Here is a 53,537-nt window from a genome sequence, read left to right as displayed (position 1 = left end):
GAATTATTTTAAATATTTTGTTTTGACACATGTAAATAAAGATATTCTGAAGATTGACATAGATCAAAAAAACATTTTAAAAAACATGACCTGATGGTGGTTAGAGATTTAATGATTTATTACCAAAGTAGCATAGACCCCTCTATACTTGTTTTTTGCGTTTGTGTCTTTATTGCAATAATTTACGTCTATTTCCATCCTAAAAACAAAATGTATCAAAGTTTATGGTTTTTTCTCTGCAAAAATATTAATATGGACAGTTTTATATATACATTTCCTAAAAGTTTTAACTTTATATTGGTGATTCACATATAAATAATCATTGTGTACATCAAAAAATCATTGGATATTATAAATTCTTTATACACAGTGAACATTAGAGATTAAACATCATGATGATAATGATTAGATATCAACAACAAAAACTCGCATCTAACGAGATAACATGTGGTTGTTGACAATGCACATTTTTTGGATGAAGTACATAGACCGTTCACATGTCAATGACTCAATAACCAACCAAAAGTAACGATTTGATATTGTAAGTTTGTTGTACACAACAGTCATTTACATGTGAATATTGAATATCAATGGTTGACATGTTAATTGTTCATTTGTGAATGATCAACTACGATATCCAATCTGCTATTGTACATTGGTCATTCACATGTGTGGATGTAAAAAGTGGGTATATTGGTAATTAACTCAAGAATTACTCTTGGAAATAAATATATTTCACTCTTACAAACATGCACACTTGTTATTTGACAATTAGCATATGAAACACCAACTCATCACAACAACAAATACATAACAAGAAGCAAGCAACATTATTTATTATTTGGTATTATTATTGCATGTCTAATGAAATTTTGTAAGGTGTAACAAGATGTTGATTAAAATTCTTTTCCTTCATACCAACTTTTCCCAGTTGAAAAGATGAAGCATGATTGATGTGATCATAGCTAGATTTATCTTCACAATCAATAATGCAAGACACCGAGTTATCACCACATGATTTACTTAAGGCCATATCATTATCATTAGATGAATTTTCCCCCTTCATTACCTCACTTCTTGAGTATATATCGCCTCCTTTCACAGAAAAGTGAGGAACATCAACTCCAAGAGCCTTATAAGCTGAAAAAGCAGCAGCCCTTGCTTCATCAGCTTTTTCAAGGACAATTTTGCGGGACCCATTCATTATCTTTTTAGCCACTCCCAGTTGAATAAGCCTTTGCGCCAATTTATCTGAAGGTTCAAAAATGGCTTTAACAACTTCAGGTATGGATGCTTCAGCAATTGCTTGGGGTGTACGCAATCCAGCTTTATAAAGTGCCCTTGCTCTAAAACCCTACAAAACATTCATACAATCATATTAAAAAACAAATAAAAAGTAATTTCAAATCAAACTTAGAAAAAAAAAAAAGTAAAAAGAATTCAAACCTTGACAAATGGAATGGTTGTAAGCTCAGCAATCTCAGCTTTTACACCAAATGAGACACGATTTTGGAACTTGGAAATCAAGTTTTCTAAATCATGCCAACCAAGTCTTTCACAAAAGACTGAAACCATAGATGCAAATCTTCCAGCATTTTCTTGCAATGATTGAACCATTCCACGTGCCACCTTGAAACCTTCACAAACCTCCATCACAGGTGCTTCCTTCATAATTCATATTCATTCAAAAACAGTGCAAAAAAGATGAATGAAAAATGAAAAAGAATCAAGATTCAAGATTGTGTTGAGAAGATGATTAGCAATTTAGCATTAGCAACCTGTATGAGTCTTGACAAGATGAGTGCAACATAGAATCTCTTACACACACGAAGCATTTGATCATCTGTAAGGATGTTATTGGTTGACACTGACACTGACACCCCAAGTCCTTTCAAATCATGCCTTGATCTTTCTGAAGTGTGAATTGTAGCTCCATGAGCCATTCTCCTCAAAAATGCTTCTTGCACTCCAACACGGTTTCCAACACACTGCAACAAGGACAAGGGCCCACCCATTATATAAATCTCACCCAAAAACACATTAAAAAAAAAAAAAAAAAAAAAAAAGACAACAAGCTTACTTGATCAAGAACAGGGAGTTGCAAGAATCTTTCATAGTATAATTCCCAATCTGGCTCAACATCAACATTAGTTGGTGTCACCAAGTATAACAAGTGCAAATCTGATGAGAGTACAAATCCTGCTCTCGCCCTTGAAAGGTCATCCAACACAATCTACAAACAATATATATAATATTTTTTAATTATTAGATATTAGAGTTAAATGTATATATTGTCAAAATGTGTTGCATACAAGTGACTCCTCAGGACAAAGAGAGCTGCCAAAAGAAGCAAGGCCAAGAGGTGTGGAACTGTATAACTTAGTATCTTCACTCCATTCAAGAAACTTTCTATGACAAAGCCACTTGAGAGAATCTTTTGCTGATTTTACAACATCTTCAAATGGTTGTGTTGAATTCAGAAGAGTGCATCTCACATATCGATGAATGTCATTAGCAGTTTGAACAATTCCACCAGCAACACCTTCCAAGATGGCATGTGTCATTCCATTCTTGTCTTCTGACAAACAAGAACGCAATGGTGGACACGACTCATGAATCACTTCCATAATTTTTTTCACTTCTTCAGGTTTGCATATTAACACCTAATTCCACAAACACACGAGTAAGCAGCAAGTAGTAACATGCTTGTAAATACAAAAAGTCAACATACACTTTCTCCTTTTGTATCGATTCCGGTGCGACCCGCCCGCCCGGACATTTGTCTGTATCTTGTCCCATCTAAAAAATCACGACCAATACGAGGTTGTCTGAAGATAACTCTTCTTGCAGGAAGATTCACTCCAGCTGCTAATGTTGATGTGGCAGTTAACACGCGTACTAAACCTTTACGATAGCAGTTTTCAACAATTTCTCTTTCTTCAATCTGTAAGTAATAATCAGAAATGAAATTTCTCAAAAGCTTCAAAATCTAACCTAAGTAATAATGGGAAAAAGAGTGTATAGTATTAATATACATACTGTTAGACCAGCATGGTGATAGGCAACACCTGAAGAAAGTGTTTCAGATAATACAGGATCTAATCCTGCTGGAGACTTTTGCAATGCATCAATGGCAGAAGCAATATCAGGATATTCATTTTCACCATTAAGGGTATTCACAGAGAATTGCTTAAGGTACTTTGCAACATGCCTAGCAGTTGATTCGCATCCTTTACGACTTGAACAAAAGATCAACACTGAATGACCCTCTTGGACAACCTAAATACAATATGCAATGTATAAAGTATAAACATTCAGGTTCATAACTTATAAGAATTTATATATATCAAATAATGTACCTCGTTGCATAATTCTATGATATGATCAGGATCTTTACCACCAAGATCAGATCTTTTTGAGATTGTTTTGACAAGTTCCATCTTTTTGTTATAAACTGAGTTTCCAACTTTGATATACTCCTCAAGTGGAACAGGTCGGAAATCTGTCTGGTATAAAGCTGCCTGAAAAACTAATTTTATTTCAATAACAAGATATAAAGCATTCAACCACTTAATAAGGTAGTGTTTTCAGATTCTTGATATGCATCATGACCAATGTTTTCTACAACTTACTTGAAGCCAATCAGCAACAGCACTGACATTGGGCAAGGTGGCACTCATCCCAACAATTTGAAGATCATGAGTGGGGTCACCAGCTCCATACCGAAGTTTTGTCAGCATAAGTTCCAAGAGATATCCCCTGTGCTGATCTCCAACCTGCCAAACAAAATGATTAAAAGAATGTATTCTTTGCATCATAATGTTCAAAGATACCAAATTCAAAGTACCATGTGAAGTTCATCAATAACTATGATCCCAACTTCTGACAAACGCCTCTCTTCCAGCAATCTGTTGAGTAGGGAATTTGCCTTCTCGATTGTGCAAACAGCTACAGAGGTATCTTTAGGAAGTGTGCCACCACTTTGGCTTCCATAATAACTACGAACACGTGCACCAATTGGTTCAAGTAAGGCTTCAAGATGTGCTGTCTGCATCACTTAAAGACAAATAATCAATACATATTACATATTTACATACAACTCTCAACAAATACAATGCACAAGTAAGGCAATAGTCCACCTTCTCTGTACAAATGGACACATAGGGAAGAACAAGAATTGCCACTTTTCTTGTTGACAGCATTCTACGTAACATCAGGATTTCTGCAACAAAACTTTTCCCAGCACTATGCCAGAAAAACAAATGGTTATGAAAAAGTGATTAAGTAGAAAAGATTTAGCACAAATCTTATGATAAGTACCTTGTAGATGCACAATACACAAGGTTCCTTTTTTGTAACACCCCATCCACTTGAAGGCAGTCCACCTGGAAAATGAAAATTGAATTGAACATTGGACATTAAACTTTGAAGTAAATGACTATAATATTAGGTGATTCAGGTTCTTGTTGTGTAACAGAGACAATCACCTTGTAATATTCCTTCATGGAGTAATAACATAAGCAGAAAAGGGTGAGATCAAAAGGACTAGAAAATTACCTGCCAAGGATACAGTTTTGATATACCCTTTCTCTTATATGTGTTGCATAACTCTGAAGGGAGCCAATTCCCAATATCCAAACAATCATTAGAAGTCACGCAGCTTGATGAGCTACTTTCTACACTTTTAAGAATGTTCACATTACAAGTTCTGATGTCTGTACTTGGTGTATTAGATGTTCTGTTATGATTAGGTTGATTCAATACATCATTTTCAGATCCTTTGGATTCTTCAACAACCTTTTCAGGAAGATCTTCATTATGATAGGACATATCATCAACCACCTGGATTGCCTCTTTCCAGAACGCGTCTCCTGGTGAAAAAATGGAGCTTCCACGCATTGACTGAGGAGTTTTTTCAGCTCCAACTTTGACTTCTGACAGGTTTGGTGTATTGCATGATGTCACATCAACAGCTTCCATAGATGTTCTAATGCATTTCCTCAAGCTCAATTCATGCACTGAATTGTTACCACCAACATTAGTCTGCAAGATAAAGAAACCACATTATTCAAAGAAAGTGTAGTGAAGCTGCAAAATAGTTGTTATGACATGGTCTACCTCTTTGGAATTGTAAGACAATTCTCCATATTTAGAGATATGGTCAGATGAACGAAAACTACTTAAAGGCCTCTTCTTCATCGATTTCTCTTCCAAATCTAGCACAGATGGACTCCCCTGTCTTTTATTTGAAGAATTACACTGCAGACCTCCAACATGTTCATTTCTTAAAGAGGATTCTATCTCTGATATCAGGTTTCTTCTTACTTGATCTTGCCTATGACAACCATTTTCATTTTGTGAACACGCTAGATATCTGGATGAAGAAAGCTTATCCCTAGGAGACCCTTCAAATGAAAGTTTTGATTGTTGTTCAAGTTCAACTAACCCTGGTTTTAAAAGAGGTGATACAAACTTATGCTTCTTCTTTGAACAGTAGAACTGCACATAGTAATAAATTCAGCAACGCATGGCAAAAATTGGACGTTAGGGAAATACAAAGAAAAGTGTATTCTTCCTTTTTAATGTATACTAATATGCACATAAACTGAAATTGAAAAGCAGACAGCTTAAATAAGACAGCTCTGAATCATACTCAAAGTCCACTATATATAACTTATACAAACAGATGCCTCAAGAAAATGTGAATGTGTGTTATGTTCCTTGTATTGACATGATTATGTAACTAGTTAAATATAGAATGAAACTATAAGAAGAAAAAAGGTCACTGAGATGAAATGGTGTGCCAGGTGTACAAAAAATGTGAAACCAATACACGCAACTTTTTGCTTAATAAATATAACTATGTACAATACATGGAAAAAAATGTGTACTCGCGAGGTAGACAGATAGAGGCAAAACCAACAAAGTGCACACTTTGGTGTTGGTAAACAAAACCAGGCATCTTTAAGTTTAATATCAAACCTTTTGTCAAGTTTGGGGTTTTAGAAAAAGAAATACCAATTATGAAGTAAGCTGATTTCTTCTTTTACTTTTATGAACAGCTAATCAAAACTATTAAGTGACTATCTATACAACCCCCATTCTGCATAAGTAAAGCACACCAAGCTTTAGTTTCCATGGTTCTGTTACTTCTGTAGAACAGGGAAAAACCATGGTCGATAGATTCAGCTGCTGATATGGACTGGTGTGCTTCTGTTTGGAGATTCATGTTGTGTTGCATAGATAATTTTAAATTAATATGAGCATACTGCATACCAAGCTTAAAATTCTCAATATTCACTGACGAAAGAGCAATAAAGATAAGAGCAAATCTGAATAGCTCGCATTTTCAAAATTGGATGAAACAAAATCAATCTTCTAACAGGGCAATAAACTTTTTAACTTATGAAATTTAAATTACCCAGAAGATCCATTCTAAATTTAACCTAATTGCTGCGGATATTAGTTGTCGTTAGTGTGTTTGACTGCCATCGAATATTTTATAGAAAATATGGCTTTGGCGAGATTGACGATTGGGAGAGAGCGATTAAAACAAACCTGATCAACGCGGGAGCATGAGGCACCTGACGCCATTTTTGCAAGATTTTTGAGAGAAATTCAGGCGACTGAGCGTCTGAGCCCTAGTTCATTTGTATGCCATCATCGAACAGTTCAAATGATTCATTTGAATCTCAAATGAAGACCGCCAATTCTTGCATTGCTCCAGCCTCCAACTATCTCCGCGTTGCATTGTATAAAACTCCTTTTTTCTTTTTTCTTTTTTTTCTTTTTTTTCTTTTTTGGGTTAGGCCTCAAAAAGTTTGGTGGGACATCGATCATATGGGTCCTTCCCGTTTTGGAGTATTTATTAAAAAATTAGGGGTGGGGATGGAATTGACAGAAAGGTTAACTTCTTTTTAATTTTGGGGGCAGAAACGGGGTGGCAGTTCCGTTCCGAAACCTTAATAGAGGACCCCGTTAATAAATTATATATATATATATATATATATATATATATATATATATATTAATGATATAAATATAATAAAACTATAACATGATTTTGAGCTTTTAAAATTCAACAAAAAAAATATGTTTTTAAGTTGTTAATATAATGTTTATAAGATGTCATAATTTTTTTATTTTTAATATGTAAAATTCTGCTATAAATAGTTATTTGTTACCTAAAAAATATTTTTTTAGCCAAATAACAGTTTTTTTTAGCCCAAAAAAGGCAACCCAAAATCAATCAAAGGGCGGAGGAATGAGGGCGAGGGTGGGGGTATTAAGGGGTTTCGGGGTGGGGGTGGGGGTAGGAAGGATGGACATTTCGGGAGCGGGGGCAGGGGCAAGGAAACATGGAATTTTCGGAGGAGGGGGGGCGGGGGATGCACTCCCCGTCCCGTTTTCCCCCATTGACATCCCTATGTACAGTTTGGTGCATGGCACTCAACACAACAGAACAAAACTAAATCAATTTTGTTTGCGTTTAGCAAAAAAAAAATGGAACTAGGGACTAAACTTCTAATTTTTTTTTTTTTTTTTGTCTCATCCAAAATGATGGAACAAGGTAGGACAAGAAAATTAAAGACCAAAATACCCTCGTAGTCCATGTTCATAACGAATTAATGACCGAGGAAGGTAATAAGGTTTTAATTTTGTCCACATTAGGTCCTTCAGGTTTTTTTTATACATATTACACCAACATGGTTGTTATAACCATTTAAAGAGGGTAATAAGGTTTTAATTTTGTCCGCATTAGGTCCTTAAGGTTTTTTTATAAATATTACACCAACATGGTTGTTATAACCGTTTAAAGAGAGTAATAATGTTTTGATTTTGTCAACATTAGGTCCCTAAGGTTTTTTTATATATATTACACCAATATAGTTGTTATAAACGTTTAAAGAGAGTAATAAGGTTTTAATTTTATTCACATTAGGTCCCTATTTTAAATAGTTTTATTATTTCATCTAACTCTTTTACGATTTATATTACTATCTAGTTAGATGTCTTTATCATTTCATCTTCTCATTTTAGTTGTCCATTCACCACAACCAGTGGTTTCAATTGAAATGACCAGATATGTGTCACGTCATGACCATTTCTTTAGAACCATGCTTTTGACTATTCCCTTCCCTAAACTAATTCAATCCAGGAAATCGGTGTTCTAGTGGCTAACTGGAGATCTAAATTTGATGTTTTAAAAGCTTCACATAGCGAGTATTAGAGGTTAATTAATCAGAAAGCACTGTTTACATGTTTGCACAATAGTTGTCCATCCATATTATAACTTAGCCATATATATATATATATATATATATATATATATATATATATATATATATATATATGTGTGTGTGTGTGTGTGTGTGTGTTTCATTTTCTCTCTATCATTTCTCTCTTTTTTCAGCATGAATCCAAATGTTCGGAAAATAATAACGGAAGGTAACGACAACAATTCATCATTTGAGGATGATCTTATCCTCAATAATTTGTTACATGCATTGTCTCGTACTGCACAACTTATTTTTTTTTAGAGTAATGCTAGTTCAAGTAACATTCAAAGGAGAAACACAATCCAAATAGATCGTTTAGAGGCTGAACGACTACTGATCCGACATTACTTTGCGGATGATTCAACCTACGGTCACGAGCTATTATACAGAAGGTTTTCGTATGAGCAAATGTTTGTTTATGTGAGTTGTCGGTGATATGGATATGAATTTTCCTTATTTTCAAACAACATGGGATGTAAGAAATCATAAAAGTTTTAGTGCGTTACAAAAATGCACCTTAGCAATATGTCAACTAACAAAGGGTTATAATCGAGACTAATTAGATGATTATCTAAATATGTCAAAAAGAACTTCTCGTGAGGATCTTGAAAACTTTTGTTATGGTGTTGTCTGAATGTATAAGGTTAAAGATTTATGTCAGTCCAACATCCACTGACATTCAAATTTTGTATAAAGTGTTGGATTGTGTGTCTAAGCGACTAAGTCAGTAACTAAATTAGTATAATCTTGAATTATTAGCAAAGTCCTTTTGGGTTGCCCTCAAACTTAGTAATTAATTGAAATGCATTTTGGAGAGAGAGACTGGTTTATTAATTTATTATATAGTTAATAAATTAAAATCAGTGATTTATTAATATATTATGAGAATAAGATATTAATTATAAGTAATATTGTTTTTTTAAGAAGTAATCATAAATTATTTGGAATTCATTTTGGGATTAATTAAAAGTGGAAGGACTAAGGGTGACAATGTTCAAAAGTTGAACATTGACCAATTCTAGAATCTCCCTTGGAAGGGGGACGAAATTCTAGATGGTTATAGAGTATCTAGATGTATTCTTGGGCTTTAAGGAAGCTTGGAATGTCTTAGGGAGCAAGAAAATGGATAAGGGCTTATCTAATGAAACTTGTCTTATCCTTAGTCTCCCCATCGTCTATATAAACTCCATTGGGCTATGAATTTCAAAATACACCTCATTCCAAAGAGAATTTCGAAAATTCCCTTCATCATACTTTATCCTCTTTAGCCTCCAATTTGTTAGGGTTTGGGTGGTAGCCATTAGAGGCACAAGACTTATGGTGTTTGCTTTCTAAAGCTAGATGAAGAAGGAATCATTGTTTATTTACTACAATAAACATAAGGTATGTATTTTCTAATAACCCTTTAGTGATTTTCGAAAATAGCAATGCAGTTATAGGTTTCTTGATATTCAATAGTTGTTTGCAAATCATAGTGATAACATAAATTCTTTAGGGTGTATGTGAACTTAAAGTTTATGTTTTTCCGCCAAAATTAGATTTTGTGTAACATATAAAACCCATCATAAAGCACATGAAGATAGACATGAATTCCTTAGAATGCTTGGTAGCATTGACTGTGCACATTGGAATAAGAGGAATTATCCAATGGAATTGAGAGACCAATACATGAGGGGCGACCATCAATATCTAACAATGATACTGGAAGCGGTGACGTCACAAGATTTATGGTTATGACATGCATATTATGGTGTAGTCGGTTCGAACAATGATTTGAGTATCCTCTACAAATCACCACTATTTGATGATAAATATCATGGGACGGGACTTGATTGCTCAGAGTAGACTTGGGAGCCCGAGATGGAGATGCTCGAGCACTATCCAGATTCGTTTTTGGCTGAGGATTTCGAGGACAAAATCTAGTTCAAGTCACGGAGAATTGTAAGACCAGAACAACAAAAGTATAGTCTAAAATCATGTACAAATTCTAAACTAAACGTTGGAAAAAACCACATACCAAACCGACTTCAAATGAATGAGATATACATATTTTAATTTTTTTCACAAAATACAAAAATCTAAACCTTTCCCTCAGTCAAGGTGCGGTGTTCAGGTGAAAGGGAAAGCCTCCCGCATCCCTTCCCTCACCCATTATGTCCGACCTAACATATAAATATATTTGAAATGGTCTAGGATTAAAAGTCTTTATGACCACTACTAGAAAACAACCCTTTACTGACGCGCAAACAATAACGCGCGCTGATAGAGTACGCGCAATTGTACGTGCCCTAAAAAATAAAGTCAGCTCTGGAAAATTTGAAGGATAGAGGGCACACATTTTTGCGCGCCCTAAAATTAGTGTCCAAAAAAAAAAAAAAAAAAAACACAGAGGGCACGTATCCTAAAAAGTGCGTCGTGTTACCCTATCGCTTTATAATTTTAATCTATTAGCGCGCGTTTTCATTTTTTGGGGGGAATGAAATCCAAAAAATTAAAAACCCCGCTTGCGTCTCCTCCTTCCACGGGAATGCTCACCTCATCAGACTCTCTCTCTCTCTCTCTCTCTCTACAGTTCCCCTCCATACCACTGTCATGGTTGTCGCAGCTACATCTCACCACCTGCAACCTCAAGACAATCGACCATCACCACCATTCCTACCATCCATCGCCGCCCTACCATCTTCTCCATCACCACCTCTTTCTTGTTCTATGTGAAACCCTAAAATCGGTACCAACAACTGATAGGGTTTGGAGAAAAAGTTGATTTAAGAAAAATCAAAGCAAACGACTTTGAAGATGCTAATTTTGTCTTTAATTCTAAAGATATTTCCTCCGATTCTAACCCTAGTTCGAAAGATGTACGTCTCTTCTTCTCCTCTCCTTCAATCTTCTCCACATTGAAAGATGTACCGATTCAACGATTCTCCTTCTCTTCCAACAACATGTCGGTCTTCTTCCCCAACTTAACATTGACGAGGTCATCCACAAAAACCCTTGATTTCCTGCCAAAAAATTCACCAGTTCATCTATTTCACTTGAGGACGATGCCATGGACATCAAAGTCGATTCTTCACACCACCTAATATTCAACTGTGGTATGTCCCCTTAACCTTCTGAATATTCCATATTCTGTTTTCTTTTCCTCTGAAGACGCTTTGTTTCGTTATTTTGTTCGAACCCTATCAGAGATGAAGGCACGAAGTGCGATCAGGGGTAATTACATGAGTCTAATTCAGGATTTATAATGATATTTGGACCAAATGATGAATCAATTTCGTGGTGTCCTGTTCTTTGGGAATTTTGCCCATTTCCAAACGGGATATATACAGTAAAGTCCCAATATTTTCATCAATTTGACAAGAAAGTCTTAAACTTTATTTTTTTGACAGTAAAGTCCAAATTACCGGCAGTTTTTGACACTTTTACCCTTTTTTCCCGGTTATCCGGTAATTAAGATTTTTTTGTCAAAAAAATAAAGTTTAGGACTTTCTTGTCAAATCGTCAATTAGGACTTTACTGTCAAAAAAATAAAGTTTAGGACTTTTTTGTCAAATCGTTGAAAATATTGGGATTTTAGTGTATATATAACTTTTTTTGGTTAGAAATTTAATGGTACGATACTCTTTAAGCATAAGAGTTATTGAAACCTTCACTAATCTGCTAGATCGTATTGAAATCCTTAACGTTTTGCTTCTTGTTAAATCGTTTTTTTAATCTCAAGAAACCGACATTGAAAAAAATTGAGATAATCAAGAAAGAAAGAAAGAAAGAACCAGAGTAGTGTTGACTTTTTGCAACTCCAAAAATGGAGAAATAAGAAACCAAAAAAAAACGAAATTGCCATTCTTTCCTTTCTCCACATTCACACCCTTTTGACTAGACATGTGTTGTTTGTGTTTGTATAAAGCCAGGGCAATTTCGTTTTTTTAGGTTTCTAATTTCTCCATTTTTGAGACTGCAAAAAGCCAACACAACCCTGGTTCTTTCTTTCTTTCTTGATTATCTCAATTTTTTTCAATGCCTGTTTGTTGAGATTAAAAAAACGATTTATCAAGAAGCAAACGTAAAGGATTTCAATAGGATATAGCTGATTAGAGAAGGTTTCAATAACTCTTATGCTTAAAGAGTATCATACCATTAAATTTCTAACCAAAAAAATTATATATACACTAAAGTCCCAATATTTTCAATGATTTGACAAAAAAGTCCTAAACTTTATTTTTTTGACAGTAAAGTCCTAATTGACGATTTGACAAGAAAGTCCTAAACTTTATTTTGTTGACAAAAAAGTCCTAATTACCGGCTAACCGGGAAAAAATGGTAAAAGTGTCAAAAACTGCCGGTAATTTGGACTTTACTGTCAAAAAAATAAAGTTTAGGACTTTCTTGTCAAATCGATGAAAATATTGGGATTTTACTTGTATATATCCCTTTCCAAACCCTAAACATAAAATTTGAAACCTGATTGAAAGTTTCCCCCTTAGGTTTTGTTACATATATTGATGTTTTGGATTTGATTTTTTATTGTTATATTTGTGTTTTAAAATAAGTTCTGGAATTCTTCTTCTGATGCTGATTTTTTTTTTTTTGAATAATTTATGCTTATTATTCACTAATCCTCTTCATTGTTTATTAGTAGAACTAGGAAATTTGAAATGTTGTGCATTAAACTCCTATTTTGTTTTAGTTCCTATTTTATTTTGAGTTGGTTTATAATTTTAAAATCAATTCAGTACTTGTTTTGATCTTCTTTTCTTTATCAGAAACTAGAAAAAGCATCGATGACACATATCAAAGTGGATCCACACTGCTTCATGTTGGACTGTCCAATATCCAACTGATCTTCTGGATAATCCGGATTCATATGGTTTTTGGCTCATCTAGATGCACCTAAAAAAACCAAGAGTTATCTTTAACAGAGCTAAGGAGTGTATTAAAGACTATGAGGCTCAGGTATATCTATACTATTCTTACTACCATCATAGTCCTTTTCTTCATTGTTTAATTGTTTTCCTATTGTATATGTTAGTTTACGTGTATAAATATGACCAATAGAGCCTCAGTGACAGATTTTGTAGGGTGCAATTAGCTTATACCTTTTGTTGAATCATTTATGAATGTAGATTAGGTCCTACGTGCAATTTCTAACCCAAATAAATGAGGGATATGGGAAAGCTTGACTTTAGCTTAAGGTATCTTAACTATTTTCTGTTACAAACATTATCATTTCCATAAACAGGTGATGGTATTTTGGTAATCTCACTTTTAGATATATTTTTTATTTGTTTGACTAGACCCGGTGGAAGGGTTATAGACCTGAGGGAGACACCAGGGAAGCTATAGAGGGCTTAAGGTAGGGACATAATGTTGCAGATCATTTGATTTATGTATGTGAAGTTGTCAGAGCTGTTGCAAGGAAGCATGGGTTGATTGCTACTTTTATGCCAAAGTTATTTTTTAATTTAATTTAATTTTTAATTTTTTTTTATAAAAAATATAAGACCATGTTTGTTGCAAATTTCATGACTTAACATGTTATGCTTATTTGTGGTGAATTTTGCTATGTATTAGATGAAATTGGGTTTGGTTCACATGTGCATATTAGTTTTTCTGAAAATAGACATAATGTATTTTTTGAATCTGATAGGTCCTCAAGACATGGAATGTCTAAAATTGGTGAAGAGTTTATGGATGGTGTTCTACATCATCTTCCTTCTGTTCTAGCTTTTACAACTCCAATCCCAAACATGTAATATGTTTTTTTTCTATTGTTGATAATATGAAGAGTGTGTAAGAACATTAGGGTTGTTGCAAGAAATACCAACAAACATTTATTGATTTGTTTTTGTTAATTCTTATAGAATTCTACCTTTTTTTATTCACATTACTAAATTGTAAATTGTATTTCTTCTTGAATCCATGGTCTTGGCACACATCTCTCTCCCCCTAATCCTATTGGAAACTGGACAAGGCTTATAAGACTGTGAGTATATTACCTTGCTTTTTCTTGTTCCTAGTTTTATAAATCTTTTCCATTTTCCAAATATTTCTGGTTTTTTATTTTAATAAAATCATTTATCATGTAGTGATTGGCAAGGAACATCGATGGAGAGACCTATTCTTTCTACAATATCTCTGTTGACAAACTTACAAGAATTGTGAGCCAGACTTTGTGCCAAAAAATTTAACTAATTTTTCATCCACTAATGAAACTTACTTTAATTTTGCATTTTGGTTTTCAGGAGGATAACTGATTTGACTGGACCAAGTACAACCTTTCCCCAATCCACAAAATCTAACACTGATGGTTAGATTGTAAGTTGATTTCATGGTTGTGTTACAGAAAGGGGGAGAATTTTAGTTATTAACTTCATACAGAAACTTGACATTACTTTTTTAATTAATTTTCTGCAGGTACTTGAGACATTGCTTGCTTACAGGTTCAATACCTGAGTACATAGTACATATGTGTGGCATGAAAAACATGTGAGTCATATAAGCACACCAATCTAAATTCAAGCAGATTTTTTTTGCTAAATATGGAATTTTAAAGAAATATTTAATCATACTTCTAAATTTATCTTAACCATCTTTTTTTGCAGAGACCTAAGCTTCAACAGGTTGACTGGTATGGTACCCGATTCAATTGGAAGGCTGAGTTTTGACTATGTGTATGTAACTACCTAATTAGAAGATTTGATCAAATTGCCTGCATATTTTCATTTTTCAGTTAAATTTAAAATATAATATTTTCAATAAATTCAGGTTTTTTAATAACAACTCGATATCTCTAGACATCCCCATATGGGCATTCACTTTCAATAATAGAAAGATGTTAGTGATTCCCCTTCGTCAATCAACATTACTTCATGTATTTATATATGGTTACAATATCATTATATATATATATATAGTGAACAAAATATGATACTGCGAATGGTTATTTTTAGTTTATCCTATACAATGAACAAAAGTTTATATTGCTTTAAATGTTATATTTTTCTAACTGAAGTTGGCATTTCATGCTCATTTCTGCAGGTCACTCAGATCCTGCAAAGTTAGAATTAAAAGTTCATGATGCTCAATAGTTATCTACCGATGAGCTACAGAAACGTCAAATGGAAATCAAGGTTAGAAGTTGAGCTATAAACGACGTGCTAACTTACTGATTAGAATGAAATAATTAAAGAAACCGAAAGTGTTGTGAATCAATTATGCATTGTACTAGGTTCTTGGTGGTCTATGTTGTGCTTTGATGCATCCATATACTTGTGTACATGACAGTGACACATGTACATTAACGAATTAATATGCATCCTATTTGTATATCGTATATGACATTTGTGTATGACATAGGGTTACACTGTGTTATTACCATAATTAGGTACACCTCTATGTACAGGTGATTAGTAGTGAATAGATGGTATGCTTGATTTGATAAATGATTTTGAATCAGGTAGGTTAAAATCCTGATGTTGCACAGCAAAAAGTTTGCAAGTGCAAACCATTTTATAATTTGTGAGCTTTTATTTACATTCAGATATGCACAAACTCAGAGGTCTTGCTTCAGTTATTCGGGAACTTAGTAACTCAGATCCTTGAATAAGGGTGGCTTGTGCATGGATTGTTGGTAAAGCCAGTCAAAACAATCCTGTAGTTCAGAAACAGGTAAGTTAAAATCCATTTGTTTGTTAGCTTCAAAGTCAGAGGAGTTCAACATGGAATTAAAATCGTTGTATATGTGTAAAATTTAGGTCCTTGAACTTGGAGCATTGCCAAAGCTAATGACAATGGTGAAATCTAGTGTGTTAGAGGAAGAAGCCATAAAAGCGTTGTATGTTGTTTCAACGATTATTAGAAACAACCTAAATGGCCTGAAATTGTTCTATTTCGAAGGCGGTGATCTAATGCTAAAGGTAACGCATGTGGAAGTTGACAAATCAAAGTCTTTTCTAATTTAAAACTTGTTTTCTAGGGCATTTTGAGCAACGCCACTGCTGATGTTAGATTACGCAGGAGATCAGTGTCACTTGTAGCTGATATGGCTGAATATCAGTTAGAATATACTAGCAAATGGGATGTTCCTTTTTTCTGCAATTGTGCACTGGTGAGGCTGCTGATTGATTTGACAGCATCAGGTGACCTTGATCTCTACGAGAATTTTAATATGTTTATAATTGTATTGGGTCCAATCTTGAATTGGGAGGTTCCTTTTCTCTACTAAAATCATCCCTTCAAATCTTGAATTGGGTGTTCATTAATTTCCTCAGACCCGCTAAAAACCTCAAGAAAGACGGGTCATGGGCATTGGTTACGGGTCCTACAGATGGTATTGGTAAAGCCTTTGCCTTCCAACTGGCCAATAAAGGACTAAATTTGGTTCTTGTGGGTCGGAATCTTGCTAAACTAAACGATGTTTCAAATTCAATCCGAACTAAATTCAAACAAACCCAAATCAAAGTTGTTGTGGTTGATTTTAGTTGTGATTTAGATCCTGGGATTGGGAGGATTAAGGAAACAGTTGCTGGTATAGATGTTGGGGTTTTGATAAATAACGTTGGGGTTTGTTATCCTTATGCTAGATTTTTTCATGAAGTCGATGATAAGTTGATGTTTAATTTTATTAAGGTTAATGTTGAAGGGACGACTAAAGTTACAAATGTCGTCTTGACTGGAATGATCAAGAGAAAGAAAGGAGCTATTGTTAAGTGAAGGAACACTTATATATAGCTTACTGGATTAAGGGCTTGTTTCTTTCTACTTAGTATTTCTTACTGGTTGTAAACAAGCCTCTCATCTCACATTTGAGTTTATAGGAATCAACAATCACTGTGAAACTTCTAGTGTTTAGATTTGTTACTGGTTGTGAACATTTGTTTCTTCCCTTTCTACCCTTCACTTGCAGGTTTATGATTTGTCAAGAATGTTCAGACTATTTTCCAAAAATACCTCATGGATTGGATCCTGTCTCTAGTATGTTTAAACAAGTTTGTGATTTAGGAGTTGGATTCTATTTTTTTTAAGTAGAATGCAATTATTTGTATTTGTTGTCATCTGTTTTTATCTTTTTGACGCAAGGCAGCATGTTGCTGCTGAAGGCGCAGCCTTGGTCAAACAGGCAGAAGATGCTGCAAGTAATAAGAAGGCAGAAAAGAGATTGCAGGATCATGCTACATGGCCAATAATGATCTTTAGGGTCTGCTAGAAGGATTGGAGATTGCAATTAAGTTTCTATCTAAGACTTCACGCCAAGGACTTGATGAATTTAAGCTAGCAATGTTTTACTTGATTTGGACATGAACCCTAAGATATCATATTTTGGCATGGCTAGAAGCTTTGGAGGAAACGAGACTCAAGCAAAAGTAAACACACAGAGAGTTGTTGGCACATAGTAAGCTAGATAATGCAATTGTATATAAATGAGTTCATTTTTTTATAACATTTACTCACTATTGGAATAATTATTTATATTTGATATATTAGTGAAACGAATTATCTTTGTTATTTATGGCATTTTATTTTGTATCATGAGATTTTCAATGTATTATTTAATTTGAAAATTAGTAAATCAATAAAATAATATATTTTTTTAAACATTTAAAATTATGATACGCAAAAATGTGTGTCATCTTTATTTATGACATGACCTTTCTTGACAGGGGTTTTCTTGATACGCATTGCGCGTCATTAACACGCGCGTCGTAAGGTTACGACACGCGAATGCGTGTCGTCTTCCTTTATGACAGGGCCTTCCTTGATACGCATTGCGTGTCGTAAATGCGCGTCGTCTATAGACGACGCGCAAAAGCGCGTTGTCTCTCTTTATGACAGGGTCTTCCTTGACGCGCAATGAGCGTCGTAAAAGGCTATTTTTCTAGTAGTGGACCTTGGTGGACTTGTGAAGCATCAAGCATTGGACACTAAAATTCTTTGTTAGAAAAGTTTACAACAAGAATCACCTTTGTTGGTATCAAAGGAGATTGGAACTCTTTTTAAAAAAAATTTAATTAAAGTTCTTAAATGATCTAACAAACAATTTTCAAACCAAAAACATTTGGATTATAATTTCTTAAGTAGAAAAGAGAAGAACGTGACTAAGGAACATGTTAACCAATGTTATCCATTTATAATCATCTAGCTTGCAACTACAATTAATTACTAATTGGGGTAATTTGCAAGAATACATGTTGTACGTGGTTGAGAAGTTTTGTCATAAATTATTGTGACAAATTTCACAAAAAATCAACAAGAACATTCTATTAGAAAAAACAAGCGACATTAGTTATTATCGATGCACATTGGTGATTTGGCGATCATCTTTTAATATTGCAAGAGAATATGATTATGATGTGATATAAGAGGTCTTACGTGGTCATATTTGAAAATTTGAAAGAAAAAATAATAACGGTGCAACTGTGAAATATTAGGACATAAAAGAAATATTTTTTATAGCACCATCAACAAGGCCAAATGGTGAAGAATAGCTAAGTATAAACACTTCAAAATAGAGCGAGAGTCGACTTCGAATCCCACAAACATCAACGTTTGGGTGACATTTCAATAAAAAAGGAAAGTAAAAAAATCCTTGCATTTTTTTTTATATATTGTAGTAAAAAAAATACACATATATCTATCTTATATGAATAAATGCGAGTTTAATTTAGGAATTTGTGTAATGCATGTGTAGTTTTACCAAAGAGTAATTAGGTCATCCCCAATGGGGATTCTATGAAGAGTTTAATGGGATAAAAAGTAGTGATGTGGCACTTAATAGAGTAAAAATGCAATGTAGCTTGAGTTTATTGAATGGGGAGTTCAATCCCCATTGAACCGGGTAATGCTTTTTTTTTTTTTCTTTTTTTTTCAATTTAATATAACAATTTCTAGTGAAAATAATACTTTTTTTCAACAAACATATTATATATTATTATTTTTTTTATTTATCTTTATTTTATTTTATATTCAATAATTTAGTTTATTAAGTTACTTTATATTTTTTTATTCTAAAGAATAAAAAAAAATATATAAATCATAAAAATATTTTAAAAAGATAACATCTTATTTAATGTATTATTCGTAACTTTTAATTTTATTGTAAACTATAATTAATATTTTATAATTGTAATTTTGAATTTCTAATTAATGTAATATTTTAGTTTTATTTATTAATATTATTTATAAAAAAAATAAAATGATGATGTGGCAATCCATTGAACTTTTAATAGTTTAATGGAGTGTAGAGTTTAATGGGTTAAATGGTATGGTTAGTGGAATACTGATGTGGCAATCCATTGAACTCTTAAGAGTTCAATGCATTGGAGATGGCCTTATGTGGTTTTCTCAAAATGTTTTTGCCACCTATTGGCGAAAAAGATGATGGTGATGGCTGGAGTTGGTGTAAATCGATGGTTTGGATGGATACGTAACAACAATTTTTTAACAGAACAATTAAATAAAAGTTTAAAATAAATGATAATGCCATATGGCAATTACGTGGCATTGAAGTCTTTCAAAACATGTGATAAGAGGTTGCTATTTAATGTAATTTAAATGACCTTTTCATGTTTCATTGATAACATGTTTTGTAACCAATTTGATTGTTTTCTCCACAACAAATAAGAGAAAAGAGTACATGTTGTATCATTTATGCACCACAATGATAAACAAATGTAATAATTAACTAATATTATGGTTATAATTACATCATTCACATAAAAGTTAATCAGTCGAATATTCCAAATGGTGACCTATTGTTGCATTCTCCAACCACTTTAATGGATAGTTCTACTCCAATCTAAACTATACGATTAGTAGTTGTAGCAAACACCAAACACAAACCTCCGTTAAGTGTAAGTAGTCATTTGTTAGTTTAACCTAAACTTATGCTTGTCATCTGCCTTTCACCAAACTCAAACTCATATCAAACGCTTGCTTCCTTTAAAGAAATCAGTTTTTTTTTTTTTTTTTTTCATTATATATAAACATTTTTATGGAAAAATAAATGAAAATATAAGAGGTGGAATCCACGAAAAAAGCCTTTATGATTATCTTTTTGAAAAGAACCGTGGATTTGTCCAGATTTGGCTAAAAATTTCATATTTTGGTTGTATATAGTTTTCTTTAAGATTTTTCCTTTTTGAATACGATAATTGTTTTAACGAAGAGTGGGAAATAATCTCATTTCGCCACTATCTTACTTTATAAATATTAAATATGCTCTATGGAATACTTTTTCCACTTTAACCATAAAATCACATAACAACGGATAATAAACTGCGACCTTAACTCGTTAGTTTTTCTTTTCTATAAATCTATGCTCGTAGAGCTTAAGGGATAACATTACTATGTAATATGTATGACCCTTGACTCTCTTAAAAAGATTTATATGGTAAAAAACCAACAATGTCAAACACTAACAAAATAAACACGTTAATTATACATGCATCATTTCTTAGTTTTATCACTTTGTATAAGAAATTTTTTAAAATTATCTAACCTATAGTAAAATTTGTTTTACAAGTCTACGAGAAAACTTTTAGAATTTAGATCCATGACATTACTATGTATGACCCTTGAACTCTATTAAAAAAGATCTATATGGTAGAAATCAAATATCAAACACGAATAAAATACACACGTTAATTAATAATTATCCATGCATCATTTCTTCAGTTTTATCACTTTGTATAAGACAACTTTTAAAATTATCCGACCGACAGTAAATCATCCGCTTCACTATGAGAAAACTTTTAGATCCATGTAGCCATGCTTTTCCATCCAAAAACCAAAATATTTGTCAATCTAAGTTTTGGAAAAAAAAAGTACTACGTGTTATTTTAGGTATAGATTGAGCAATGTGAACACAAGATAAAAATCTCATACTCAACGTTGAAAAAATACCAAATAAATGGAAGTTAATGAGACTAGCAGCAATTATACATCATAGATTTGGAATAAGGTTCTCTTATGAATGGTTAATTTTTATTTTATAAGATAATACTCATAAAATCGTATTAAGATAAAACATGAAAAAAATACCATCTACTATAATAAATGAAGGTTTTTTGTCACATGTCTTCTTCTCCTTTGTTTGAACACATGACATTTTATAGAAATTTTAAATTTTCTATTTTTCACATGTCATTTTATTGTATTTTTCATTTTATTAAATTAAAATTACACATTTAATATGTAAGGTATTTATTAGAAATGATTTATATATGTAATATATTTGAATACATTAAAGTCTCATTAATTTTAATAATTCAAAATTTTTCTCATTTTTTATATAAATTCAAACTTTTCAAATTGTTAAAATTTCATATTTAATTTTTTTAAAATAAACTCATATAAAACATAGGTCTCACACATAGTTAAGATAATACTTATTAAAGTTTTAAAACATTAAAAGTTTAATAAATAAATTTCAAATATTACATGATCTCTCTCTCTCTCTCTCTCTCTCTCTATATATATATATATATATATATATATATATATATATATATATATATATATATATATATATATAACGCCCCAAAAATTAAGAATAAAAATTTCATTTTAATTATAATAAAAACCATCAACCCAAACGTGTTTTATAAAACCATACAAGAAAATCAGAGTATGTCAAACTACCAATCCAAAGTATTTGAAACATAAACTGTGCAATGCGGTCATCCTAAGCTCTTCTCTTTTGAACCCGAAGTATTTGAAACATAAACTGAAAACTGTAAGCACAAAGCTTAGTGAGTTTCCCAAAACACCACATACCATACATATCACAAAGATAAATAACATACAATACACTCGTCAGGCCCCGCCTGGCATCGGACCCCGCCGATATACATATCAGATAACATACATGCAAGAGTTACACAGACAACTAGCATCCTAATCATAATAAACCATGAGCCAAAATTGGTGTCTGCGCCCTGCCAAACACGATGAGGAAACTTACCTCAAGCCGCTGAATATCTCAGATAAAAGTTTGGACCGTTGATCCGAAAAATCCTCACGCTAGCATCAATAAATAAGACTCAATTAATAATTGGTCCACAACCCATAACTGGAATCCTAGTGGAGTTGTCCAACACTTAGGGTAAAAGTCCATTTTACCCTTTCCTCACTTGACCCGTAATCTGAGGCCCAATCCACTAGCACCAAAAAGCCTAATATGGCCCAACTTTCTAATGGGCCCAAAACTCATCATGGGCCTAATCCAAGATGGCCTAAATCTTAATAATTCCCCAAGGTCAAAAAGACTATTTGCCCAACAAGGCCCAAACCCTAAAAGTCCAAGCCCAACGTACATAGACTTACGCCCAACGTACTCCCTCTGGGGCCAGTACGTACAAATCACAATGTACGAGTTAGGTACGCCCAACGTACTCCACAGACAACCAAGCCTTCCGTTAAGCACTTAATTGGTTAAGCCACTAAGCCAAACTCTCATATTTGATCCTAAATGGTGTCTTAACACGTAAAGTTGGCAACTTTACACACTTTCATGGATTAATGGGGCCAAATACTAAAAAAATAACCATAAGAGTAACTCTAACTCATGCATGAGCCAAGATGACTTATCAAGATTGCATTTTTATGAACAAGGGGCCTCAAAAAAGAGGCAGTGGGCGGCGGTGAACACCACACCAACTTGATTCTTTAAGAATTTTAGAATAAACTTACATGAACCCTGAAAAATGCTATAATGAGTTCAATCGATTCTTAGATAACATGTATTGAAACAAATAAGAATCGCAATAATATGGTTGTGTCATAGAGATGATGGTATACGGATGATCTAGGTCTGATCGATGATGGTGATTTGGGATGTGTTAATGGCGGCGACCAAGATGGTGCACCCGATGATGGTGAATGCGGCTGGAGAAGGTCTTCCTGGAGGTTTCCTGATTCGATGGAGCGAAGTCAGGAGGTAAATAAAAAGAATGGCGTGAATTTTAGGCATGAATCTTGGTTACCTAAATGAAAGGGGATTAATTAAATGTAATTAATTAATCTAATTAGTTATTTACCTATATGCCCTTACAAATAGTTTTAAAATGACTGACTCATATTTAGTTACACATTAACACAATAACTATATACATATGATTCTAGCTCTCCATATACAAGTTAAGATCAAATGTGAATCATAAAATATTGTGTGAATGTGTGACTAAATTGTGACCATTTGATTAAAAAATAAATTATGATATAAGGGTGCATGATGTTAACATGAGATAACATTTACAATATAATTACCATTAATTAATTGTAAGGTTATTAAATAGTAAGTATGACGTTTGATTAACAGATCGAAAAAGAAAATAACTATATTTTTGGAAACCAAGTTAAATATATTAAATCCAGATTATTACTTTTAAAAACCAAATTATTTATCAGGAAATCAAAATATATGCAAAATATATATATATATATATATATATATATATATATATATATATATATATATATATATATATATATATATATATATATAAACAATAACACATAACATGAAAATATGTTTCATTCTTTAAGAATATTTCGATTTAATGAAACATATTTTATTCTTACAAAAGTTAGGTAACTCCTTTCCTATTTTACAAAATGTTAACGATATACAATACTCACTCAACATGAAAATAAAGAATCATAAATTTAATTCCTTAAAAGTCAAAAGTTTACTTGAAAATAATGTCATTCTTTAATAATCACATTTCATTAGGGCTGACAATTCTCGACACGACACGCGACACGACCCGCGACACGACACAAAATAAATGGGTTTGGGTTGAGTTTTTCAACCCGCCAACCCGTTAACCCGTCAACCCGCCAACCCGTTTATTAAACGGGTCATATATGGGTTTCTCAAAAAATAAACGGGTTGACCCGCCAACCCGTTAATATTCTTAATAAAAAAATTATTATATTTTTAAATGTATTTATGTATCAAGTATTAATATTTAATAAGTATTATATAATATATACCATTTATTCATAGACCATTTGATTGTTTTTGATATTATTACTCGTGGTGGAAGGTCTAAGGTCATAAGTCGTAACCTATAAGATTAAGTCTGTAACATGTTTCTATGAATGTTTTTAATTTTCATTTGGATGTTTAAGACTTAAATATCTAAAATTTAGACCCACGAACCCAAATCTGACCCACGAACCCGCTAACTTGTGAACCCGTATAAATAAATGGGTTGGTGGGTCATATATGGGTTTAAGTTCCAAACCCGCCAACCCGTGACCTGTATATTTAAATGGGTTGTGTTTGAGTTGACATATTTTGACCTGCCAACCCGCGACACGCCAACCCGAACACGACACGATTGCCAGGCCTACATTTCATTTCATTCTCTAAAAATGCATTGATAGATAAATGGATTTGAACTACTCATCAAAATTTCTTTCTTTAAATAATTAATGTTAAATTAAATATTATACTTCTTTTACAAAAAAAAGAACTTAAGTAATCTAACTATTTCTAAAAGGGTTTTGGCCTAAGAAGTGATCATTTCAAATAAGAGGTCATGCGTTCATGTCTCTTAAGAGACATAAGTGATATTTAGAAGTAGGTTTATAGATAGTTTGTCGTTTCAAAAAAAGTAATCTAACCATTATAAATGTGATTTTCAAAGAAAATAATTATATTTTTCAGTTTTTGAAAAATACGTACTTTCTCCAAAATGCTTTTATTCCGGAGTTTTATGTATTTATTTATTTTTATAATTTCCAAAAATATCTTCTTATTTTTTAGGATTATGAATGTTACATTTTGAAATATTTAATATCACTGTTTTTCAATAAAATATTCAATTTTATATACTAATATCATATATAGTTTAACATTACTATGTTTGTTTTCAATAAAATATTAAATTTTATATACTAATATCATATATATAGTTTAACATTACTATGTTTGTTTAATTACTTGTTAAACTTAAGTAAAATAAAATGATTTTTTTCTGTAATTGTTTTTCATATTTTGGAATATTTTTTGATTTTTTTTTTCTTTTCGAAACGCAAAATTTTAGTCCGAAATTCATTACGACTTCCCAAAATCAGTAAAAATTACATGATTCTAGTGTAATTTACTCCAAAAAAATATTATTTCTTGGTTTGGAATGTCTATTTTTGAGCGAAGGGTTATTTTTATTATTTTTTTTAATGGATATTTCTTCAAATACACTTTAAAGACGGGTTAGATTACTAATTTTCGAAAAAGAAAGCACGGTTTTATTGTTTTTCATAATATGTATTTTTTGATTAAAACATTAAGCATGGAAACTAACACTCTTACGGCGTCGTTCAACAAACCTCGAATATTGTGACCGTTGTGCTCTTTTATCATTTTAAATGCGCGAGTCAAATCCACGCGTCAATCACTGGCGCGTAATAACGCCACTCGTATGTACAAACCCTGGGAGAATGCACTCCTCTCCTCTCTCTCTCTCCTCTCTGCCACCGCTCTCGTGCTCTCATGTTCTTCCCTTCACCCCCAGTTTTGTCTCTTTCTCCTTTTTCGTCCCTCTCTCTCATGCTGTTCTCCATTTCTTGATTCTTTTCGTCACTTTCTTATCAACACCTCTATCTCTGTGTTCTTCAGTGTTTTGACTGTGCTGTTAATTCCTGCTTATTAATTTCAACATTTATAATCAATTGATTCTCCTTAAAACCCTACCCAGAAGAGAAAACAAACTCATTTCCTCTCGAACCCAGAAAGTATTTACATTGATGACGCAAGAGGTATGTCTTCTTCGATCTTCAACCATAGAACATCTCTAGGTTGCGAGTCTTTGATTATGTGTCTGTATTTTCGTATAAATGTCTCATCTTTTAATTTGGGTTTTTTGTTTTTCATCCAAAAACATTTTCTGTAAAATTCATTTTTTGTAATATCTTGAGAAGGTTCGTAGACAAAGATATGTGATTTTTGAAGGTATAATGGAATCCGAGGTACATGGTTTGTGTTTTGTTTTTTTAACCCATAAAAAAATCTCTAGTCTGGTTTAAATCAGGAAAAAAGATTCATATTCTGGAGCGAAAAAGCTGCGACTTTATGTAAAAAGCTATGGAATCTAAGCCGTCTTTAACTGTGTCTTCTCTTTCAGGAAAACTCCTGTTGAGTTAATCGAAACCCTAGAGAAGATATTAGTAAAATCGAAATGGGTTGTGCTCAATCTAAGATTGAGAATGAGGAAGCTGTTTCTAGATGCAAGGATCGCCGGAATTTCATGAAGGAAGCCGTGACGGCGAGAAATGCTTTCGCTTCCGGCCATTCTGGTTACGCTATGGCTCTAAAGAACACCGGGGCTGCCCTGAGTGATTATGCACAAGGCGAAGCTGATGAAGTCTACCATCCTCATTTGGGTGGTGGCGGCGGCGGTGGTGAGTCATCGGAACCACCACCTCCTCCACCGCCAATGGAGCATCATTTCCCGCCACCTCCCCCGCCACCTACATCTACTTATACGCCGCCTACTTCTACATACACCCCTGCTCCACCACCATTGCCTAGCTTCTCCCCTATCTCAACACCGCCACTACAGAGATCAGTTACAATGCCGGCAATCTCTGTGGCCAAAAAGGGTGGCCGGAAGATAAATAATGGAGCTATACTTGAGGAAGATGAAGAGGAGGAGGAAGAAGATCATGATACGGATTTGAGAGTGAGAAAAGGGCGGAAGAGCAGCGGCAGGATGGCGGCAGTTGACGAGACTCCATCACCTCTGCCTCAAACTCCGGTGGCTCCTCCTCCTCCACCACCGGATGGTGAAAAGATGCCATGGGATTACTTTGATATGGGTGGTATGCAGTGGTCACATTTGAATGAAGAATATGACGATGTTATTGATGAAAAGGATGAGGAAGAGGAGGAGGAGGAAGAGCAAATTAACGGTGCACACCACCAGCAGCACCACCACCTCCACCGGAACGACCACCTCCACCACCATCAGGTTGAGCCAAAAACACCAGAGAAAGTGGTGATGGAGGGGTTTACAACAGAGGAAGAGGAGACACCAGTGATGGCAAAACAGTTCACGCATTCTAACACAGCACCACCGGATCTCAACCGGAGAGGAGGAGGAGGGGCGGTGAACGGTGGCAGCGGTATGGTTGTTGGGTCAAGTAGTGTGAATTTGTTGAAGATTCTGGCAAAAATTGATGATGAGTTCTTGAAAGCTTCTGAGAGTGCACAAGAGGTTTCCAGAATGCTCGAGACCACACGGTTGCATTATCACTCCAACTTTGCTGATAATCGAGGTGACAAACCTTTCTTTTTGTACATGATTAAATAGTTAGTAAATCCGTATGGGCAAATACGTAATTTCATTTTGAAATTTGAATACATTCCAAAACGGATTAAATGCAAGAAATGGCAACATTGTAATTTTTATGTTTTTTTTTTTTTTTTTTAGGTCACATTGATCATGCTGCAAGAGTGATGCGAGTGATCACATGGAATAGATCATTCAAAGGTGCACCTAATGGTGACAATGGTAACGATGAATATGATGAGGATAAATACGAGACACATGCCACCGTGCTCGATAAGCTACTAGCATGGGAGAAAAAGCTCTACGAAGAAGTAAAGGTATGTTTTTCTATACCAAAGGGCAAAATGGTAATTTTACATCAAAGAAAACGTTGCATTTGTTATATATATCTCTTGTTCATTGATATAGGCCGGGGAGCTTATGAAGCTTGAGTATCAAAGGAAGGTTTCGTTACTTAACAAATTGAAAAAACGTGGTGCGAGTACGGAATCTTTGGAAAAAACAAAGGCGGCTGTGAGTCATTTGCATACGCGATACATCGTTGACATGCAATCTTTGGATTCGACTGTTTCCGAAGTTAATGATATCCGTGATAAGCAGTTATATCCCAAACTTGTGGCTCTTCTTGACGGGTAAGTTTTGCTATCTGTCTGTCTGAATATCAGTCAAATATCTAAAATAACCTTCGATAGTTTAGGATATTGAAGACTATAAAAAAAAAGGTCAAATGGGGCTCAGATTATCCGGAAGTAAAATGACCATTGTGCCCTCGGTTAAGTTTTTAGTTTAATGAACTAAAATAAAGTTGAGGGGTCTTTTTTACCAAGCATACACAACTTCTGATTTTAAATTTTTTAGATCTTGCATTTATTACTATTCATGCATTGGTGACTTGTACTTTACAGTCTGACCAAATCTTCATCCCCACCACCATTGCACCCAGGCCAGGCCCCATCCTTGTCTCACCTACCTTCATAGAGTTTGTTTCTATTCAAAATTACCAAAAATTTTAAGCAAGGATTTGAAGTTTACGATTTTTATATCTTGACCTCCAAACATATGCAAAATCATGGGTAGTTTGGTAATTTTCGGTGGTTTTAAAGGGTGTCATCTTTTTAACTTTTTATAATTGACAATCACACAATAGTTCGGTGGCCCTCCTGACCCTCATCCCGATATAAAGTACTCAAATAAAATGACCATTCTGCCCACAAATAATTTTTTTACTAAATAGAAACAAAGTTATAAGTGGGTCCTTTTTGTAGTTTTTACTGTTAATTGTGCATTCATTTCTAGTGGGGTACAACTCACCCAATTTCTTGATTTTGTGTGATTGTGTCTATTCAAAAAGTTTTAGTTAAGGACTTAAAGTTTACTTTTTTACGCTTTGACCACCAAACAAATACAAAATCAAGTTTGTGTTCAAAATACCTAAAATATCCCTCTGATTAACATGCAGGATGTCAAAGATGTGGGATTCAATGTGCGAACGTCACGACAACCAATTAACAATCGTCACGGATCTCAAATCTCTTGATGTCTCCGGTGAACCCAAAGAAACCACCAAACACCACTACGAAAGAACAGTTCAACTCTACCATGTCGTTCAAGGGTGGCACTCACACTTTGAAACCCTAGTAACCCATCAAAAACATTACGTTCAAGCCCTCAACAATTGGCTCAAACTAAACCTAGTACCAATCGAAAGCTCCTTAAAAGAAAAAATCTCATCGCCGCCAAGAATCCAGCACCCACCGATCCAAACCCTCCTCCATTCATGGCACGATCACCTTCAGAAGCTTCCGGATGAACTCGCAAAAAGTGCAATTTCGTCTTTTGCTGCTGTGATTGAAACGATAATGAATCATCAAGAAGAGGAAATGAAGCTTAAGGAGAAATGGGAGGAAACGAGGAAGGAGTTCTTGAGGAAGAGTCAGGCTTTTGAAGATTGGTATCAGAAGTATATTATGAGGCGGGGCCCACAAGATGAAACGAATCCGGGTACGGATCCTAAAGATCCGATTGCTGAAAGGCAGTTTGTGGTGGAGACGTTGAAGAAGAGACTTGAAGATGAAATGGAAGCTCATCAGAAGGTTTGTGCTCAAGTGAGGGATAAATCTTTAGGGAGTTTAAAGATTCGATTGCCTGAGCTTTTTAGAGCCATGTCGGATTATGCTCATGTTTGTAGGGATTCGTATCAACGATTGAGATCGATCGTGCATTCACAGAATCGACAGAATGGAAATTAAGTTCGATTCTTGCCAGATTTCTTATCGGTTTTTTGATCTTGTTGTATGCTGAAAACTCGCCAAATTTGTTGTGTTTTTTTATAACTAATTGCAAGTATGCAATTTCGTATTTTACACGGGTACGTTTTTTATGCATCATTTACTTGTACATAATGGTGCAAGTTAGTAATGCATCTACTATGCCTACTATGCAGTTGCAATTATATATTTGGCGAGTTCAATGATTTGATGTGAAAGAAGGTATGTTTTTTTGTGCATTAATGTTCTGCATGATGCATCATGAGTCATTTATATATTTTGTTGAGATGAGTTTCTTGCATTATTGGCTTGTACCACATCAGGCAAATTGCCAATAATTTCACAAGATGCATTACCCATTTGTACATTTGTAGGACCGCTGCCCAATTTGACAAGATGCATTACCCATTTGTACATTTATAGGACCACTGCACAAGCATGTCCTTTTGGTGGTACAAGCAATTAATGCAAGATATTGTTCAAATCTTTTGTAAATCTTTTTTCTTTATTTATAGATGGGCCTAGTTTTTGGGATTGAAAAGAACCCATAAAAAACCAAAATTTGTAACGGAAAATTCGACTTGTATTTAATAACCGAGATTCGGGCTATGTTTGGCGTACTAGCTGATAAAAAATAACTTTTGGTAAAACTAGCTGAAAAGCTAGCTTAAATATATAAAATGACATAAAAGGACATGTAAGAATATATGCTTCTATAATTAATTAAGGAGTGTATTTGAAAAACTAAAAAAAAGCTCCTAAAAAGCTAGCTTATAAGCTACTTTTTGGCTTACCAAACACGACAATATAAAAAACCTCGAAAAATAAGCTAGTTGTGGTGTGCCAAACACAACCTTGGTTTTTGATAATTTAACAAATTTCGGTTGTGGTTTTGGTTTTTGGTTATTTAACAAATTTAAACGACTAAAGTAATAAACAAACATATTTCAATATGTTACTTTTTTTTTGTTAAATTTAACAAGAATCGTTTTGTGTGTTGCAAGATCGTAACTGTAAAATCAGATCGGGATCAAAAGATCCTACAAAAATGAACTAATATACAAATTTACTCATACGGTTTTTGGTGTGCATTATACATTATTATCGGATGTCGATTAAGATGTAGATATAGAGCCACATTAATTTTTTTTAAATGAACCATAATTTTTTTTTTTGTCGAAAATCATATATAGTAGAAAGAAAACATCTCAATTACAAAAACATCAAAATTATTATGAACTACAACTAAATGTTTAAAATCACAAATGGAATATCATGAATGTAACATGCATAATTCGCTTTGAATTCATGAAGTGATGATGCTCTATGAGGCTTCTTGCAACTTGTGATGTTCGATTTCAAGTTAAATATATGGACTTTTTAGGTTCGACTATATAATAAAACTAGAGAGGCGAGATCAGATCGTGTTAATATCTTAAGATCCTAGTCAAAATCTTAAGACCCCACTATAAATCTGTTGGATTTCGTTGTTCTCACTTCTTAAAAAGTTGTGAACAATAATTATACCTTCCTCTCTCTCTCTCTCTCTCTCTCTCTCTCTCTCTCCTTTTAGTTTTAGGGTTTAAGTATTAGCCATTAGAGACATCATCCTTTTGATGCTAAGCTTTTTAAGACCAACAACTACAAGAGATTGAAGTGATTTGTTTACTACAACAAATTAAAGGTATGTAACCTAACTTCATGATTTCAATTATATTAGTGGTTATCTAGTTTTTGTTATTCATGTATGTTGTCTTCAAAGTGTAATACATAAATCCTTATAAGTTGTATGTGCATTCTTAATTGTTAAGTGTTTTCGCATTGTATATATGTTTATAACCTATAAAACCCATTAGTGGAGTTAAAGCCTTAGTGTGTCTAACGTTGAAAGTACATAAGATGAATCTAACAAATCTGATATTTTTCAAAAATTAGTTCTCACGTCGTGATAGAGGCACTGTCGCGTCGTGACTTCAGTATAAATCCGAAATTTAGGATTTTCTGTCGATATGATTTGTGTGGTTAATTTTGGTAATTTTCTGATTGGAATTCTGCCTAAATCCAATTTTTTGCGTATCTTAGCCCTAAATATTATGAGATAATCTTTAATAGATAATATTCACTTATAAGATGAATTAAATTGAATTATCCTTATGGATTTAATAATAAATTTAATTATAAGATTAATTAAAAGATAATTATAAATCCATGTTAGGTTTAAATTGATTAGTTAATTATATGATTAATTTAGATAATTAACATTTAAATCTTCTGATTTAAAAAGTTTTAAAATACACCCTTATATATATATATATATATATATATATATATATATATATATATATATATATATATATATATTAAAACGTTTAATAATATATGTATAAGAAAAGTCAGTCGAATCAATAGTAGACCTCATTCACGAAGCCATTATATAAGAGAGTTATAAGGAAACGACTTATAAAATGACCATTGAATGAGTGTCATTTTCATTCACCGCTCCTTTGCGTGGTGGAGGGTCGTTACCCGAACGGGTTTGATAGAACATAAAAGATTAAAAGTATAATATATAAAGTACTTGAGCATTCTTTTTAAAAATCTCACTCTAGTTACTTTAGGAAAATGTAAAATTTTATGTCAATTCATGAAAACACACATCATTTCTTTATGTGTCGTTAGTGGAGCTTAACCCGACACACTAATGTGAGACTATAAAGATGAAATGACGAAACGACTTGTGTTTTTGATTGTTGATGGAGCACGTATAGTTAACTGGCACATCAATGAGAGATCATAAATCGACCGAGGGTGTTTGAGTGAGTTTGCAAGGTTATTCACATCTTAATGTGATCCTCGGCATCACAGTCACAATTGGTAAGAGCATGATTTGAGATTAAACATGTCATTGATGTTTCAATGAAAATCTCAAAAGATCTAGGAGTTTCATGTGATTGAAATTAGTGAAATGTTTCTGCCTACCTAAAATAGTTTCGTGATATAACTACGAAAACTCTATTTATATTACTAAATGAAAATATGGTTCCTAGCCTTAATTTAAATGTTGGGTTAATAATTAAGGATTAAAATCAACTAACTTGAATTCTCTTCTATCCTACTAAAGATATCTAATGAAGATTAAATTTGTCTTCCTCGTTCTTATGGAAATGGTTTTCCTCAATCTTCTAGAAATGGTCTTCCTCATTCAATTCAAGGTGAAATTGTATTCCATTCCTTAGTTAATGGTGGAACTAGACATCATCTCTCTTCAACTCTTCCACCACCTTCTCCAATGACTCTCCCAACGTCACGTTTTCCTCAAGTTGAAAAATATGAGACTACTCAAGTCTTATTGGCATGTAAACATCAAGATGAGAATTTTGTGTGTGCGTATGTTCTAAGAATGAAATCGTACATTGACAAGTTTGAAAGAATGAGTGCCGTATTCCCGAAGGAGCAAGCCATTTATTTGTTTCTTATCTCACTTCGTAAGTCATATGGTCAGTTCATTGAGAACTTTCATACGAAGAATCTCGACGTGACCGTAATTGATCTGGCCCGAATGTTGGTAGTTGATGAAACATAAATGTTTAAGAACACAACTGAAGCATTAATGATTATAGGGTCAAATCCTAAGGTTTCTGTGGACATTGACAATGGTAACATTTATGATCAAGAAAAAGGTTTATATTCCCAATGGAAAGGGATTATAAAAAAGTGCGTGTCTTGGTTTTTTTGTCATTAAATGTGTATATTCTAGTAGTGAACAAAAGATAATATGAGTCCAATTCTATGAATTGTTTTCTTATCGGGAATCCACAAGGACTTTTGAATATTTGTTTTTAGCTCGACAAAGAATGTTCCTTGAGAGAAAACTCATATGTCAAGAAGTCAGTGGGAGTCGTATTGATCTTGAGAGTTACTAGAGTCAACCAACAATGATTATTTTAGTTATCACTAACGTACGATCTGAGGTTGATCTTTAAGCTCTTGATTTCCAGGTATTTCCCTTTTTACCCTTGGTAGGTGATTATATTGCAAAGTTGGTCCCTAATGACATTTTCATAATTATCTGTCATGCACGCGTACGTTTAGTATGCAGGGCGTACGTAGCCATGGTGCAAACCCTAATATTTAGGGTTTGGACCCTATTTGAACATGTTTATGGCCTCATACACTCTCTTAACTCTAGCCTCCTTCCTCATTTCCAAACCCTAAAGTGTGTGAGTGTATTTTGAAGCTTGGAGACTCTTTTGGTGCCATCTTGGAGCTTTTACAAATGAAGGAAGAGCTTTGAAGTTGTAGTGTTTCACTCAAGGCCTTGGATCCAACATCTACACTCCGTTGTGCACCTTTTGGAGGTATAAAGCTCCAACCTTGATGAGTATTTCATTTAGATCTAGTTTTAGCTTAAAGTTGACACCTTTCTGTCCTAATCTTGATCCTTGTGAGTATGGAGTACTACAAGACTTTTGAGTTGTCCTTTTTGAAGTTATAAGGTGTATCTTAATGAGTTAAGAAGTTGGGGTTTTTCGTATTGGGCACTTAATGGCTATGCAAGATCATAAAGTTGGAAACTTTATGATTATGGACGTCTTTTTAGGGGTAGATCTGAAGTTTTGACAAAAGAGCTTAAGGATTAAGCTCTTAATGGAATGGATGAGTGGCAGTCGTGTACGATGGGCGTACCAAAGGGTACGTTGCGCGTACGTGGTCAGCTCTTCAACTTTGGTCAAGCACGTAGTATGGCCGGCGTACATGTTGAGTACGCCCATCGTACTCACTGAGTTGACCCGGTTGACCTAGTTGACTTTGACCTGGATTTTGACCAAAAGTTTGACCTAGGGGTATTTTGGGTATTTTGATTTGTATTCTGAGATTGTGTCACTAAATTTATAAAAGGTGACTGATAGAGTTGATTCCGGAGCAGCGTGCTATTCAGTTTTCTCATCTGTCTATAAGGAGAGTTTTCTCACTGTATCCATAGGTCGTAGGCACCAATGTCGACCCATTATTATGTATTTAGGATGATAGCTTTTATGTGACTGATGTGTGTTTGTATGTTGGGTTGAAATATACCGCAGGGCGGGGCCCACTATTGTAGGTGCGGGTTGAAATAGACCCCGTGGCGGGGCCCATATGTGTTGATCGGGTTGAAATACACCCCAAGGCGGGGCCCATATATGTATATCAGGTTGGTTATACCCTAGGGTTAAGCATAGTTGTATGTTTTGTGAGGTACAAGACCGATTCTGGTAAGAATCTCGGAGGTCCTAACTATTTTGGATTTAGCTTTCCACGTTTTACGAAGCGTATTAAGCCATTCCCAGAGTGAGACTTCCTAAAGAACTTGGTCTCTCACTTGGAATCTCCAAGGGTTCTTTCTCTTGCTTATCTTCCCCGTCAAGGGCCACCCCTTGTTGGGTCAAAGTCGAAAGAGTTTCTGTAATTTTCGAGGAGCTCTGGATGATCTATGACAGTAGGTCTGTAAGACCTAGAATTTGGCGAATTCCTGTCGGCGTCTCTGGTGTCGACAAATCCTCAACGGTTTTGACAAATTGACAGAGTACTCAAGAATTTCCACATCACTAATAGTGTGTCTTAGGAAATTTTGACTCTTCGATTCCAAAACTCGTGTTCAGAGAACTTTGCGAAAAGTATCTCCGAGGGTAATGTTTCTGCGGGTTCCTTCTTACTACGAGGGTAGATAAGTAAGTCGTTACCTGGAGAATGACGAACTGATCCTAGTAAGAAAGACGGACTCTATTCATTTAGCTCATGAATACTATGGGCGTATTGGTCCTATCCGAAGGGTATCACTACGGACTCGAAGTGTCCGCATCGAGTTCGGAAGGTAGTCTTCCGGACATCCTTCCCTAACACTCAAGCTGGTGATATTCGGATCTCAGGTCCATTTCTGAAAGTAATTCTTTCCTTGCGTTTGCTCAACCGCTTCATCTATGCGAGGCAGAGACAACGATTTCTAATGGAAAATCTTGATGGAGTCCTCGATATCTGAGGTACATACGATGCAATCCGTCGACCTCTGGAAGAATAAGACCGGGGCTCTCCAGGGTGAAAAGCCTAGTCTTCCAATTCTATTTTTGTGCAATACGCTAAGTTGTCCGGACTGTTCTTGCATCTCCGTAGGTGTTTAGACTGTAGGGCGATCTATTTACAGGAGTCATAATGGGTTCTAAGTTTGTTCACATGACGATGCGATTACTCGTAGGCTTGGGAAGTTCTCCGTCCGGAAGTTCATATTAGAATTCATACATGGTTTCACAATCACAATCTCGTGTATACGAGTCGTATATAATTAAGATTGAAAAGGTAGTCGAATAACTGATTCTTCTTTAAGCTCACATCCCATCGAGGAAAAATAAGTTAAAGTGGAATCATCAATTCTAAACCTGTAGAACCTTGATTATATATTACCCTTATGTATACATTCCTCAGTGATAGATCAACCGTATGAATCCTTGGATTGAACTTGACGTACTGCACGAGTGGTACTTCGAGGATTTCTTCGGAAAAGAAAAGAACTATGGGGTACTCCTAGGCATGAGTATTTCGGTGTTCTGAAATGACGGTTTCGCTAAAAAGACATTTACTGATAAAGAGATGTATGTATGAAGCTGTTTTTGTGAGGATCAAATTGAATCGAGTCGTATGATAATGTCGGAATCATAAGGAAACTTAAAAGACATTAGATTTGAACATAAGGTGTTACAGACAAAACACAACCGTGCAACCATCAACAGAGTTACAGTACTTTAGATTTACTACAAGACTATTGCTGCGAATAAGGTATACTACAAAAGACAAGTATACGCAGCACGAGCATCCCTATACCGACAGGATCTTGCAAAAAGGTAAGACTCTGGTTGCACTAGTTCTGGATGTTTCCGGATGACGACATGATTCTGTAACACGAAAGATAAGGATTTTGTGAGCGATTCTGGTTGACCCTAGTTGTACTTCGATTGTTCAAGTAAAGAGCAAGACTATGTTCTCGAAAGGTTGACCTACATCCCTATGATGCAGTCCTAGTACTGAGTGGACGTAAGTTCGTAGAATGGTCTGAAGACGTTTGCCGTTCAAGCCGAGGTATCAATGGTTGGTGAATAACATGATCCAACCACTAAAAGAGACTTGGAAATGTATCCGGAGTTAAATTACTATAGTCCAATGACTTGACTAAAGCATGTTTCAGATAGACTCCAATGAAAGTATGATAAGAGTACTTGAATAAAGAATGACACAGAAGTTAGCCGACTGTCAAAATCTTTGATATTCATGACGTAAAAGTTCGGGAAATGACCTGGTAAAAAGGTCTTACATCATATCCAGCGAATATAGTCCTTGACAGCATAAAGACCTAACCCAAAGTACCTACGGTACAAGATAGTTTCATAGAAAATGCCACATCGGGCATAGACTGAAATCGATTCTTTTCTAACAAGGAAAGTAAAGTAAGGCATCTACTACTGGCGACGGTCATCCCTCTGGTGAACTCTTAGTTCAGCCAGTTGACGTTCCATATCAAGTAGGTGTCTTTCGTACACCCTTTGGCGTACTCGGAGCTCTATGACTTCGGCTCGTGATTCGGCCAGTGCTTGCAGCAGGGTTTCATGGTTTCTCTCAGATCTCTCACGAGCATCTTCTAGACGAATGGTGCGGAGGGTAAGCATTCTTGCATCGGTGACAACTTCAGTGATCTGATATAGGGCTATCCTGCCTTGAATCTCATTTCGGGCCACTATGCGGACCAAGATTGGCAAGACTCTGTCTGCTGAGCCCCCATTGCTCAAGTTGTAATGCTTCGATCACCATTAAATGGCATGGGCTGATCTTGTCCTTGGCTCCATGTTTCCAAGCATTCCACCCACTCAGGCGTCAGGCCATGAAAAGTCGGACGAGGGTTAGGAATTTGAAAGGGAGCTGCCAGGGGTAGGTTCTCAACCTCGGGTTCGAAGTTAGCATCGTACGAAAGGTCTTCATCATGGTGATCATTCAGAGGGATAGGATGATCATTATCTGGTTCTTCTCCAAACCAACCAGCAATGACTTCGTTCGGAAGATACTGGTTGTCGTGGGGATGGAGTCCATCCATGTTATCTATGCGAGAATTGGGGTAAGAAAATAATTATTAGACGAACTATCTAGACAATTATTTAGAAAATCTTCATCAGTTACATCGCTATTTGTGAAGTGCATACCAGTTACATGTAATCGAAACAGGATAGGCCTTCGAATAAGTGACCTTAACTCCATATTCACACAGAATAGGGGTAAAGTAAAATTTTCACAGATTCTAAGTCTATAACATCCTAATTACATATAGTCTTAGTGTATCCACTTAGAACCTATCAACTTGGTATTGAAGATCCCGTTTTAGTTCTCAAGTATAAAGTAGTTATAGTAACACCAAATACTCCTATAGTATTTTAAGTTTAATGTTATGTTCTACTGTTCTCATTGTGGTATTGTTGGTAAGATTTTAGACTTGTTGCAACCACACAACTACACTTAGGCACATACTAGTCAACCCTCGGATAATATAGTTAATCAGGCTATATCTTCCCAGTTTTGACCATATGTCTCTAAGTCCACCTGTGTTGCCCAACAATCGTAATTCTTTTGTACTGTCCTAATGATACTGATTTTAGTATGAATGTAGGCACGTATACTAACTTAAATATTTTATTATTTAAAGTATAAACTCTTGGTCAGAGTATTTTTAATCCCTATGTATTTATAGTTAGTATATCTTTTATGGGTTGATATACTTAATTCACTATAAACAATGCTCTGATACCAATCTGTCACACCCCAAAACCAAGAACGGCGGAAACGTTCTGGGGCAGAGGATGTCATGTACAATATCACAACAATGAAAAGTAGTAAACAAGCAACAACATCATCCATTGCATTAATAATATAATTTTAATACAAGTGTTCTGGCAAATTATAATAGACACTAAAGTATAAAAAAAATGAAAGATGAGTCTTGAACGAGCTCCATCTTCTCTAAACCTTGCATCTGTACCTGTCTACTGTTGACCTGAGGATACAAGTTATTTTGAAAGAGAGTATCAGCTTAAAGCTGGTGAGATCATAAGTATTTTAGTGTCTTAATTTGTATGTAAGTATTTGTACGAATGAAATGTAAGTATTTGTATGTAATTTAAATGTAAGTATTTGTATGACATGTAATGAAAGACTTGAAATGTTTTGAAAGCAAGTTCGTGTAAGTATGAAAATGTTTGTAAAACAACTGTAAACGTTTGAAAAACCCTATAATCCCTATGATTCCTACTAGTATAAATGGCAGTCTTTTACCAAGACCTACTGTTCTAATGTAGTCTTCTACCAAGACTTAACTGTTCTAATGTAGTCTTCTACCAAGACTTAACTGTGCTACTATTATTATTATTATAAGAATTTGTATCCTTTGGTACTAGAATACTCAAATAATTCACCTCATTGGTTATGTGAATGAGTCACAAGATGGAGGTAATAATATAAATAACCTAAGTGTTATCCTTTTGTACTAGGATAATTAACAGTGCCAACTGAAGACATCCGTAGATGTACATTTACCTCTCTTGCTAATAGTTGGGTATAGGAATAGTCAGTCCCTTAAAGTATACTAGTAATGGTATCAACCGTTGACATCCGTAGATGTGCTTTTACCTCTGTAGCTAACAGAAATTCTAGGGATGGTTAATCCCACAAGTATCCTTTGGTACTAGGATATTAAATCCAATCTATCTCTCCGATTATGTGATTGTATCACAAAGTGAAGATAAGAATGAGGATTATATAACAGAATCTATACATATAAAATGTACTATTAATTCATCATATGTTATCTATGTAAACGTACTTATGTAAGTGTACTCATGTACTCATGTAGATGTATCTATGTATATGTACTCATGTAAGTGTAATCATGTAAAGGTAATCATGTAAATGTACTCATGTAGATGTATCTATGTATATGTACTCATGTAAGTGTATATATGTAAACGTAATCATGTAAATGTACTCATGTAGATGTACTCATGTAATAGTATAGTAATGTACTGTGTGCACTAGCTATAATGTGTGTTCTCTATCTATCTAGCAAGTATTGACTGATGAATGAACTGACTCGTTGTAAGATATCGCGTTCTAGTAATAGTTCTAGTATCTTCCTAAACTACCCATATGGTAGCTTACTAGTAATGTAACTGGCACGTATGAACATGGAAGTATATCCTTGCTACCCAAGGGTATTGATTGGACTGGAAGAACCTTTATGACTATATATGTACACATGATATATAACTAATATTTAAACGACCTTCGGACGGGTACCCGATATCCCACCAGACCACATCTCAAGCGTGAAAAGGAAATAGGGTGGATAGCCTTCCTAAGTCTTTTAAACATTTCTTATATAACTATACATATATAGGCATGCAATTGATAATATAAAAACATAAAATAAGTTTTGTAAAACCTTTGAACATAATTATTATCTAAGAAACGATTGACTTGATGTCAATCTATAAAACAGGTTGAAAGCATGGGTTTGATAAAACAGTTTAAGTATAAAGAAACATTTGTTTGAAATACAATTGTAAATGAGTTTGAAATGAAACATACAGTGTACCATGATCCATAAACCCTGGAAATCTCGATCCAAAGTCAATATCCTGGTTGACTCAACTTGTCGAGTTGATCCCTCAACTCGTCGAGTACCATGATCCATAAACCCTGGAAATCTCGATCCAACTCGTCGAGTTCTTTCATGAACTCGTCGAGTTCCTCCTCATATATATAACATAGTCAGGATATTTCACTCACAACTCGTCGAGTCCCTCCTTGAACTCGTCAAGTTCCTCAATCTTTATAACCCAAACCATGGCCAACTCGTTAAGTCATCTCTTAGACTCAACGAGTTTGCTCAGTAACAGAAAAGGTTGGGGGACCACAACCCAACTCGTCGAGTTATATGAACAACTCGTCGATTCCCTCATAGTCTAAACTCATTCAGTCGTTTCTAGTCAAATTCAATGCTTCCAAACCATAGATCTGGTCCCCTAGGACTAAGTTACCACATAAAGTTGCTAACTTTACGTCCATGCATGGTGTCATGAAGCTAGAAACACCAAAACTAAGCTATATAAGAGATCTAGGGCATGGGGAAAGGCCAAGACTTGATAAACCTGACAACTTTAAGCCTCATAAGCTCATGAGTGCCTAGATCTCAAGTCAAAACCTCATGATGCACTCCAATCCCAAAAATGACTTCTATATGGCCCAAAAGTAACAAAATACAACCCTATATGAATATCAAAGCAATGGAGGCTGCAAATGAGGCCACCCTTTGGAGGTTAAGGTGCTTAAATAGGGTGCAAAACCCTGAAATTAGGGTTTCACTCTCGCAACCCTACTCGTCGAGTTGAGGCTCTCAACTCGTCGAGTATACTTCAAGTCCCGCGTCCAAAATCCATTCCTACTTGACGAGTTTGTGGCCTCCAACTCGTCGAGTCCCTTTGCAAAAATGAATAATTTGGTTTTAAAATACATAAGAAAATCCGGGCGTTACAAATCTCCCACACTTATTTTAGACTTCATCCTCGAAGTTTGTTGCATCTAGTAATAGCTCTGGATAGTGTTCCCTCATATTGTCCTCCGGTTCCCAGGTCCATTCTGAGCCCTTGCGGTGCTGCCATTGCACCTTCACCAACTCAACCCTCTTGTTCCTCAGATCCTTCATCTTCTTGTCGAGGATGGCTAATGGTCACTCGATGTAGTTCAGGTTATCATCCACCTGAATATCCTCTAGGGGCATCACTGCAGAGTCATCTACCAAGCACTTCCAAAACTGGGAGACATGAAAGGTGTTGAGGATCCGACTAAGCTCAGCTGGCAGATCCAACCTATACACCACCTTGCCCACCCAAGCCATAACCCTGAAAGGGCCAATTTACCTGGGGCCCAACTTGCCCCGCTTCCTAAACCGGATGACACCTTTCCAAGGTGACACCTTCAGGAGAGCCATATCTCCTACTTGAAACTCCAGGTCTGAACGGCGCTGGTCGGCATAACTTTTCTGCCGACTCTGAGCAGTCTGAAGCCTGCTTCGAACCTGTTGGATCCTCTTCGTCGTCTTGAGTACCACTTCGGTACTCCCTATAACCCTCTGTCCAACCTCACCCCAGCATATCAGGGTTCATCACTTCCTCCCATATAACATCTCGAAGGGAGGACGATTGATGCTCGCATGGTAGCTATTGTTGTAGGAAAACTCTGCCAAGGGAAGGCAGGTATCCCAGCTACCACCGAAGTCTAATACGCATGCCCGTAACATGTCCTTCAAGGTCTGGATGGTCCGCTCACTCTGACCATCTGTGTGGGGGTGAAAAGTCGTGCTAAAATGAAGACGGGTACCCAACTCGTCATGAAATTTCTTCCATAATTTGGAAGTAAATCGCACGTCTCGATCAAAAATTACAGAAATTGGCACTCCGTGTCGAGTTACTACCTCTCTGATGTAGATGTTGGCTAGCTTCTTGGCCGAAATGCTCTCCTGGATCGGGATGAAATGGGCACTCTTGGTTAACCGATCCACAATGACCCAAATCGAATCCACTCCTTGTGTGGTCTTGGGAAGCTTCGTGATGAAATCCATAGTAACATCCTCCCATTTCCACACAGGGATATCTAATGGCTGCATCTTGCCGTGAGGCCTCTGGTGCTCGGCCTTGACCTTCCTGCAGGTCAAGCACCTCTCAACGTACCAGGCTACATCCTGCTTTATGCAGGGCCACCAGTAATCAGGACGAAGATCTCTATACATCTTCGTCGCCCCGGGATGGATGGAAAATCTGGACTTGTGTGCCTCCTCTATCAGGAACTTGCCTCCGGCGTACATCACCTGTGTACGGTACCCACACTCTGCGGTGTGGTGTCAACAGCCAGCGACTATCATAGTCAAAAGAAAAGATTTGGCCCACTATACGCTCACTATTCCGGTGTTCCTCCTTCATAGCCTCCTGCTGGGCCTCCCGATTCTTCTCCAGAAGCGGAGTCACTACTGTCATTCTTAAACAGATATCTCTAATCGGGGCTGCGAATTCCTTACGGCTAAGTATATTGGCCACAACATTGGCCTACCCCGGGTGGTAGAGGATCTCACAGTCGTAATCCTTCACACAATCTAGCCACCACCGCTATCTCATGTTTAGATTTATCTGATCCATGAGGTACCTCAAGCTCTTGTGGTCCGTGTAGATGGTACAACGGACCCCATAAAGGTAGTGTCGCCAAACCTTGAGGGCAAAAACAACCTCCCCCAACTCCAGATCGCGCGTCAGGTAGTTCTTCTCGTAAGGCTTCAGCTGCCTCGAGGCGTAGGCGATGACGTGCCCTCTCTGCATCAACACTGTGCCCAAACCCGATATGGACGCATCGTAGTATACTAAAAAATCTTACACGCTCTCTAGCAGGGATAAGATCGGAGCCTCACACAACCTCTGCCTCAGTGTCTCGAACGCTGCCTGCTGCTCAGGCCCCCAACAAAATACAATGGCTTTCTTCGTCAGTCGGGTCAAGGGTACTACTATCTTGGAGAAGTCCTGTATGAATCTCCGGTAATATCCTGTTAACCCGAGGAAACTCCAAATCTCAGATGGAGACTTCATAACCTCCCATCTCATCACGACATCCACTTTGGCCGGGTCGACCAAAATACCGCTCTGGTTGACAAGGTGCCCCAGAAACTGCACCTCATGCAACCAAGACTCGCACTTGGAGAACTTGGCATACAAGATCTCCCTGCTCAAGGTATCCAACACCTCCCGCAAGTGCTCCTCGTGCTGCTCCTTCATCTTGGAGTAAACCAACATGTCATCAATAAAGACAATCACAGACCGATCCAGCGTCGGTCTACATACACGGTTCATGAGGTCCATGAACGCGGCAGGGGCATTGGTGATCCCAAAGGGCATCACCACGAACACATAGTGGCCATAGCGAGTCCGGAAAGTAGTCTTCTGTACATCCTCATCTTTGACTTGCATTTGGTGGTAGCCTGAACGCAAATCTATCTTGGAAAACAAAGATGCCCCCCTGTAGCTAGTTGAAGAGATCGTCTATCTTCGGGAGTGGATAACAGTTCTTCACCGTTACCTTGTTCAGCTCCCGGTAGTCTATACACATCCGATGTGACCCATCCTTCTTCTTCACAAACAGGATCGGGGCTCCCCAAGGTGAACAGTTCAGCCTGAAAAATCCCTTGTCTAATAGCTCCCGCAGCTGTGTAGACATCTCCTGCATCTCAGGAGGAGCCAACCGATATGGTGTCTTAGCAATCAGAGCTGCACTAGGGACTAGGTCGATCCTGAACTCCACCTGTCTCTCTTGAGGTATCCCTGGCAATTCATCTGGAAATACGTCCGGGTAGTCTCGCACAACTGGCACATCTCTCACGGTCGCTTCACCTGCCTCTCGGGTATCCATAACGTAGGCGACAAACCTTGTGCAACCCTACTGAAGGTAACGCCTAGCCCTCGCTGTTGAGCACAAAGTCGGTCCTCACTGCGACCTCTTGTCCTGAATCACCAACTCTCCGCCACTTGGGGTCCTAACACGTACTAGCTGTTGTGCACAGTCGATCACCGCCCCATTAGGGCTCAGCCAATCCATGCCGATGATAACCTTGTTCCTATGCAACAGAATTGAAACCAAATCCATGAGGTAATACCTACCATATAATCTAAAAACACAATCTCTGAAAACCTCTGATGCCCAGACAGATTGGTCGTCAGGAATCTCGACCTCTAAAGGACAATCCAAAATCCCCGAAGGATCATAAAACCTCTTGCTAAATGCAAGAGATACAAATGATCGGGTAGCCCCCAAGTCGAATAGGATACCGTTCACATGGAACGATCCTAAGCAAAACACATAAACATAAAGCATAAATATTGTAACGACCTAATTTTCACGACCAAAAATTTTGTTTTAAATAAAACATTACTTTAAACAAAGACATCATTCCAAAACACAATCTGAGTATAAGTTTTCAAAACACATGTTTATTATCAGAGTAAACATTCCCAGGCTGACTAATCTATGGTGTGTGCCATGCGATCACCCCGAGCTCCTCCCTCCGCTACCGGAAGTACCTGAAAACAAAACTGAAAACCGTAAGCACGAAGCTTAGTGAGTTCCCCACCTTACCACATACCATGCAAAACCACATACTGCACATACTGGGCCACGCCCGTTATCCTGGGCCTCGCCCCCTACCCCGGGCCTCGCCCGATACAACGGCCCCGCCGCTCCAGGCCCTGCCTGGCTTCGAGCCCCGCTCGGATACAGATCGGTTTCACTTAGGCCTTGCCTGTCACATAGCCTCGCCCACTAACATATAATAGCACATAAACATATCACATAACATTACATAAACTAAACATATACTAACAACCCTTGCTCTAAGGCCTCGCCTATCTCTGGGCCTCGCCCGTGTCCTGCTACTAATGAGTCATGGAACCCCGTCCATACTCCTGCTGATAGTGAGATACGGGCCTAGCCCACCCTCACTCCTTTCTTAACTTGGGCCTCGCCCCTGCTCTGCTGCTACTGAGATGTGGAACACCATCCACACTCTGCTATTGGTGAGATACGGGACCTCGCCCTCACTCACCTCCCTACCAGGCACATACAAGTATCACACAGACAACACGTATAAACTATCACATAAACCGCTCCTTGGGCACCCGCCCTCTATCATTGGACCTCGTCCGAATATCATACTAGCATACTATGCCTAGGGCTAACCCCCGGGTCTTCTACTCATAACTACATGGGCCGGCATTGTGGTCGTAGACCCATTCATACAAAGGGAAACTCACCTGATACTGCTGAACTGTTGCTGCTAACCCCTTTGACCGCTACCTGACCACTGACTCCGAACTGCTGCTCCGCTAGCTCCCCGAGCTACCAATATCAACATAACACTTAGTCTAACTGACCTTCAAAGGTCAACCAAGTCAACTCTGGTTAAAGTCAACGTCCTGGTTAAATTCAACCTTCCAGGTCAACCCTACTCGTCGAGTCACCCTACTGACTCACCGAGTTCATAATTCCAGAGTCCTTCCACTCGCGACTCTACTCGCCGAGTCAGCCCCTGACTCGCCGAGTCTACTGATTCCCGATTCCTGTCCTGACCAACTCACTGAGTCCTGGCTCGACTCGCTGACTCGAGACTTAACTCGAAGGGTTTGGGACCATGCGACCTGAATCGCCGAGTCTAAGAACAGACTCGCCGAGCACATGGCAATCTTCATCCAACTCGCCGAGTTCATGCTCATCTTCATCCGACTCGACGAGCTGTTCATCCCACTCGTCGAGTTCCTCCTTATCTTCATGCTACTCGCCGAGTCCACTCGAAGGACTTGCCGAGTCCATTCGGATATGCTTACATGCAGAGGACTTTCTAGTCATGCATGAACTCCAAACTGTAGATCTACCCTTCCCAAGCCTATCCCCCACGTAAAGTTGCAAACTTTACGTGTAGAGAAGGAGATCTAGGCACAATCCACCATAAACTAGGGTTTAAGGCCAAGAAGGCTCCAAAATCGACTCAAGGGCTGATACTTTATGCTTCCCCAGCTCATAACACACTTGGATCTGAAGTAGCAACTCCAGATCTGGCTTCTAGCTCACTTGGGTGGCAAACCATGGCTTAAAAGCCCCAAATCTCACAACCATAGAAGGTCTAAAAGAGAGAAACAACTTATTACCTTCAGATACTCAGAAATGTTCCCCAAATCTTCAGATCCAAGACCACTTCTTGAAGCCTCAATGATTTCCCCTTCTTCTTCTTCCTTCAATTTACTCAATATGGCTTGGGAGCTTAAATGGGCAACAATGGGGTTTAAGGTTCGATGCTCTGGGTGCAAGAGGCAGTAAAGGGACCCTAGGAAGGAGGTTAAGGCGTTTAAATAGGCTCCAAGCCCCGGATTTAGGGTTTTCCTCGCACAGAACAGACTCGCCGAGTCCACTTGGCCGACTCGCCGAGTTGGTCACTTACTCCTCGACCTGGATCCCGCTCCGACTCGCCGAGTCCTTCCTTGGACTCGCCGAGTCCCTCTTAAATTTAGGGTTTCCTTTACTTTCTTGGCTTTCAAAATCTTGGGTGTTACAACTCTCCCCCACTTAAACTGAACTTCGTCCTCGAAGTTTACCATGGCCCATCGCCTGCGATCTGCCTCCAATACCCAACACCAGCCGCCTACCTGCGCTGGTCTTCCAGCTGGTCATTCTGACTAACAACAACCTCGCGGGTAAATCTTGGATCAAACCTGACCCTGAACAACTTAGAAACAGAACTTACTCAACTGATAATCCTACTGGTACTCACCGAGTACTGCACTGAACCCGCAGAGGTTCTCCACTACTTTCCTTGCGCCATTTCTCTGCCTTCCCAAGGCAAAGCCTCATAACCGACTTTTCCTCTGACACTGTGAAGGTCCTAACCTTCACTAACTCCATCACTGGTCGCTCTCAGCGACTTCCAAAGAAACCTCGACCGCCTATAACTGCTCAATCAATCCTGCCATCCAGGCACTACAAACCTGGGATCCCCGATCCCCTAACTTGTCACTAAGGTCCCTACCAGGTCCCACCTGTGCTGCTAAAACTCACGGGCCTCGCCCACGGGTCCCACCCGCCTCTATCCTTCTAGTCTCACTAGTCTAGTCACTCTCGCTCGGGCCTAGCCCACGGGTCTCACCCGACCCTACTACCGAGCAACCCTGCTCCCAGGTCTCATATACACTGCTAATCTCATACGGGCCTCGCCCACGGGTCTCACCCAACTATATCCTGGAGCGGCCTCTCCCAAGGTCTCACCTCTCTAGAGCTATACAGGCAACTCCCTATCATTCTCATCCACTTACCCAATCTTGATCCCTACCTGATCACTAGGAGATAAGGGCCTCGCCCCAACTCCACTAACGGAGCTGCTAAGGAATGCTACGGCTTACCCATAGGCTTACATCACCATCCATTGCTGACCTCTAGTGAATGCTACAGCTGCCCTGTAGTCTTACAACACTTCCACTACTGACTGCTAATACGAAGGCACCCACGTGCCATCAGCTTCTCAAGATCCTTATTCCGACTCCCGCGAGTCCTTCAGGCGATCCACAACCTGAATTCTCAACCATAACCAACCATTACCATCACACGCACTAGCTGATGTGGAGTTTCTCAAACTCCCAACCCTGAAATCCTCAATCCATCCAACGCTGACTACTTCTCTTCCCTCTCGGAGGTCACGTACTCATTCTGTGTTTGCGTGCTCCTCTCTGGACACACCCGGAGGATTCTCCCCCACTTCGATCCTGCTTACCCCTTGCTGCTCAATACTCAAAGAGATCCCGATCTTTGCTACCATTCCATGACCCATCTATTGAGGAACCCAAGCCCGCTATAGCTAGGGATTTAACCAATCCATCAGAATCACTGCACCACTCCGAACTAGCGAAATGTACCAAATCCCTCCCAAGCATGCTACAGTTACTGCATCCTTCGAAACCTTCTTCAATAGAGCACATCCCCTAACTACCATACAAATATCCAAGGTATGCAGTTGGCATATAACTCGATCACAATCAACCAATCAAAATAAAATACTTTTACCGCTAATGATGCAGAACCATAACAATGAAATCATGCACAAATAAAAGAACTGAAAATGGGAAATTGCATACCTGCAACGTCCGGCGTTGCTCGCGTCTCCAAGGTCGTCATCTGAAAAGCCCTGCTCCCTGCTGCAGGTGTCTCTACCCGGCCCTGACGGCCATCTGCGATCCTCAAAGTTGCAGGGGCGGGTGCCATCACCCGTCCTGCCGAAGACAAACTTGGGCACTGGGCCTTCTTGTGGCCCCGCTGGTTGCAATAAAAACATATCATGTCTGATCCCTGTGCGGCGGTAACAGTACAATCTCTGCTGAAATGACCAGTCCGACCGCACTTGAAGAAGCCAGACTCACCACCGCTACCACTCCTGCACGCGCCCCCGTGCGCCCTGCCACACTTTCCGCACCGACTGCGGTCCCGATGATCCCTCGATCTCGAATCTGATCCCTTGGGCCTTTTGCCCGAACCCGTAGCTACCTGAACCTCATCCGGCTTCCTCTTCCGGATCTGCTCCAAATCAATTTCCCACTCTCTAGCCCAAGAAATCATATCTTCCAGCGTCTTACAGCTGGATTTGCTCACAAACTCCCTGATGTCATCCCTCAACATCTCATGGTACCGAGCCTTCTTCATCTCCTCATCCGCTACATACTGCGGTACAAGAAGAGCCCTCTCCCTGAACTTGGCGGTGATCTCCGCCACAGTCTCAGTAGTCTGCGTCAAATCCTGAAACTCTCGTGCCAGCTGCTGCACCTCAATAATCGGCGAAAACTCCGCCCTGAACCTGGCCGAGAAATCGCTCCAAGTCATTGCGTCCAACGCGGCATCATCCCCCAAAGCATGACCAATCTCCTCCCACCAATCCCTCGCTCTGTCCTTCAGAAGACAGGAGGCGAGTCTCACCTTGTCCCCCTCGGGACACTTGCTCGTACGAAAAGCGTTGGCAACATCAGCCAACCATCTGCTGCTAGCAATGGGGTCCCTAGCCCCATGATAATCTGGTGCCCCGCAGGCTCTGAACTCTCGAAACGTCAAGGGACGCGCTCCCATCAATGCCATCATCTCAGTACGAAAGGCTCCCAGCCTCTCCTCCAAGATCTCCAGTATACCCTCCTTGACCGTGCCAAAGATCACAGGAGTCTGAGCTAGAATACTGCGCGCAACCTCAGCTGATATTAACTCTCTCATCCGCTCCTCGAGCTGCTCGGTCCCTGAACCCGAGCCTGATCCCTCTCCGGCGCCTGATCCGCCCGCTGGTCTCTCTCGCAATGTCACCATGCTGAAAATATACCACAACCACTATCAGAATACTCATCACTGATACGAGACAAAACACACCCCTTACTAGGTTCCCGGTCTTGTCTTGGCCCTTCCCGAATCAAGTACGGATCCTCTGCTTTCAGTAGTACGGGCCCATACTACCTTCCACATCTATCCGTACTTTCCTCAGGAATTGCTTTGACTCCACCAGATCCCTTATCCACTACTACTGCTCCCAGCACTATCTCATCCTAGGCTTACCCTAGGGAAACCTCTGACTCAACTCAAACCAGTCCTAAGCTGCTGAAGGCTTCCTCGCGATGCCAATTAGCCACCACCTGGATACCATCACATGTGACGAGGCTCATATAATCCTTCAATTAAAAGACTCGTCCCTACAACGGTTGGACTCAGACGAGAGCTGCACAATAGGGCCAAATCCAGCACTCTGAGATTATTCAACCCTGATCACATGTGACGTGACGTATCCACCTAATGGCTAACTCCCATCACTCAAAATCCCATAATGCACAAAGCAAGCAGCATTCGGACAAGGGGAAAATCTAACCACAACATACTCAAGCAATCATATCCACATAGCAAGAATCTGAACTAGCATGCATCACAAACTCATAAACTCAGGCATAACCTAAACAGGCTATCCTACTACTGTCTACTCAGCACTACTATACAGCTCAAAAGCACAAATAACAGGCACATAAGGCATCATCCCTAGATCCTTAGTCCTATTCTAGCATGTTGTTCTATCAACTGATAATCATAACATAAACTTGTATGGGTATTTTGGGGTACTTACTTGAGCTCGGTTGATTGCATGCACCACACCTCTTTTCTCTTTTCAAAGTTCTTTTCTTTCTGAATTCTTTTTGCTTTTCTAGAAATGTTTTTCGTTCTCAAAATTCTTTTTACAAAACTGTCCTTTTCACTTTTGAAAACTTTTTATCTGACCCCTCAGTTTGAGTTCAGGCACACCCGAGAGTATGCCCGAATCCCTCAAACCAAGGCTTTGATACCAACTTGTAACGACCCAATTTTTCACGACCAAAAATTTTGTTTTAAATAAAACATTACTTTAAACAAAGATATCATTCCAAAACACAATCTGAGTATAAGTTTTCAAAACACATGTTTATTATCAGAGTAACCATTCTCAGGCTGACTAATCTATGGTGTGTGCCATGCGATCACCCCGAGCTCCACCCTCCGCTACCGGAAGTACCTGAAAACAAAACTGAAAACCGTAAGCACGAAGCTTAGTGAGTTCCCCACCTTACCACATACCATGCAAAACCACATACTGCACATACTGGGCCACGCCCGTTATCCTGGGCCTCGCCCCCTACCCCGGGCCTCGCCCGATACAACGGCCCCGCCGCTCCAGGCCCTGCCTGGCTTCGAGCCCCGCTCGGATACAGATCGGTTTCACTTAGGCCTTGCCTGTCACATAGCCTCGCCCACTAACATATAATAGCACATAAACATATCACATAACATTACATAAACTAAACATATACTAACAACCCTTGCTCTAAGGCCTCGCCTATCTCTGGGCCTCGCCCGTGTCCTGCTACTAATGAGTCATGGAACCCCGTCCATACTCCTGCTGATAGTGAGATACGGGCCCAGCCCACCCTCACTCCTTTCCTAACTTGGGCCTCGCCCCTGCTCTGCTGCTACTGAGATGTGGAACACCATCCACACTCTGCTATTGGTGAGATACGGGACCTCGCCCTCACTCACCTCCCTACCAGGCACATACAAGTATCACACAGACAACAAGTATAAACTATCACATAAACCGCTCCTTGGGCACCCGCCCTCTATCATTGGACCTCGTCCGAATATCATACTAGCATACTATGCCTAGGGCTAACCCCCGGGTCTTCTACTCATAACTACATGGGCCGGCATTGTGGTCGTAGACCCATTCATACAAAGGGAAACTCACCTGATACTGCTGAACTGTTGCTGCTAACCCCTTTGACCGCTACCTGACCACTGACTCCGAACTGCTGCTCCGCTAGCTCCCCGAGCTACCAATATCAACATAACACTTAGTCTAACTGACCTTCAAAGGTCAACCAAGTCAACTCTGGTTAAAGTCAACGTCCTGGTTAAATTCAACCTTCCAGGTCAACCCTACTCGTCGAGTCACCCTACTGACTCACCGAGTTCATAATTCCAGAGTCCTTCCACTCGCGACTCTACTCGCCGAGTCAGCCCCTGACTCGCCGAGTCTACTGATTCCCGATTCCTGTCCTGACCAACTCACTGAGTCCTGGCTCGACTCGCTGACTCGAGACTTAACTCGAAGGGTTTGGGACAATGCGACCTGAATCGCCGAGTCTAAGAACAGACTCGCCGAGCACATGGCAATCTTCATCCAACTCGCCGAGTTCATGCTCATCTTCATCCGACTCGACGAGCTGTTCATCCCACTCGTCGAGTTCCTCCTTATCTTCATGCTACTCGCCGAGTCCACTCGAAGGACTTGCCGAGTCCATTCGGATATGCTTACATGCAGAGGACTTTCTAGTCATGCATGAACTCCAAACTGTAGATCTACCCTTCCCAAGCCTATCCCCCACGTAAAGTTGCAAACTTTACGTGTAGAGAAGGAGATCTAGGCACAATCCACCATAAACTAGGGTTTAAGGCCAAGAAGGCTCCAAAATCGACTCAAGGGCTGATACTTTATGCTTCCCCAGCTCATAACACACTTGGATCTGAAGTAGCAACTCCAGATCTGGCTTCTAGCTCACTTGGGTGGCAAACCATGGCTTAAAAGCCCCAAATCTCACAACCATAGAAGGTCTAAAAGAGAGAAACAACTTATTACCTTAAGATACTCATAAATGTTCCCCAAATCTTCAGATCCAAGACCACTTCTTGAAGCCTCAATGATTTCCCCTTCTTCTTCTTCCTTCAATTTACTCAATATGGCTTGGGAGCTTAAATGGGCAACAATGGGGTTTAAGGTTCGATGCTCTGGGTGCAAGAGGCAGTAAAGGGACCCTAGGAAGGAGGTTAAGGCGTTTAAATAGGCTCCAAGCCCCGGATTTAGGGTTTTCCTCGCACAGACCAGACTCGCCGAGTCCACTTGGCCGACTCGCCGAGTTGGTCACTTACTCCTCGACCCGGATCCCGCTCCGACTCGTCGAGTCCTTCCTTGGACTCGCCGAGTGTCCTTAAATTTAGGGTTTCCTTTACTTTCTTGGATTTCAAAATCTTGGGTGTTACAAATATCATAACCGACATGTAATAACAGTTAGGGAGAAGAAACATACCCATCACCACATCCGGTGCGGTACGCGCCTCCTCGGCGATTAACTGGAAGGCTCGGATCCTCACCACTGGAGCTTCTAGCTTGCCCTGTCGGCCATCTGTGATCCGCAGGGTCACTGGAGCTGGCGCCACCACTGGCGCTGCTGGTACCAATCTGGGTCAATTGGCCTTTTTATGGCCCTTCTGATTGTAGTGAAAGCAAATCATGTCTGATATCTGAAAGGTGGGGGTAGGGGCAGTACAATCCTTTCTAAAGTGCCTAGTCTAGCCGCACTTATATCAACCTGATCCCCCAGCTCTATAAATCCCCTTGTGTGGCTTGCGGCACTTCCCACAGCGGCTCTGGCCCTGGTGGGCCTTCAACCTAGAGTCAAATCCCTTGGGTTTCTTCCTCGAAACCCCAGTAACCTGCCCAGCCTCCTCTT

At 38.0% G+C, this 53,537-nt stretch overlaps 2 protein-coding genes and 1 pseudogene across 3 annotated transcripts; 2 read left to right on the top strand and 1 right to left on the bottom strand.

Moving 5' to 3' along the window:
• Window positions 1–811: 811 nt before the first annotated feature.
• Window positions 812–6,790, bottom strand: LOC145058200 (helicase and polymerase-containing protein TEBICHI-like). The gene is made up of 15 exons (XM_079006110.1): window positions 6,559–6,790; window positions 5,119–5,499; window positions 4,558–5,043; window positions 4,321–4,385; window positions 4,140–4,245; window positions 3,848–4,048; window positions 3,633–3,776; window positions 3,360–3,521; window positions 3,040–3,279; window positions 2,732–2,944; window positions 2,313–2,663; window positions 2,081–2,233; window positions 1,779–1,988; window positions 1,447–1,665; window positions 812–1,354 (listed from the first exon to the last, which is right to left on the bottom strand). The coding sequence occupies exons 1-15, from the start codon at window positions 6,592–6,594 to the stop codon at window positions 851–853; spliced, it is 3,471 nt and encodes a 1,156-aa protein (XP_078862236.1). The 5' UTR covers window positions 6,595–6,790; the 3' UTR covers window positions 812–850.
• Window positions 6,791–13,189: 6,399 nt separating this feature from the next.
• Window positions 13,190–16,604, top strand: LOC145059539 (uncharacterized; annotated as a pseudogene). The gene is made up of 10 exons (XR_013686788.1): window positions 13,190–14,262; window positions 14,366–14,437; window positions 14,522–14,594; window positions 14,694–14,765; window positions 14,882–14,950; window positions 15,318–15,409; window positions 15,740–15,837; window positions 15,887–15,947; window positions 16,034–16,195; window positions 16,255–16,604. The product of XR_013686788.1 is annotated as an uncharacterized LOC145059539 (transcript).
• A 9,137-nt stretch (window positions 16,605–25,741) lies between these two features.
• On the top strand, window positions 25,742–29,932 carry LOC145056700 (DNA ligase (DUF630 and DUF632)). Its single transcript, XM_079004412.1, has 5 exons — window positions 25,742–26,042; window positions 26,408–27,560; window positions 27,716–27,891; window positions 27,983–28,206; window positions 29,034–29,932. Exons 2-5 carry the CDS (start codon window positions 26,462–26,464, stop codon window positions 29,821–29,823), a joined length of 2,289 nt encoding a protein of 762 aa, XP_078860538.1. The 5' UTR covers window positions 25,742–26,042; window positions 26,408–26,461; the 3' UTR covers window positions 29,824–29,932.
• The last annotated feature ends 23,605 nt before the right edge of the window (window positions 29,933–53,537 follow it).

Source organism: Lactuca serriola, chromosome 6, assembly GCF_051521515.1.
Source record: "Lactuca serriola cultivar US96UC23 chromosome 6, Lser_US96UC23_V15, whole genome shotgun sequence".
Taxonomy (NCBI): domain Eukaryota; kingdom Viridiplantae; phylum Streptophyta; class Magnoliopsida; order Asterales; family Asteraceae; genus Lactuca; species Lactuca serriola.
The sequence above is the reverse complement of the archived record's forward strand: the minus strand, read 5'-3'. Positions and strand labels throughout refer to the sequence as shown.

Coding starts and splice junctions, on each gene's coding strand:
- LOC145058200 (XM_079006110.1), bottom strand. CDS start 6,594: ATGGCGTCAGGTGCCTCATGCTCCCGCGTTGATCAG. Junction 2,234..2,312: donor TTTGTCCTGAGGAGTCACTT/GTATGCAACACA, acceptor TATTGTTTGTAG/ATTGTGTTGGATGACCTTTC. Junction 1,989..2,080: donor AACTCCCTGTTCTTGATCAA/GTAAGCTTGTTG, acceptor TCCTTGTTGCAG/TGTGTTGGAAACCGTGTTGG.
- LOC145056700 (XM_079004412.1), top strand. CDS start 26,462: ATGGGTTGTGCTCAATCTAAGATTGAGAATGAGGAAGCTGTTTCTAGA. Junction 27,561..27,715: donor CAACTTTGCTGATAATCGAG/GTGACAAACCTT, acceptor TTTTTTTTTTAG/GTCACATTGATCATGCTGCA. Junction 28,207..29,033: donor CTTGTGGCTCTTCTTGACGG/GTAAGTTTTGCT, acceptor ATTAACATGCAG/GATGTCAAAGATGTGGGATT.